The sequence below is a fragment of the Macrotis lagotis genome, chromosome 1 (assembly GCF_037893015.1).
Source record: "Macrotis lagotis isolate mMagLag1 chromosome 1, bilby.v1.9.chrom.fasta, whole genome shotgun sequence".
NCBI lineage: Eukaryota > Metazoa > Chordata > Mammalia > Peramelemorphia > Peramelidae > Macrotis > Macrotis lagotis.
In genome coordinates, this window is record NC_133658.1 from 89,552,421 (window position 1) to 89,624,509 (window position 72,089).

Sequence of the window (72,089 nt, forward strand, 5' to 3'; positions counted from 1 at the left end):
CCAGCTTTATTTTATTCTGGTCTATTGTGTTTTAATTTTTCTGTAGAACAGTATTTGTATTTGTTCATATACATGTGAAATCACAGCATTTATTTTAGAAAATCATAACTTGAAATAATTTGAAACCAGGGATATATATAAAATAAGATTTTTAAACAACTTTACATGCTCAAACATGGCTAGTAAAATACTTTATTACTGACAAAATTATGATGCTATTTTACCATGTTACAATTTATCTTGCAAACTTATTTTCAAACAATGCTTATGCAATAATGTTCAGAATAAATAAGTATTCATACGAAAACTTTGTAAGCATACATTTTATGGAGATTAGTTTTTTCTTACTTTTTTTCCTGATTCAAAGGATGACTCCTCAACTAATCATTTTTCTATCAACACAATGCATTCTAACTTTCATATTCTAAAATGTGTTGTCCCTGCTTTGGAGAGTATATAGCTAACCTAAAAAATTGATAGACTAACTTACGATGAAATTTAGCTTATTTGTATTTGTGTGTTTATGTGTTCTCACTGATCTTGTCAGACTATTGAGGATCAGAAGAACATCAAGATAGTAATTATCATAATTACTATTGCTTTTATCATCATTACCACTATTGTTCAAATGTATGTAGAGCTTTTAGGTTCACAAAATATTTTTGTTCATAAAAGTTCATAAATTATCTCCAATTTAGAGATGAGAATTTTTGGACTTGGAGGTTGAATGACTGCAATGACTGCCACCAGAGTCATGCAAGGAGGCAGAATCAGAGATGAAACTTGAATAAACAAGACTCATGTTCCTGAGTGGATGGAGGCCATCTATCAAGAGAATCCTAAGATTCTCTCTTTCTTCCCTCTACAGTTCTTATTACCCTCATTCTTCAGATACAAAAGAATGAACATCCTCACTCCTTTTATCTCTTTATTTTTAACTCTATTAGTTAGAGAGTGTCTAGCAATAACTTAAGTGTAGACATATTTATATTGTTGATTACTATTTTAATCATTAAAACCCTGGAATTGAATATCTTCTAATAAAATTTAATGTAGAACAACTGGGAGACAGCTTAGGTGGTGCAATGAATAGAATATGAACTTGGACTCAAGAAAACTCTTTCTGAGTTTCAATCTAGTTTCAGATACTTACTCACCCTAGGCAAGTCACTTAACCCTATTTGCCTCAGTTTCCTCATCTCTACAATGACTTGGTGAAGGATATGGCAAACCATTCTGAAATATCTGTCAAGAAAATCCCAAATGTGGTCAAGAAGAGTCAAACATGACTGAAATCGACAGTAAAAAGAAAGAATGGCTGAAGAAGACAGTCTAGAGGTTTTGTCTTGTGAAATCCCTGACAATAAAGCAGTTATGGTGACAATGTTTTTCTTAAAAAAAAAAAGGAGTATTTGGGCAGCTAGGTGGCACAGTGGATAGAGCACTGGCCTTGGAGTAAGGAGTACCTGAGGGCAAATCTGGCCTCAGACACTTAATAATTACCTAGCAAGCCACTTTACCCCATTGCCTTGCAAAAACTAAAAAAAAAGGAATATTTACTGAGGCTGAATGCTAAATAAATGTCTACATTACAAAATATTGATGCTTACTGTCATATTATTTAAATGGGTAATTAGATCAGAAAAATATTTAAAAAATTTAAATGATATCTTTTATAATAGAAGATAAGGTAATATTAAAGAGAACAGTAAAATAGGAATGTGAAGAACAATAAATACTATGATTATTACATATTACTCTCATAGGCAATTTTATTTTCCTCTTTGTATAAAATGAGGATAGTGGTAAGGCACAATGTCTAGACATAGCTGGCTAGAGGTGCATGAATTTTGTAACACCATCATTAATACTGGAAGACTTGGTGGAGCTGGGAAACTTAAGGAAATGGAAAGATTGTGGCAACTGATATGACATTTGGTCCAAATCTACTTATCTTCAGGTAATTATGCTGCTTAAACTAGAGGAAGAAGTCCTGATAGGCCTCTTTGATTGAGAAAGTTTTCCTGTTCTCTGATATGAACTTGACTCCCTGGGGGGTATGATGGGGAACACATTTTATCAGAATTCATATTCCTGTTCACTTGTCATCTTATCCATTTGGAAGTGATCAATTCTATTAGAGAAAATCCTTTGTAAAGACCATTTAAAGACAGCCCCACCATTATTTCTGATATAATAATTCTTTTTATACTTTGCCTCAATAGCAACTAAAAATTTGTGGACAGCACAAGTAACAATCATAATATGTCCTCATTTATAATGGAAGGAAAGGAAGGGAGAGGGTGAGGGTAAGAGAATAAACATAGACTCTAAATTTAAGTAAATAGTAGAGAGTGTATGTGGGAGGAACTGTTTGAAAATACTAGTGTAAAGAGACTTGGCACAAGGAAAACTTTTCATAGACCTATTGCTGATTCAAAATTTAAATGTTCATGAATTTAATGGAAGGGAGCATTAGTTTGACAATTATAGATTTGAAAATGAATATGTTAAATGCTCAACAAAGTAGTAAAAAAATCAGAAACTATCAATTTATTGCATATAAAAAACACAAAATACATGTATAAAATTAAATGAGTGAAAAACTCAAATTTATTATCTTTAATGAGATTGAAAAAATCAGCTTTTATACAATCTATGATTACAGATGGCAATAGTAAATGCATTAGAAAAAACATATAATGTTAAAAGGAGAAAGAAAACTATAGTGTTTAAAAAGAAAAATGGATTAGTAATATCTGTGTATACGCACACATTTAAACACACACACACACATGTGCACACACACACACACACACAGCTTGTAAGTGATCCTCAAATGACTGTGTGAGTTCTTTTCAATATTTAAGTAAAACTATTTCACAAAAGAATAAATGCACAAAACTAATTATTAAAATTTATAGTCAGAACATGAGAAGGTGGGTAAAATCAACAAATATATATTTCACTTTGCAAAATAATACTGGCTAGTTTAATTGCCTAAAGTTGCTACTCACCCACCAAGTCTCAGTTCATCTAGACAAATTAACTGACAAGGTAATATTGAAATTTGTGCATTGTGCAACTTTCTTTACCTTTTCCCTTCATAGCAGTAATTCTAGTTGTACTCATATCCTGAATGGCAGGTAGAGAACACTGTATCTTGTGATAAAAAGAAAAGAAAACTGTAGAATGTCAGGAGACTAGAAGGGTAAGCTCATCCAGAAGGGATGGAGCTCTGGTATCCAAGATAAAGGGAGAGGAACAGACTCAACTGTGTTCTACTTATTTCAGAGCCATCATACAGCAGACTCCAAGATGAATCCCCATCTCTCCCAATTCAAAGAAGCTGAAACTGCCCAGACCAATAGGTCTAAAAACAAGAAAACTTGCCATAGAAGCAGAAGGAGCAGGATAAATCAGGCCAGTAAACTGACATATCTTAGCAAGAGTAGAATAAAAGTATTATATGTATATATATATATATATATATATATATATATATGTATATATATGTGTGTGTGTGTGTGTATACACATATATACGTACATATATATATATATATATATATATATATTGAAATTGTCTGGGTCTAAACAAGAATTAGACTCATATAGGAAAAGAGAAAAATTAGTAAGAAATATAGAGGGGGTAGGTAGGTGGTGCAGTGGATTAAGTACTGGGTCTAGAGTCAGGAGAACCTGAGTTCAAATCTCTTCTCAGACACTTAATACTTACTTTAACAGTGTGACCTTGGGCAAATCACTTAATCCCCATCACCTTGCGAACATTAAAAAAAAGAATTAAAGAAAAAATTACAACCTTAACAGTATATGTAATTCTACAAAGGAAAATAAGCACAAAATAACCAATGGGGAAAAAATCATGATAGTAAGTTCTTCCAAGTTCCCAGAAATAATAAAGTAACAGCAAAACAAAACAAAATAAAAGCCTTCTAGAATGAATTAAAAGAGAAATGAGTATTCAGTTAAATTAGTATAGAACACAAAACAATCAATGGAGAAATTGATATAATAAACAAATACATAGATTATTTAGTATAAACATTGAAGGACTTTTCCAAAATTGACACAGATGCTGAAAAAAAGATAATGAAAGTTTTAGAATAAAACTACATAATAGTAAGAATAATTTGGAAGAACAGAAGAAAAGAAAATAATTTAGGAAAACTACATGAATTCAGTGAAAGTCAAGGCAATTTACTTTGGAAATAGAATAAAGCAAGATAATTTGAAGATCATATGTCTACTAGAAAAAGGTGATTTATAAAAGTCTGAAAATATATGAAATAATTCAAGAAAATTATCCATAAGTTTTTAAATCAACAATTTCTTGATTATTTAGATATTTAAAAAAAAGCAATATAAAACATTTGGAGTATTGTGTTTAAATTTAAGTATTTCATTGCTAAAAATAAAATAAATGAAAGAAAAGATTTTTTCCCTATCAATGAAATTCAGTATAAATAGACTAGGGCAAATCTCTTTCTATAAGAAATAAGAAAAGATGGATAGATGGAATTATAATGTTCCCAAAGTAAATGAGATAAAAATATACCTTCTTCCCTGAAACTGTGCAGCTTTCCAGTCACACAAAGTCCAGTCAAAAGGAGAAAAAGATGTACTTTTTAAACAAAAGCAATTGTTTGTCTAATTACATCAAAAAAATAGATGTAAATGGTTCAAGTGACTTCAAACTCCATTAAGCAAGCTAAATACAAGAAAACTAAGGAAGCAAAGAGATTGAATCAATTCCTTCATGTTCCTAGGACAAGGAAATGCTAGTTTTAAAGGAGCAAAACGATTGAAGGCTAACATGGAAGATTTAAGGGAAGCTAAGGAATCATGAAGAAGTAAAGGAAGAATAATTGAATTAATATTTCACTAATTAAAACCAAATTTCCTTCTTCAGTGAATTGATATTTTAGCATAGAATAATAGTGAAGATATCATTCAAGCGAGGAGAGGCGATTCAAACTATGGAAGAGAGTGGGGGAACGTGTTCTCAAATACGGTGTGAGACAACTAAATTTTTCAGTTCTTTGAAAGGTTCTGACCAAATAGGGTAGAGATATTGAAAGAGAGAATGGAATGTGAGGGGAAAATGTTGAAAGGAAGAGTAACAGGAAGATCTCCAAACATGTTCCTAGATTTGGTGAGCAGATGCAACAAGAAAGTCAGGACAAATTTTCTTTTTGCAAAATTGTCACTTGAAGAGATGCACTGAAATCAAATCATGCTCCTCTGAACTATAACCCACTTCAGAAGAAAAAGAATCAGTTTTCTGGGAGTAGCTAATAGTGGAGAATCAGGCAGAAGGATGCAAAAGTCAGGACCTTAGCAATTTTCCTATATCTAGTGGTTTGGTGAAGGTTGACTGATGATGGAAAAGACAAATTGTAGAACTCTTGACTTAGTAGAAAGAATTATTCTCTCTACACTATATGGCCTACTTGATGAAATGGTATTTTTAGGAATGAAGCCCTTTCAAAAAGAACTCGTTATCAAAGAAAATCAAGGAAATCAAGAAAAAAATATGTGTAATAGAGGCTTTCTCAGAATATGCAGATGTACAGATAGAGGACTTGGATAAAACAGAGCAAGGCTTTTGTCTTTAAGAGGCCCTTAGTTGAGGGAAAAACATGGAGAGAACAGATGCATATATAAGAATGGGACCTTGGAAGTTAGAAAATATTAAACTGGAAAAAACTATACAGCAAACTAACAATTCTTTGAAAGGATATGATAATTGAATGTTATTCACTTTAAAAGGTTTGATGAGATTTAGAAAAACAGGGAAAATCTTAAACTAAACTTTTATCAAGTTAGAAGTATGGAAGTTTAAAAATAGGGTTTACATCTATGTATATATGTATGTGTGTTATATATGTGTGTTATCTAGAGATCTGTTGTTTACATTTAATTATATACAAAATTTTAAATTACAAATTTTATTTGTATTTTTAATTTTTATTTATATTAAATTAAAATATATTTAAATACAAAAAATTAATGTGCCAACAAAATAATTCATCATTCATCTCCAGAAAATCTTTATACTTCAAACTACAAGTCATATAAAATTAAATTTAACAATTCCAATCAGAAACAATAAATTCTGCAAGTGAAAAAGTGAAATGTCTTTACATACAAATGAAAATAAAATTTAACCATACAGGAATATTTTGATCTCACCAGAAGCAAACAAACAAACAAAAAGATGTTTTGAAGAGCAAAGGCAAACAGGATGAAATTTGGAATTACCCTACAAAACTAATCCTAATCATCAATGAAATAAAGATGCCTGTTTCATATATAAATTATATTTGAAGCATTTCTACATCTATGGTGATAAAAGCATTTTTTGTTTATAGAGGGATCATTAAAAGATTTATTTCTATTTATTTTCAGGTTGTTTTTTATTTACAATTTCCCCCTATTCTTACTTCCCTTCCCCTACCCCCCACACAGAAGGTAATTTGCCAGTCTTTACATTTTTTTGATGGTATACATTGATCCAAATTGAATGTGATGGAAAAAAAGATTTATTTCTAAAAGTATATAAGGAGACAAAGGTAAAAGCAGAAATTAAATAGTAGAGATAAAGGAATGTCTAAAATATGTCAAAGCACCATGCTTACATGTGAACCAAAACCCGGAAAACTAAATGACAGAGTATCCGGGTTTGGGTTTTATGAAAGGTACACTAGACAGAAAAGGGACAGATTGAAAAATTGTGAGAAGAAAAAGGAAAATATTGATTTAGTACTGGCTGCAGATCCCACCTCAGAGCACTCCTTTGGGAGAAGAGACACATTCTCTAATGGAAGATGAGAACTTTACTAATTGGTACTTATAATGATTACTAACTGAAAGAATGTTGTATCTCCATGGAAATCATTCCACCTTTTAAGAAAGAGATTCAGAACTTCTAGGGATAATCAATTCCTGGAAGGTTCAGAGGGCAGGGCCTCTGAGCAGATTTCATGGCACATTAATTAAAAAAAACCAACTGGGACACAGGAAGTTTTTTTTTTCACCATGGACACTTCCATATCCCTCAGGAAATGGCACTTTGAAGAGTTGCTCACAATAAAAATAAATAAATGAATGAATGAATGAATGAATGAATGAATGAAATAAAAAAGAGGAAGGAGTAAAATCTACAAGGTAATAACAGATATTGGTGGGAACTTGAATTAGGTAAAGCTTTGCTTTTATGAGGAAGACAGAGATTAAAGTAGCAATAAACAAGTATAAGAGCCACAAGTCAAAGAATAGAAGTTTATCGTAGACAAATAAATTAATAAAGAAGACATGTGAAAGAAGGACTGATTTGGATAAAAAAAGAATAAAAGAAACCAAAGATTTTTAAAGTTAAGGTAAGGAGAATTTTGATTATATTTTTTATATGAGAAGACTTAGATAAGTAGAAAAGTGAAAAATTTTTTAAAAATAATGAGATAAGTACTAGGGAAAGAGAGACAAATAAGAAAGGGGATTACTTGAGAACACATAGCAACAAAATATAAAAGAAAATTAATGAACTGAATAGGTATATAAACTATGAAATACCAACAAAAAAACTGAAACAAGCAAAAACCAGAACTGGAGACAAGAAAGGTTAGAAATTAAAAAAAAAAAACAACAAAATAAAAACTGATCCTTTGAAAAGATTATCAAATTGATACAAATTTAATCACCCTGATTTTTTAAAAAAACCACAATGATTAAATTAATGAAACAGAAATCTAATATGGGAAAATTACAACAAAGTCAATTCAAATCTATAGAATGATTGGAAGACACTTTACAGACTATTGTGCTAACAGAAATGAGCTCATAATAGAAATAGGAATACCTTATCTGTTTTATATTATATATATATATATATATATATATCTGTATGTATAACCATATTTATATCTATATCAATATCTCTCTAAATATCTCTCTTATCCATCTATCTATATCTATCTATCTATATCTATCTATATCTATCTATCTATCTATCTATCTACCTATCTATTTCACCCAAAGTTACAGAAAATCAAATAACTCTCATAAGCAAATGTCAGAAAAGGAAACAAAGCCAAACACAAATATCCAAAGTTGGGATGGGGATGGCAAATCCCTGGGTCCTGTTCAATATGGAAGAGAATTCTATCAAACTTAAAAACAAATACCAGAAATTGCAGGACAGAATGGATTGTGTTCCAAAGAACAAAGAAGTAAAAGTTTAATCTCTAAATATACTCAAGGAGACAGGGATTAAAACGTAAATCAAATAGAACCAAAGATGGACAAATGGGTCTGAAATATCAGGGACCAAATCTCAAGACATTTAAAAAATGAGTGAATACATATAAGAATAAAGTTGGTATTCATAATAATTACAATAATAAAAGCTAGCATTTATGTGACATTTTAGGATTTGCAAATGTTGAAAGATATGGACATATACACAAACACAGATATTAATTCACCACTCAAAGCAGTCTTGTGTGGTACATTCTATTATTATCCTCACTTATAAATTAAAAAAACCTGAGACACAGGTTAAAGAACTTTTCCCAAGTCACATAACTAGTAAATAATTATAAAGCAAGGAGGGGAATGGGAGGAACAAAATAGAGTGCAAAATGTTATGTAGTCTATTTAAGTCAATGTCAAAATATGAAGTGAAAATGACACTTGTATTGCCTCAAGGGAGTCTACAGGATAATGGGTAAAGAGGAAAATGGAGGGACTAAAATAGGGTAAGAAAAAGGAAAACCTTGTTTCTTTGTTGGTGATATGGTGCCATTGATGAGTGTTTCTATGGGCAAAAAAGAGATGGAAACCATATAATGGGTATAATCTGTATAGATTTGATTCTTAGAATGACCCCTCATCTTTTCTGAGGAGTAGAGGAATCATTACTCCTAGGCATAATTGAAACCCTGAAAAGTGGTAAGACATGGACCTTGGAAGGACATTTCAAGACAGATGGGGAAAAATTAACTGTAAAATGAGGGAAAAAGAAAAATTCCTACATTAAGACAATATTTTATATTATAACACATAGGAATTTATATTTCTAAAATTGATGCATCCCCACCTCACAAACACACAAAAAAAGATGAGGAATAAAGAAAGCAATATTTCCAAGTAACCAGAAACTTTAGGAAAACTCAAAAGCAGTATCTCAAAAATTTTAATTTCTTGGGAAATATAGGGAATAAACAAAGATTAAATAAGTATGAAGATCATGAGTTAAAAAATTAAAACCTAGAAAGGGAAAAGTAAATATTGAAATGAATGAAAGAAATAAACTCTTCTATACAAAAAAAATTCAGAAATTGGGAAACAATTTTTACAGCTAGTGTTTCTGATAAAAGATTCATTTCATATATATATATATATATATAGATAGATAGATACATAGATAGATAGAGAGAAACTGAGTCAAATTTATAAGAATACAAGTAATTCCCCAATTGATAAATGGTCGAAAGTTATGATCAGACAGCTTTCAGAGAAAGAAATTATCTGTAGGTATATGAAAAAATGCTCCAAATAATTACTGATTAGAGAAATGTAAATTAAAACAACTCTGATGTACCAACTGCCTCATATCTATCAGAGTGACCAATATGACAAAAAGGGAAAGTGATTGAAGTTGCAGGGATGTGGGAAAACTGGGACATTTATTATTGGTGGAGGTGTGAACTGATCCAACCTTCTGAAGAGCAATTTGAAACTATGCCCTAAGGGCAATAAAACTGGATACTCCTTGATTCTGCAATACTACCACTAGATCCATGTTCCAAAGAGATCATAAAGAAAAGTAAAAAGCCAACATGTGTAAAAATATTTATGATAATTCTTTTTGTAATAGCAAAGAAGTCGAAATTGAGGGGTTGCCCATCAACTGGGGAACAGCTGAATAAGCTGTGTTATATGAAATGTGATTGAGTACTATTGTTCTGTAAGATATCATGACTTCAGAAAAACCTGGAAAGACTTGCATGAACTGGTGCTGAATGAAGTGAGAAGAACCAGAAGACCTTTCTATACATTTATAGAAACACTGTGAGATTATCAACTATGATGGATTTGCTCATCTCAGCAGTACAATAATCAAAGACAATTACAAAGGACTTGTGAGGGAAAATACAATCCATATCCAGAAATGGAACTATAGAGTCTGAATACAAACCAAAGTTAAAAATTTTCAATTTTTTAAAAATTGATTTATGTACTATGGTTTTCCCCCTCTCATGTTTTTTCCCTGTTTTGATTTGATTCTTCTTTCACAACATGGTTAATATCATAGTTATATAAGATATCTTTCTATCAGAGGTAGGGGGAAGAAAAGGAGGGAAGGAGAAAAATATGAAACTCAAAAGATTCTTGAAACCACCCCCCTCAAAAAAGCAAGCGAGATGATGGATTCAGTATAAATTGAGGCATAAATTTTGTATGTGGACAATATAAGAATTTATTTTGCTTGACTGTACATGTTTGTAGCAAGTTTTAGTTTTCTTCCTTTATCTTTTTAAAAATTTATTTATACATTTTCATTGATATGTACATGCATATTTCCAAGTTACAAAATTTCCTCCACTCTCCCTTCCCACCCCACCCCCCACCCTGTGCAGGGCCCAGTCAGGTTAGCATTTTATATACATATTTTGTTAAACATGTTTACAAATTAGTAATTTTTGGTTTGAGGAATTATTATTAAGTGAAAGAGATACAGAAGAGATAATTTTAATAAAGTGTTCATCAGATTTGGAGGGGTTGTTTTTTTCTGTGTGTTTTGTTTTGTTTTTTCTTCCTCTGTTTTTTCTTCTTTTCTCAAAGGGAAAAGCAAAGGGTAAGAGAGACAAAATGTAGACCTGAACACAAAATTAAATTAAAATAAAAAAATTAAATAAACAGTTTGTTATATCTTTTTTCTCATATTATCAGCATTTCCACATAGATCCCTTCCTTTTTCATTCATGATTCATTATCTTTAACAGAATTTTTTTTTAAAAGAAAAAGAGAAAATATAACATTTAAAGAATCTGGTTTTATGTGCAATGCTGTGTACCTGAAAATTCCTATATCAGCATAAAAGGTTATCTTCTGATATCCTTCTTTAGGACCAACCAAGCTGGAACTATATTATTTCAAAATATTTAGTTGCGATTGTTTTCTGGTAGTCCTTTCCATTTGTATTTTTTTAGTGATTGTATTTCATGTTTCTTATCTCTTCATATTTTCCTCTCAATATATTATTTCAAAATATTTAGTTGCAATTGTTTTCTGGTAGTCCTTTCCATTTGCATTTTTTTAGTGATTTTATTTCATGTTTCTTATCTCTTCATATTTTCCTTTCAATCAATTATACATTTACCTATGCTTCTTTATATTCAAAATCTTTAATGTTTCCATTTAAAAAAAGAAATGTTTCATTATATTAATGTCATTAATCAATTGATGAATAACTCTTTTTGTATCCATTCGTTTACTTCCCTCCAAAAAGGTGTTGCAATGATTTTTTTCACACATTTCCTCTTCTCATTGACATATAACTAGTAGAGGAAAGTTTTTTGGGTTTTTTTTAGATTTTTGTAAGGCAAACAGGGTTAAGTGGCTTGCCCAAGGCCACACAGCTAGGTAATTATTAAGTGTCTGAGGCCAGATTTGAACCCAGATACTCCTGACTCCAGGGCCGGTGCTTCATCCACAACTCCACCTAGCCGCCCCATAGAGGAAAGTTTTGATAAAAATGTGGGTACATTTTAGTCTCTCCCTTTGGATAGTTTCAAATTGTTTTCTAGAATAACTGTAAAACAAAACCAAACAAAGCAAAATGATAAAGATGGGTACCTATTTTTCCACAACTTCTCAAACACTCCTTCTGTTTTTTGTGATCTTTGTCAATTTGTTAGGTGTGAAATGGAACAGTAGTGGTATTTCCTTTTAAACAAAAGTTTATTGCCCTTTTTTTTTGTTTTAACTTATATTTCTTACAGTAGTCTCCCTCCCCCCCACCCCTGGCTCTTTCCAGAGAGACATTTTTAATACAGAAGAATATAATTTAAAAGAAAAAAAAAAAGAAAGCTGAGAAAAAAACAGCCAGCCGTCACTTCAAAAATGACTGAAATAAATCCAATGCTCCAAATAAATCAATGTGTTGTCTCTTGCTTTGCTGCCAAAGAGCATATACCATTCTTTTCTACAGAAAAAGGTACTGCTAAAAATTCCATGTTATAAACAGGGACTTTCCTATATATGTAACTTTTTTGAGGTATAATACCTTGTCACTTCATCTTGATGATTTTAAATTGCTTTTCAAAATAGTTTCACTGATTCACATCTCTATCAACAACACACTAATTATGTCTTTATTCTCACAACATAGGTGGCATTGATTATTTCCAAATTTATTTAACATTGTCAATTTTTTAGAGATGAGAGAAAACCTTTTTTTCCTCATTCTTTCATATGACAATTGCTGACAATTCTTTTGATAATTATTAAAAATTTTTGGTGGTTTATCTATTGGGGAACATACATCATGTCAAAATAACTTCACACACACGTATATATATAGATAGATAGATATAGATATAACATAAAGCATGAAGAGTATTTATAATTCACATCTATGTCTAGAAATATATATATAAATATGAGTATATACATATATGTATATATAACAAAATATGTGTGAAACAAATTAAATTTTTATATGCATATGTTTATGTGATAATTGTCTATAAATCCTGAATAACCAACCTTGATGTGAGAAATTTGAAATAAATGATTTTTTTTCCAAAATCCAATACTGTTATATTTTATTCAGGAAATTGTCTTATTCTCAATATCTTTATCTATAATGATCTTGGTCTATCAGTCTACCAAGGGTAGACTGGGTCAATATGAAAGGACATTTTAGTTGTCTTATTTGTAATTTCATATTTCATATTTCTTTCCAAAATTATTGTATGAATTGATAGCACTATCAACAATATAGCCTATATACTAAAATCTATCCATTATCAACCATTTCCACCATCCTTTAAGTAGTGGTTTTTTATTTCCACTTTATTAACTCTTCCTCTAATGTTTAATACCTCTTATTTATGTGTTTGGGTCCTTATTGATTCTCTAAATTTATAAATATATATTTAGTTCATGAATTCTTTCCTTTGTTAATGTATGTCTGTAAGACTATCTTATTGCCACTGTCAATACGACTTTAGCTCCATCCCAGAAATTTTGGTATGTTGTTTCATCATGATACATATCTTTTGCATAATTATTATTTTTTTGATTTGTTATTGGACCCACTCATTATTTGAGATTTCATTGTTAAGTCTCCATTGGGTCTGTATCTTTTGTTTGCACTACTCTTACTAATTACTATATTTATAATGTTATAGTCTGTGAATGATGTGTTTATTATTTCTGTTTTGTTTGAAATATCTCTGTGCCTAACACATGACCAGTATTTATAAAAACTTCATATAATAGTGAAAAATATGAATACCCTGTAGCAGTCTCATTTAAAAGAAGCCATAAATTTTTAGATCTAATTTCTCCAGCAATTGGATCACTTTTCTATTTTCTCTTTTATAATTTTTTTGATGAAATTCTAAAGAAACCAGAAAGGAAAGAAATTAAAATATCTTGTTGCTATTGTATTGCATTCTGTGTCCTCTTGTTGCTACATTATTTTTTTCTTTTGGATCAAATAAACAATATTGATAATGAATGGCATAATGCATTTTTTGTTTATGAATTTTATCTATTATGTATTTTTATGGCTGATAGGTAGTTCAATAATCCTTAAATCATCATTCTATCTGTTTTCTGAGTGAGTTGATTTTGCTAATTAGTACCTTATATTTTCTTATTTTTTAGCCTTTTCCCATTTGCTTTTTGAAAGTATTTAAAGTAGTATATTTTTCCAATTTTTAGCATACTTTACTAAAATTATTTCTCCCTCCCTCTAATTCTCTCCCAAAGATAGCAAGAAATTCAATGTTTACTTATGTACAATCATGTAAAATATATTTCTATATTAGTCATGTTGTAGAAGAAACATGAAAATAAAAAATAAAGTAAAAATTGTTTGATTCAATCTGTGTTCAGACTTCATCTGTTCATTGTATATGAATAACTTTTTCATCTTGAGTCATTTAAAATTGTCTTGGATCATTGCATTGCTGAGAAGAACTAAGTCATTCATAGTTGATCATTGTACACTGTTGCTGTCACTATCCAACATTATCCTGGTTCTGCTAACTTCACTTTACATCAGTTTATGTGTTTCTAATTTTTCTGAAATCTGTCTGCTTTCATTTCTTATAGCACAATAGCATTACCTTGCATTCACATCTATCTACAACTTGTTCAGTCATTTCAGAATTAATGAGAATTCTCTCAATTCCTCATTCTTTGCCACCTCAAAAATGATTCTATAAATATTTTTGCACCTTTCAATTTCATGTCTTTCCCTTTAAAGTTTCTTTGGGATACAAGTAAGTGGGACTGCTAGATCATAATAATATTCTGGCAAAGAGTATGTACATTTTGATTTCTCTCTTTGGACATAGTTCCAAACTGCTTCACAAAATATCGGATCAGTACACAATTCCATCATCAGAGCATTGGTGTCCTATTTTTTTCACATCCTCTCCAACATTTATCATTTTCTGGGTTTTTTTTTGTCATATTAGTCAATATGTTAAGCTGTTTTAATTTGCATGATTTCCATATGGCTAGAGAGAGCATTAGGTTTTTTCACCTTTAAATTATCTGTCCTTCAATGATCAATGTTGGAAGGGATGTAGGAAATCTGGGACAATAATACATTGTTGGTGGATTTGTGAACTCATCCTACCTTTCTGGAGAGTAATATGGCATTACACCCAAAGGGCAACAAAAATGTGCATACCCTTTGATCCAGCAATACTACTACTGGGTCTCTACCCTGAAGAGAATATGAAAAAAATGTAAAAACATCACTTATACAAAAATATTCATAGCAGCCCTGTTTGTGGTGGCAAAGAATTGGAAATTAACAAAATGTCCTTCAACTGGGGTATGGCTTAACAAAATGTGGTATATGTATGTCATGGAACACTATTGTTCTATTAGAAACAGGAAGGATGGGAATTCGGGGAAGCCTGGAGGGATTTGCACAAACTGATGCTGAGTGAGATGAGCAGAACCAGAAAAACATTGAACACCCTAGCAGCAACATGGGGGTGATGATCAACCATGATGGACTTGCTCATTCCATCAGTGCAACAACCAAGGACTATTTTGGACTATTTAGAGAATACCATCCATATCCAGAGAAAGAATTGTGGAGTCTGAACAAAGGCCAAAGGCTATTACCTTCAATTTAGAAAAAAAATTATCTTATTTTATAATTTTGCTATCTCTTATACTATATTTTTCTCCCTTAAGGATATGATTTCTCTCTCATCACATTCAACACAGATCAATGTATACCATGGGAACCATGTAAAGACTAACAGAATGCCTCCTGTGGGGGTGGGGGGAGGGAAGCAAGAATGGGGGAAAATTGTAAAACTCAAAATAAATAAAATCTTTCTAAAAGAAAATAATAAATTATCTGTTCTTTTGATGATTTATCAATTGGGAAATGTTCTGTATTCTCATAAATTTGACTCTATTCTTTATTTATTTGTGAAAAAGACTTTTTATCATAGAAACTTGCTGTAAAAATGTTTCCTAGCTTTCTGGTTTCCTTCTAATCTTTATTGCATTGATTTTGTTTGTGCAAAACCTTTTTAATATAATATAATCATAATTATCCATGTTACATCTCACAATACTCTCTATGTCTTTTTTGGTCCTAAATTCTTCCTTCTTCATAGATCTGAGAGGTGAACTATTTCCTGTTCTCCTATTTCACTTATGCTATTACCTTTCATGTCTAAATCATGTACTCATTTTGACCTTCTCTTAGTATATGATATAGAATGCTGGTCTATATCTAACACATAATTTCTGCCATACTGTTTTCCAATATTCCCAGCAGTTTTTTTTTTCACATAGTGAGCTTTTATCCCAGAAGTTGCAGTTTTTGCATTCATTTGTATTATTTTCCTAATCTAGACCTAATCTAGACTAGATCTAGTACTCTGATTCTCAGCCAGTACTAAATAATTTTGATGATTACTTCTTTATAATTTAGTTAGAGAACTGGTATGATAAGGCCTCTTCTTTTGCATTTTTAATAACTTTATTAATTATTATTTAATATTCTTGACCTTTTGTCCTAACACAAGAATTTTGTTCCTATTTTTTGTAGTTCTGTAGAAAGATTTTTGATAACTTAAATTTATTTTATATTATATTGACTTGTCCTATCCAAGAACAATTGAAATTTTTCCAGTTTCTCAGGATCTGAAATTATTTGTGTGAAAAGTTTTTTTTTAATTATGTTCCTATAGTTCCTGGGTTTGTCTAGGAAGGTAGACTTCTGAGTATTCTATACTATCTATAGCTATTTTATATGGAATTTCTTTTTCTATTTCTCACTGCTGGGTCTTATTTGTAATAAATAGAATTTCTGATGATTTTATATCCTGAAATTTTAATAAAGTTGTTAATTATTTCAAGTAGATTTTTAAGATGTCTCTTTAGGATTATTTTTATACCATCATATTATCAGCAAAAAAATGATAGTTTTGCTTCCTCGTTGTTCATTCCTCATTCTAATCCTTTAACTTTTATTTTTATAGGTATAATTTTTAGTACAATTTTAATAATTATGATGATAATGAGTCCTTTGCTTGAACCCTGATATTAGGATAACTTCTAGCTTCTTGTCTTATAGATAAATCTTATTGATAGTTTTAGATAAGTAGCTCTTATCATTTTAAGAAAAGCTCCATTCATACCTATTCTCATTATGTTTTTTAGGGTCTGTTTAGAGACTTTATTTAAAGATATTTTGGTAAAAGGTCCTGTACAATGTTCTTAACATTTCCTAATGTATCATGGAATCATTAGTTTCTCTTTCATTACTTCTAATTTTCTGGGTGTTGTATTCTTTAATTTAATTTAATTTAACCCCAGTTACATGCTAAATCAAGTTTCAACATTCACTTCCAAAACCTTGGCTTCCAAATTCTCTTCCTTCCTCCCACCTTACTTCTCCTCAAAGAGAAAGCAAGTCATATAGGTTAAAAATAATGACTGCAGGTGTAGTTATGAAAATCATTACCACAATAGACAAAAATAAACACACCCTCTTCAAAGAAAGATAAACCTCATGAAAAAATAATGTGAATAAAAGTATGCTTTTATCTTTATTCAGACAGCATTTATTCTGTCTTTGGAATGAATGGCATTCTTTAACATTAGTCTTTCAGAGATTTCTTGGGTCACAGCATTGCTGAGAAAAGTTAGGTCATTCACAATTGATCATCCTGCATTTATTGCTGTGATATTGTGTATAGGACATTTTCCATTGCATCTGTTCATCATGTATGATTTTTACTGAGTACATCCTATTCATCATTACCATAACAGAGCAGCATTTCATCTCAATCACATATGACCTTTCAGTCATTCCCTAACTGCTGGACACCCCCTCAGGCTCCAGCTCCTCTCCACCAGAAAAAGAGCTGCTATAAATATCATTATACATCTAGGTTCTTTTCTTTCTGTTCTTCATCCTGTCTGAAATATAGACTTAGTAGTAGCCAAGCCAGGCCAAAGGGTAGACATGGTTTTATAACCCTTTTGTCAAAGTTCCAAAATGCTCTACAGAAGTTTTGGATCATTTTACAATTCCTCCAATAGAGCATCAAACTCTCAAAAGTCTCAATTTTCCTATATTCCTTCCAACATTTGTCATTTATCCTTCTGAAGTATTAATCAATCCAATGAGTATAATAATTGTTCCAACCTGCTTTTCTCCTGTAAATAATGAATTAGGATATTTTAAAAATGATTTACATAGATTGCATTGATAATCTTATCTGAAAATTGTTAATATCTCTTGATCATTTATCAGTTGGGAAATGACTCTTATTTTTTATAAATTTAACTCAGTTCTATATATTTGAGAAATAAGGTCTTTATCTAAGAGTTGTTTCAATGTTTTTCCCAGTTTCTATTGCTAGCTGTATTCCCCTCCATCCTATTCCTCCCACCATTATTTATTCTATTCTCTCTCTTCTTTCACCATGTTTCTTCTCAAAAGTGTTTTTGCATATGACTACTCCCTTCCACAATCTTCCCTCCCTTCTATCACCTACATCCCATCCCTTTCCTCTTCTACTTTTCTCTAGGATAAGATAGATTTCTCTATCCAGTTTCTAAATCCAACAATCCACTATATTGTTTCTTCTCTGAGTCAATTCTTCACCTCTTCCACTCCACTGAAAAAACTTTTTCTTGACTCTGTTATGTAAAATTACTTACCCCATTCTACCATTTCCTTCCTCTTTTCCCAGTACATCCCTCTCTTATCCATTAATTCTATAATTTTAATATATTATACCTGTAAATTCAACTACCTCCTGTGCCTTGTCTATATACGCTCCTTCTAACTGCCCTAATAAATGAAAAGGTTCATATGGGTTATCAATATCAGCTTCCCATGCAGGAATATAAATAGTTCAACATCATTAAGTCCCTTATGATTTGTCTTTCCTGTTTAACTTTTTATGCTTCCCTGGGGTCTTATATTTAAAGATCATACTTTCTATTCAGCTCTGGTTGTTCCATCAGGAAAGTTTAAAACTCCCCTATTTCATTGACTATTCATCTATTCCATTCTATTCTACGTCCTCCATTTGATTTTCAAAATCTGTTTTGAACTCTTCCATGACATGAGACCAATATATATATATATATATATATATATATATATATATATATATATATATATATATATATATTTGAAGCTTGGATGCAGGAACTTCTTTTAAAGGTATATTTTATCTTCCATAGCACCAAAGTCTATGGTCAGATTTTTGGTATTTTTGTTGGCCCATTTTCCCAGCCTATGACTTGATTTAAACTCTTTGTTAAGGTGAAGCTCTGCTTCCAGGGTGGAGGATGCACTGCCCCAGCATTTGAACGCTTTTGCTGCTGTTTTCAAAGATAAATTTTAGGGACCTGCAAGTTTTCAATTCTTCCAAGGTCTTATGAGAGATTATGACTACTCTCCTGCCCTGTGCTCTGTTTTTTTAATTATATAAATGTTTTATTTCTTTTCCAATTATAGACAATAGTAGTTTCTACCTATCATTTTTGGTAAGGTTTTGAATTTTACACATTTTCCCCCTCCCTCCTTTCCCTCTACCTTCCCCCACACAGAAGGCAGTCTGATAATTTTTATCTTGTTTCCATGTTACACACTGATCAAAACTGAATGTGTTGAGAGAAAAATCTTATCCTTGAGGCAAAAATAAAATATTAGAGATAGTAAAATTATGTAGTACATGAGACAACTTTTTTTTTTTAAATTGAAGTTTATAAAAGTCTTTGTTTAAGCTCCACAGTTCTTTCTTGGATACAGATGGTATTCTCCCATCACAGATTCTCTAAAATTGTCCTTGATTATTGCATTGATGGAATGAATAGGTCCATTATGGTTGATCATCACTCCCATGTTGCTGTTATGGTGTACAATGTTCTTCTGATTGTGCTCATCACACTCTGCATCAGTTCATGCAAGTCTTTCCAGGCTTCTCTATTCCTATCCTTCCTTGTTTCAAATAGAACAATAGACTTCCATAATGTACATATATCACATATATCACAAATTGTTCCCATTCCCCAATTGATGGACATTCACTTGATTTCCAAATCTTTGCTACCACAAACAGGATATGAATATTTTTGTACAAGTGATCTGTGATCTGGTTTGTGAATGAAAACAAGACTCCCCTCTACCCTGGAACTGTAAGGAGATCCTGCTCTATTGTTTCAGCTTCTCTTCCTGGGACTAGGGCTGAGTATGAGCAAAGCAACTGAGTTTTGCCTCAGGGATAACAGGAGACCCCTGTACTCTTCTTCTTACCCCTTTATCATCTGTGGACTGAGAGCTCCAGAAGCAGCTGCTTCTACTGATTCAGTGACTCCTGAGGCTTGTTCCTGGTCTGCTGGGCTCGGGTCTGCACTGCAGAGGTCTGTGCTGGATGGTGCTCTACTCTTACCCTGGTGTGGCTGATCTTCCAAGATGTCCTTGATCTCTGGTCTGAGAGGTCTAGAATCTGTCTCTGCTGATAGGACCCAGCAGTGGTATGTTCCTGGATGACTGAAGCTAGTTTGCTTTGGTGTGACCCTGCTCTGTACTACATTCTCCTCTCACCTCAAAGCAACAGACACTTCCTACAGATCTTCTAAGTTGTCTTGATCTGGAAAATTATTTTTTCTCAGTTTTTTGTGGGTTCTACTACTGTAGAGCTCATTTAGAACCATTATTTAAAGGTATTTGGAGTGCTTTGAGGGAGAACTTGATGATTCCCTGTTTGTACTCCATCATCTTGGCTCCGTTTTCCTAATTTTCCTTTAATTATTGAGCATGGGACATGCTCAATAATTTTGGTCAGTCTCATCTTCACTTTCCACAGACTTTTTCTCTCTCTCTCTCTCTTTATTGATCTAGCCTGGAGAAGTGCAATGGTTTCCCCCTTTCCATTTCCAGAACAAGATTTCTTCTGATAAATTTGCTGGATCTTTTTAAAGGAGGTGTTATGGAAACACAAGGTTATTTCTTCCTGCTACTTCACTTCACTTCACAATAATGATTCTGCATAGGATATGTTGTAAAAGAAAAATTATCATTGTAAACATTTACATGTAATTGAAATATAATAATATTTCCTAGAGATAGTTATATATCAATATCAATCAAAATATAAGAATGAGGAGGAATATTTTATCCACAGTTAACTTGACCCACAAATAAGCAAAATTCTAATATTTGATAAGCTAATTTTATGTTTTATTGTACTATCAATAAAAACTCAATAGAGTATTTCATAAAATTGGAAAAAATCATCAAATGCATAGGAATACAGACAACAGTATCAATAAACATGCAAAAGGAAATTAGATTACAAGGTGCACTGCACAGCAGTGATTATTTTAAAAAATAAAACTTTTCTGTGGTAGACAAAAAGAAAACTGAGCTACAATAGACTGATGGAAATAGAACAGAAAAGCCAAAAATAGAAGTCAATGTAATATACAAGATTACAAGATTAGTGTTTTCTATGGCTATGTTTAAAAAAAATTAGAGAATGGGAATCTCTCTCTGTCTTTCTTTCTGTTTCATGCAGTTGCATTGTTTTGTGTGTGTGTGTGTGTGTGTGTGTGTGTGTGTGTGTGTGTGTATGTTGAAGAAATGAACTACTATTGGACAAAAAAGAAAGGGAGATTTAAATCCATTTTTCATTCCACAATATTTCTAATGAATAAATAATTTAAAGGATTATAAAATTGAAACTCATAGAAAGATAAATCTTTCTCAACTATGAATAGAAGGTATTTTTTCCTCAATTGAATAGAAAAAATATTAGTGACAAATACAACAAATATGGTTATTAAGGGATACAATTTATGAAACAAAAAAATAGTTGGAAATTTTTTTAAAGTAGATGTACTAAGAAAATATTGGACACATGGAATATATAAGGAGCTAATATATGCCTAAAATGTAGCAATATCAGTCTAGCAATGGGCAAAGTGCACTGAGACCACTTAAAGGAAGAAACACAAACATATATAATCATATAACAATACTCAAATTATAACTATATAACAATATTCAAATTATCCTGAGCATACAAATTATAGAATTATAAATCATAGAATTAAGATATCATCAAATGCCTACTAGAAAGGCAAAAATAGAGAGCATTAAAAAGAAAAAATGATAAAATCCTGTGTTTGAACTGTTTGAAAGTACGGATCCTAGCATTTCCTTGATCCAATTGTTTACTGAGTCAAAAGATTTTTTTCACTGTGAACAATATGACAATAAGCAAAAACTATTGAGCAAACTGAATATATTTTTACTTTGCTACCCTAAATCTGTTACATTTACCTATCAGTTCATTTAATGTCCATGAGAAAATGAACTCAAGTTTGGAGAGCACGTTAATCAAAAGGATCATTTACAGTTCCTAGTTTCTGGAAATATTTTTTCTCTCCCTTTTGGGATCCTCATAAAGTTTTATTTAGGTATGGTTTGAATTTTACTATGTTCTTTACTTAGATCTAAAGCTACCTTTTTGGGCATGCCTAGTTTAAGCTCAATAATTCCTGCTGGTTTCTTTAACCAAGTGTCTTTAAATCAATATTAGGAACACAGAACCATAACAAGAGATTAAAAGGTGCATTACAAGTAATTTTAAAGCAAAGCAAGTTGGATAATGGATTTTGATTCAATCCCAGTCACTGATATTTTGAAGAATAGATCACACTGAACTTTTTGGTAGTCTTGGGTTTTGTCTATATATTATTATGTATGGTAACTATGATGACTTTGGCTAATATAAAGGAGCAATTTCTGTTATAAGGGAGAGATTTCTGTCTTTATAGCTTAGGAGACGGGGCTGGTGATTCTAAAGAGACAAAACCTAGAAGGTGATGGCAGAAACTATAGCAATCATGGGATCTAGTGGAGACACCCAGTAATACAAATATCTATGCTCTGTGACTCACCTAGAGAAAAGGTCAAATTCCAGAACAAATAATACACTTAGAACAAGGACAATTTCATTAGAAGAGATAACAAGATGAAGGGAAGAAATACCAAATAAAGCAGAAAGAATTTAGACCAGTAGGATAATACCATGATATAAATAAATAATCAGGCTCAACCATATAATAACACATGGAACCTGGCTATTCATTTCTACTTTGCATATCTCTTTATAAATATGACTGGTTCCAGAGATTCCTAAAATTTTTGCCTTCTCCAAATATTTTCTGGGCAATTTCAGTCTTTTTAAATTTGTCTTTCTCCATCAATTGTGTAGTAATCAATTGGAAAGGGTATCCTAAGTCTTAAATCAAGGCAGATAGAATTTATCTCATATTATTTTCCATATTTTTAGTTTAAGGGTATTTGCTTGAATAAATATTGCCTGACTGAGAGTCAGTAAAGACTAAATACTTCAAGAGCAAAGTGGCAATAATAATGCTTCAGTGGGGACTCATGGTCAACATATTGAACAGGTGTTGAATCACAGAAACCACAAGAAATACAGTAGCTTTTCTTGTGTTTCATAAGTAAAAGAAGTTGGCTCATGAGATTTGTTTTGTAAGTATTGAACTCATGATGTAGCAAAGCTTGAGAATAAGAAAACATTCTGTTCCAAGAGAGCAATTGAGTTGAGAAATAGGATACATACAATAAAAAAATAGACCAAAACTATGTAGTAGTAGACTTCAGGAGAAGGAGAGATGATTAGATCCGAATTTCCTATTATTACAAATTTTTCTTTTTTCCTATATTCTTGGTATTTTGGCATCTATATGAAATCTTTTTTGTCCACTATCAAATAAACTGATATAAACTTAGAAAAAATTTCTTCTCCACTACTGACAACATTCTGTTTTGAATTTCCCTATTTTGTTTTTTTTTTTTGCTTTTTTCTGTTAGAGAAACGTTCCCAAAGCATTTAATATGTAAGGGATATCCCCTTTTGATGTGGCAAATAAACATATTTTTCTTGGCTTAAGGGTATTTTTAAAAAATTCTTTTCTGGGAAAATGAATTTTGGCTTTAGAAGTGGCTTTAGGAATGGGCATTTCCTAAATTACTCTTTTGAGCAAAAAGTTCAAGTTTTAAAATTTATATCCTAAAAATATTGTGAAGAAAAAATTCATATTAGTATTTTGTGTCTGATTTCCATTCTTGGTACAGTAGCTGGAAAACTTATTTTTCTAATTGTTTTTGAAAATTTCTATTTATAAAAGATATTTATCTACTTTCTTTCTCTAATACCTTTATTCTTATCATTATGATTTTCAATATTTTATCAGATACCTTCATGTGCAAGGTATTATTAGCAGAAAATTGTAACATTAAGGCCCAAAATATGACTCTTCTTTGAGCTAGTATTTTTTGAACAGAACTGAAGATAACACATTGAACTATGGCAAGACTCAATGAAGGTAACATTTTGTGCTGTGAAGAATCCTTTTTTTTTGGTTAAGAGGAGGTGCTAATTTTTTTTAAAGAAATATTTTATTTATTTTGAGTTTTATAATTTTACCCCTATTTTTGATTCTCTTCCCCCACCCCTCACAGAAGGTAGTCTATTAGTCTTTACATTTTTTCCATTGATATAAGTTGAATGTGATGAGAGAGAAATCATATCCTTAAGGAAGAAAAATAAAAAAATAAGAGATATCAAAATTACACAATAAGGTAACTTTTTGTCTCTAAATTAAAGGTAATGGTGCTTAGTAGGTTTGTTTTTGATATAATTAATTATGCTAACAGTTTTCCTAATATTGAACCAACCCTGCATTTCTGGGATAAATCTTACTTGGTCATAATGTTTTATCCTAGTGATAACTTATTGGAAGCGTTTTGCTAAGATTTTATTTAAGATTTTGCATCTATATTCATCAGGGAGATAGGTCTATAATTTTATTTCTCTGTTTTAAGTCTTCCTGGTTTAAGCATCAACACAATATTAGTGTCATAGAAAGAGTTAGGCAGAGTTCCGTCTTGACCTATTATTCCAAAAAGATAGAATTGGAACCAATTGTTCCTTAAATGTTTGGTAGAATTGATTTGTGAATTCATCAGGCCCTGTTGATTCTTTCTTAGGGAGATCAATGATGGCTTGCTGAATTTCTTTTTTCTGAGACCGGGATATTTAGGTTTTTAATTTCCTCTTCATTTAATCTGGGCTACTTATATTTTTGTAAAAATTCATCCATTTCACTTAGATTGTCAAATTTATTGACATAGAGTTAGGTAAAATAATTCTGAATTATTAGTTTAATTTCCTCCTCATTGGTGGTGAGTTCACCGTTTTCATTTGTGATACTAGCAATTTGGTTTTCTTTCTTTTTTTTTTCAAGGCAAATGGGGTTAAGTGGCTTGCCCAAGGCCACACAGCTAGGTAATTATTAAGTGTCTGAGACCAGATTTGAACCCAGGTACTCCTGACTCCAAGGCTGGTGCTTTATCCACTATGCCACCTAGCCATCCTCTTCTTTCTTTTTTAATCAAATTGGCCAGAGATCTATAAATTTTATTGGTTTTTTTTTTCATAAAACCAGATCTTAGTTTTATTCATTAGTTCAATAGGTTTTGTGTTTTTGACTTTATTAATTTCTCCTTTATGTTATAGAATTTCTAATTTGGTATTTGATTGGGATTTTTAATTTGTTCTTTCTCTAATTTTTTTTTATGATTTTTCAAGGCAAATGGGGTTAAGTGGCTTTCCCTAGGCTACACAGTTAGGTAATTATTAAGTGTCTGAGACTGGATCTGTACCCATGTACTCCTGACTCCAGAGCCAGTGCTTTATCCACTGCACCACCTAGCCATCCCTCTCTAATTTTTTTAGTTGCATACTTAGTTCATTGATTTTTCTTTCTCTAATTTATTCATGTAAGCATTTAAAGATATAATATATCCCCTAAAAGTCACCTTGAATGTATCCCATAGGTTTTAGTATGTTGTTTCATTATTATCATTATCTAGGATGAAATAATTAATTCTTTCTATAATTTGTTACTTGATCCATTAATTCTTTAAAATGAGGTTACTTAGTTTCCACTTAGTTCTTGGTCTGTATCTCCCTGACCCAATATTGCATATGATTTTTATTGCATTATGATCTGAGAAATATGTGTTTATTATTTCTGCCTTTCTGCAATTGATCATTAGGTTTTTATGCCCTAGTACATAGTCAATTTTTGTATAAGTGCCATGTACTGCAGGAAAAAAGTATATTCCTTTCTATCCCCATTCAATTTCCTCCATAAGTCTATCATATCTAGGTTTTTTAACAATCTATTTACCTGCTTAACTTCCTGCTTGTTTATTTTTTGATTGGATTTATGTAAATCTGAGAGTGGGAGATTGAGGTCTCCCACTAGTAGAGTTTTGTTTTCTGTCTTCCTGTAGCTCTCCTCTAAGAATTTGGATGCTATACCATTGGGTGTAGACATATTTACTTTTCAAATTACACTATTGTCTATGATACCTTTTAGGAGGATATAGTTTCCTTCCCTTTCTCATTTAACACTATCTATTTTGGCAGTTGCTTTGTCTGAGATAAGGATTGCTACCCCTGCTTTTTCCACTTCAGCTGAAGCAAAATATATTTTGCTCCAACCTTTTACCTTTACTCTATATGTATCTCTCTGCTTCAAATGAGTTTCTTATAAGCAGCATATTGTAGGATTCTGGTTTTTAATCCACTCTGCTATTTGCTTAGATTTTATGGGAGAGTTTATCCCATTCACATTCAAAGTTATAATTGCTAATATTTTACTGCTCTCCATTATATCTTTCCTGTTTGTATTCCCCTCCTTTTCCCCTTTATCCATATTCACTATTATTTTGTTTCTGTGTACTGCCACCTTCAGTGTGTTTGCCCTCCTATATCAAGCCCCCTCCCCTTTTTCTCCCCTTTCCCTTTTCCCCTTCTTCTTTCCCTTCCTTCTGTTAGTTTCCTTCTTTCTCCCCCCTCCCCATCCCTACCTTCCTTTCCCCCTTTTTAATACTTGAAAGGTAAGATAAGTTTCTTAACTTAACTGAGTGTGTGTAAGTTAACTTTAAGTCATGTCTGATAAGATGAAAATTCAAGTTGTTTTCACCTTCTCCCTTCTTCCCCTCTATTACAATAGGTCTTTTGTACCTCTTAATGTAAGGATATTTACCCCATTCAGTCTCCTCCATCCTCCCATCTCCTTACTGTCCCCCTTTTTAAGGAGGTATTGTTTTTTAAATCATACTGAGTCACAGAAAAGTCATGAGTGTCTATCCCTTCTGGCTAAGTATATTCTATCTAATAGATTTATAATTTATAATTCTCAAGAGTTAGGGGAATCTTTTTCTCAAGTGGGGATATTGCCAGTTTCATCTTATTGGATAGCAGATTTTTTTTTCCTTTACCCTTTTCTTTAACCTTTTCATTTGTCTCTTGAGCTTCCTGTTTGATTTCTAAATTTTCTATTTACTTCTGGTGTTTTCATCAGGAAATGTTGGAAGTCTCCAATTTTGTTAAATGTCCATCTTTCCCCCTGGAAGAGAAAGCTCGGCTTTACTGGATAGTGTATTCTTAGCTGCATTCCAAGCTCCTTTGCTCTTCTGAATATCTCATTCTAGGCCCTTTGATCCCTTAATGTTGATGAAGCCAGGTCCTGCATATCCTTACTGTGGCTCCTTGGTATATAAATTGTTTCTTTCTGGATGTTTGCAGGATTTTCTCTTTTGTCTTATAGTTCCGGAATTTGGCCACAACATTCCTTGGTGTTTTCATTTTAGGATCTCTTTCAGGAGGGGATCTATGTATTCTTTCAATAACTATTTTGCTCACTGATTCCATGATATCAAGGCAATTTTCCATCACTAAATGCTGGAATATTAAATCTAGGCATTTTTTTTCTCTTCAATATTTTCAGGAAGGCCTATAGTTCTCAAGTTGTCCCTTCTTGATCTGTTCTCTAGGTCAATGGTTTTGCTGATGAAGTTTTTATATTTTCTTCTATTTTTTCAATCTTTTTGTTTTGTTTAACAGAATCTTGTCTCATCAACTCAGTTTCCACTGATTCCATTCTTTCTTTTAGAGAAGCATTTTCTTCATTTACCTTTTGCAATTCTTTTTACAGTTGGTCAATTCTATTTTTGAAGTAGTTTTCCATTTGTCCAAGTATAGTTTTGAGACAATTATTTTCTGGACCAACTGAGGATCTGAATGGATTATTTTCATTTTTTTTTCCAATTGTATTTTACAAGGATTTGTTTTCTTGTTGTAAGATGTTAATTTTCTCTTGCAATGTGTTAATTTTCTCTTGAGCTTCTTTTCCCAATTTTTCCAATTGATTTTTAAACTCCTTCTTGATTTCTTCAAGGAAGTCTTTCTGGACTGTAGACCAATTCATATTGTCCTCAGCAGTGCTAGATCTCTCTGGGTTAGAATCTATTTCTTCTAAATATTTCTCCATGCCCCCCCCCTTTCATTTGACTTTTCTTCATCTTCCTAGGATCTTGTGTTGGGGGGAGAAGGTTGGGGCTGGCTCTCAAAGGTTTGCTTTTGAAAACCCTAGATGTTTTGTTCACTTGGCTTAGTAATTCCAAGGGCCTGCCAGTAGGGGGTGCTGGTTGATTTCTCTGGGGTCTTTGAGGCCCTCAGCAGCAGGGTCTGAGTTGACCTTGAACATTGAGTTGGGCCCTGGGGGAGGAGTTAATTTCCCTTTCATCTGAGTGAACTCTGTTGCCCACAAATGAGCCTGAGGGATTGGGAGTGGTGGTGTGGGTGGTGGTGGGATCTTACCATTCTTTCTAGGAAGAGTACTCTATTGAATGTATGGAAGTCAGGTCTCTTGCCCAGCTCCTTGTTTTCCAGGTGTGTTCTGTGTTGGAGTTCACCCTTCCCCAACGGGCTCACCAGAGCTCTTCTACCTTGGTCAAAGATTCTTTGGCTAAAGTTGGTTCTCAGACCTTCCACGCACCAAAGCTTCTGCAGCTGAGGCCAGTCCTCTTGCTTCCCCCAACTGCTGTCCCTGCACTGGTCCTCTGGTCTCCACTCCAGGTTCACCCACAGTCCCAAGACAGACCTTGTTGGTAGGTGTTCTTCTCCTAGATTTGCTTTTTTGGTTTTGTCGATCAAATTTCTGTTAAGAGGTTTCTTTCAAGTTATTTTTGAGGGGAACTAGGAGCTCTTAACACAATGCCTGTCTTCTTTCTGCCATCTTGGGTGGAAGCTAATTTTTTTTTAATCACAGTTTAGTCTAAAGACAATGTTTTTTGTATTCTCCATTCTCTGAGTCAAGATGGAAAAAAGATTTCATCCAGTATCTTTTATTTAAATCAAAAATAAAACAAAGTTTTCATGATTTTAAAATTTTATAGATACTGGTTTCTGGGCTGAACTCTAAAAGGCAGTGATTCTCTTTCGATGTTTGTGCGAAATAAAAAAAGTAACTATAGACACAATATAACATATTCTCTATATTAGAGAAAACGGCAAGAGACCTATTGAAGAAAATAATTGGAAAAAGTTTAAAAGACAAGATGAGTAGGATCCAGTAGACGAAAACATTATAAGCCAGCCCCAGAAAGATTGAAGATATCAGAGAATTAAATTTTGAACTACAGAATTAATTATAATGAAGAAAGTGGGTTTTTTGAAGAGACTAATTTGATATGCAGAAATCTTATCAACTGCCTTGAATTTTATTTTTTTATTTTTTTTATTTTTATTTTTTGAAAACATGCCCCAACTCCCATTTATTGTCTGAAAGGTGAAAGGACATTCTTCAAAGCAGGAAATAAAGTTCCTGGATTTGTTTTTAATGTTACTGAAAATAGGTTCTGGGGCCCAGCCCCACTTTGGGGTATTAGAAGCAGGGAATAAGGATGGGTTGCCTTTGTATCTTCTTCTTGTTCAGCCCAGGTGAGTGGGAGCCAAGTCCAGGTTGAGTAGGGCTACCAGGGAAAGGGCAAGAAAGAGTGTGAAGCACAGCCCCAGGCCCAGCCCGTCTGCCAGAGCTCCAGCCCCTGTGGTCAGCAGCAACTTCCCCAGCAGCTCCAGTGTGGCCAGAAAGCTGTAGTGAGTGGCCTGGATCGTGCCATGTGCTGGCTGGCTGCGGTGCATCATAAGAGCAAAAGTGAGGGTGGTCACAGTTCCACTCAGAAAGTGCTGGGGGTCAAGGCTCACCAAGGCGGCCCTTTTTACGAGTCCCTCCAGGCTGGAGCTAGGGAAACAGGAAAGCAGAGCCATCTGGAAGGCCAGGGCTCCGATATGCTGCTGCAGAGGGGGCTTCAAGAGAGGCAAGAGCTTCCTGTGCCTGCCAAGAAGGACTCCACCCAGGGAGGAGATGATGGAGAAGCCCACTGCTACCATCCCATTCCAGAGGCCCATTTCCGCAGCAGGCATCCCCTGGTCCAGCAGAAAGAGAGGGAACAGGCTGATGGCACCCTGTTCACCTAACTTGTATTGGACGACAAAGCCGGTGGTCCAGGGCGTCCCCGCCACGGCCAGGGCCAGGAGGGTCCCGAAGCCCCGGGGCGGGCAGCAGGGGCTCTGCGGGGCCTGCGGGGCCGGGAGCCGCAGGGCAGGGGCCCCCAGGCCAGGGCGGCGGCCAGCGCGTAGGCCGAGGCCAGCCCGAGGAAGGGGGCCCCCGGCCGAGGCCGGGGCTGAGGGCCAGCAGCCCCCCGCCCGCCAGGGCGGCCCCCAGCTTGTAGGCCACCACCACAGCGTGTTGCCCGGGCCCAGCTCGGCCGGCGCCAGCAGCCGCACCGCCAGCCCGGCCAGCGCCACGTCCTGCACCGCGGCCCCCGCGTGGAGCAGCAGCAGCAGCGCGGCGGCGCCGGCCGGCAGCCCCGGGCCGGGCCCGGCCTCGGGGGGCAGCGCCGCCAGCAGCGCGCACACCAGGCCCAGCCGCCGTGGTCAGGGCCAGCCAGGCCCGCGGGGAGCCACGCCGGTCCAGCAGCGGGGCCCGGGCCGGCTGCAGCAGCCAGGGCGCGTGCAGGGCGCGGGTGAGCCCCACGCGGGTCAGCGACAGGCCGTGGGAGCGCAGCCCCGCCTGCAGCCCGTGGGGCAGGCCCTGCACCAGGTACAGCGCGCCCAGCAGCGCCAGCTTGCCGCCCATGCGGGGGTCGCGGCCGTGGTCAGCGGCTCCCCGCGAGACGGGCTGCGGGGCGGCCCGGGCTTCCAGGAGGAAAGGCGGAGGCTGGCACAACTGCCATGCCGGTGCCCCCGCGGCGGCCTCGGCGGGGTGGGCTGGGGCGCCGCGCAGACGGGGCCGGCGGAGGGCCTGGGCCCAGCGAGGCCCTTCCGGGGCTGCAGGGAGCCCCGGCCTGTCTTGAATTTTTAAAAGCAATTTAGAAAAAAATGGAACCTAGGCTATGTAACAAATAGTGAAAAATAAGAATGGTACTAACTTGTAAAACTATTAGGAGAGAAAAAATGATTTTTTTCATAGTCCCCTTTGCTTGAGACTGGAAAGGATTATTATACTTTAAAAAATTATCAGTTTCTATTTTCTAATTTTCTCTGAAGAAGACAATAATTGTTAAACAGGAAATGAAGAAAAAGTGACTAAAAAGACATTACACCCAAGACAAATAGAGTGATAGCAAGACAGTACCCAATTTCTTTGATTAATTGAAGCTGCCTACTTTAGAAGGACTATATTCTTGGGTATTGGAAGAAGGTGCATATACAATTGCTGAGACAATCAGTTTTTTTTTGTTGTTGTTGTTGTTGCTGCTGCTATTGTTTTATGTTCATGGAAAACATGACAGCTACCCTAAGACTGGATAAGGGCAAATGCTATTCCAATTTTTTAAAAAATGGGGAAAAAGGGAAAAATTTTGATATACTTTGCTTCTATTTTGGGAATAATTCTAGGATAAAGAGATGGTTGGTGAACTTTTAGAGTAGATAACTGTGATCACAAAGAGGAGGTATATAATATATCATTCCACACTAATCCCATTTTTTTAAATGACATAGCAGATGAAGAGAATACTGAGAATGTAGTTTATCCAGACTTTTACAAAACTTTTTACAAAATATCCTATGTTATTCTTGTGAAGAAGAGGGAGATATGGACTGAATGATTTTATAGTTTTATATATTCAGAACTGATTGTATGATCTGACTGAAAGAGTAATTATTAAAGTGTCAATGTCAAGGTGGTAAGAGACCTCCATTAGCATATGCCAGATATCTGTTCTTGATCCTGTGCTTATTAAATCAGTGACTCAGATGAAGGTATCCGTGCCATGCCCACTCTATTTGCAGATAACCCAAAGATAGATAGAGGAATAACTTACTTGATATCCTAGAGTCTTGGACTAAGTTGGAGCTGAAATTCAGTAAGAAAAAGGTAAAGTATTATACTTGGATTTTAAAATCAATTTGTAAGATAAGTAGTCATGTTTGGGATTTATTTATAAAGATTTTAATGATTTTTATATGATTAAAATTATCTCTAGTGTTTTCTCCCATTTCCTTCCAGAAGACCATCTTGTTTTGCTTAAATATTTTAAATAAAAAAAAAATGAAAAGAAAGGAGCAAAATTGATTAATTCATTGAAAAAAATCTGAAAATACATGCAATATATTTTATTAGTCTTGGACCCATTCCCTATCTCTACAACGCAGAGGAGACGGAAGAGTCTCCTCTTGTATCTTTTCTTTGGAACCCTGCTTGTTCTTTTATTTTCATAAATTTTTTTCATGAATTTTATAATTCTGCCTTTTTTGATGTATTTTTATTTTAAACTTTAATGAAAAATAAGAAAAAAAATTGCCAGGTGAAAAGTAAAACAATAGAATATTCATAATATGAAGTAATAAATTTCTATTACAAGAAAGCTATGTAATAAATAGTGCAAATTGTGCTCAAAATTGTCCATCTTTTCTTTGCTTTCTTGTAGATTTTCTTCTGTTCTCTATTGTGCACTGTTTATTTTCTTCTCTTCCTCTTCCCCAGACAGCTATAACTAAGCATGGAGATATATAAGTATGTATGTATTATGCATGTATATGTATATGTATGTATGTATCTATCTATATCTATCATATCTATCTATCTAGAAATATACAGATTATATTCACACACATTTATATTATATACATAGATACACATATTCATAGATATTTGTATATTTGTTTTGCATTTATTTCTCATTTTAATAACATTTCCTGAAAGCAACAATCCCTCCACACTTCTCTACTTTATATCTATTTTCTACATTGCTTTCTTATTCCTTAATTTGACACCCTTTCAAGAATATCTCTCTTACACACCCTTTTTATTGTGATGCATCCTCCCTTGATCTAGAAAAATCATAAATCTTGCCCAATTGGAGCATCTTTTTGAAAATTGCTTTAGCTGAAAATGCAGGTTGATGGTGATCTCTGTAGAGGACTAGGCTTGAAATCAGGATGACTGCTCTTCCTGAGTTCAAATATAACCTCAGACACTAGGTGTGTGACCCTAAACAAGTCACTTAACACTATTTGCCTCAGTTTCCTCATTTGTAATATGACCTGAAGAAGGAAATGTCAGATCACTACACAAACTTTGCCAGGAAAACTCCAGAACAGGTCATGAAGAGTCAGACTAAACAACAAAAACTTGACTAAAACAGCATTATCTATCTTTTCATCATTATTTTGAGGAGGTTCTAGGTTGGATCTCATAAAGCAGTTGCAATCTGTTTCCATGACACACCTATGCAAGAAACTCTTCCCAACATGAGAAGACTTGACATAATTTATGATCTGCTAATACAGCCTTAGGGAATCCTGGGCTTGTTTCACAATTCAATGATGTAATAGGATTAGGGCCTTCATTAAAGGGCCTTGCCTTAAAAAAATGTTTTTTAAAGAAAGTAAATGTTTCCTACCTTTTGTTCATTAACATAGTTGACTTCATCACTGCTGTTTTACAGGATTCCACTTAAAAAAAAGGAGCAATTGAGTTTCTCTGAGTCTTCATTTCTCACTATTTTTCTTCATTCAACTTTATTCTAACCTGGAAAACACCAACTCATTCTTCTCTCCACACATAGAGTTCAATTATGTCTCTGGGCTTGTACTTATATTTCCATGATCATGGGAAGGATTCCTTCTCTTTGACCTTTTTTGCATACTGCTAAGAGTGCTAGTACTTAATTGCTGAAGTCTGGCTTATCTTATTTTCTCAGGTCCATGATTAGTTCATTAAGACAAGTGATCATTCTTAATACTTCCCCCTCCCCCCTTATCTCCCTCAAGAACTAGTTAGTTGCTGGGAATTTATTGTTGCTCAATAAATAATGATTTATGAATTGAATTACTTCTATTTTCTACATAGCAATAAAGTACTCAAATAGACATGTTGATTGATAAATCACCTATTAAACTAACTTTTATTATTTCCTTTCTCTTTTCTCCCAAATACTTATACAAAAGCTATAATTATTATAAATAGCCATATACATATATAAATGTATGTGTCTGTGTGTGTGTGTGTGTGTGTGTGTGTGTGTGTGTGTGCAGTATTCATTCCCACTGTAAGTCAGACTGGTCTTGGGTGGATGAAATGAATTTAATAAGGTCATGCAATATCATGAGTAGGATTTAAATTAGTTCTGACTCTAATATTTGCTAGATTTGTGACCATGGGGACAGTCACCTAAACTGTTTCATTCTCAATTTCATAATAATAATGCTTACACATAGATAATGAAATACAATATATTGTATACTATATGTGATATATGACATATAATATTTCCTATCATGTATGAACTATATAATAATCAACTTCTATATAATGCCAATATTTACATATTAATAATTGCATATATAGCTCTAAAAGCACATATCCCTGTTCTCATTTGAGCTTTATAATAATCCTGTGTGATGTATACTGCCAGTAATACTGATTCCATTTTCAGAAGAGGAAACTTAAAGCCAGAAAAGTTAAATGACCTACCCATACTCATATAGCTAGTAGGCAACTAAGGTAAGGTTGGAATCCAGACCATCTGTCACTGTTTCAAGGTTTAGTACCATTGCCACAATTCCACTTCTTTCCGATTAGCTAGTTCAATTACAAGATAAATATAATAAAACTTGACTCATAGATGCAAGGGAAATACTTGGCAAACTGTAGCACTTTGGTTAAATGTGAGATATTATTGACATTGATATATAACATTTCGGGCAAGTTTATAACTTCAAATTTCTGAGCCTAACTTAAGGTGATATAAATAACTTGCTATGGACAAAACAACTAAGGTAAGTTCTCAATGGATAAAAAAATCTTTGAGATTAAAAAATATATACCTTAGGTTGGCTTTCTTCCCACTATTATGATGATCATATTTAAAATAAACTGACATACAGAGGAGTGATGTGACAAAGGCTGACTTATAGCCCAATTATCATTCCCCAAACTATGTAGCCTTACTTAATAAATATAGCTTTGACTAAAGTGACCAAGTCATAAAATTTCTGGTGTATTTTGGAAATACTCAATAAATTGCAAGCTGCAAGAAATCAAAAATGGTAGGTGGGATGGAAGGAGAAGATGACTAAGCACATAAAAAGAAATTTTACTGTATTAGATACAGTTCCTTGTTATAACACAAATTAATGGCCAGTAAGACCATTAATCTGTTCTTAAAAAAGGAAGTCAAACAGTTTGAGTTTTTGGCAAAAAATTATCAAAATGATGTGGAAGATAAAGCAAATACTAATATGCTTCAGAATCCTGACTCTCTGCTTTGTATTTTTGAATACTTCAGGTGAAAAATCAGACAATATCTGATACTAACTCTTCTAAAATAGATCTATGTTCAGACTAAGACAGGCAAAATATTACTATTTCTAAACTATTCTGGAAGTTATGCTTCAATTCCTCAGATCACCTTTAGCTTCACATTCTCAAGAGGAAACACAAATAGCAAATTACTTAAAAATAAATATTTTCCATTATCAATTTAATGAATTTTTGCTTTAAAGATCTGCTACTATTAGGTCATAGTGTGTATAAATGTGGACGTTTGTGTGTGTGCATGTGTGTGTGTGTGTGTGTGTGTGTGTGTATGTGCATATGTGTGGTGGTGTTGATAATGATGGCAGGGTGGACTAAGAGAATTTGGAACTGGAATTTTCAGTATGAAATATTTCTATTGTCAAAAAATCATTCCAGAGCTTAGAACTTCTTCTGTAATTTATAGTTAATTTCCTGGAAGCACAGAAAGGTTAATTAACTTGCCACTGGTCCCACATTTAGTGTCAGAGACAAGCCTTGTATTCAGGTGTTCTTGATTCCAAGGAGAGTCTTCTATATATGCTACCTTTCTATTAAATGAGTAATAAGTTTATTGGATCCTACGTTTCACAATTCTCGTGGAATTTTCTAATCTTATATTTCATCCAACAGAGCAAAACATGAAATTCTTTCATGGATTAACACACTGACTTAAGGTCATCATCAAACCAACATAAAATTTGCTCTTAAGGTAGACAAAAGTTAACAAAAATATTCAATGTCCTTATCTTTTTTCCTTTGAGAAACAGCCAGCAATTTGGAGGTTTTTCTGTGCCAGAATATTTTTGCTAGATTTATATTTAAATATATCTATATATATTTGTTATTAAATAGGGTAGGAGCATTTTTACCTGGAATTATTTTAGTTATTTTCCCTCATTGAACCTCTTTCCTTGAGGGGAATGGGCTAATGTGTCTGGGGTCCTTTCTGACTCCAGTATTACATATTCCTGTGAAATTAAATCAGAGGGAAATGAGAGAGCCAAAGCATCATTAGGAACTAAAAATATTTTCTTCTATAATTTACAAGAGATTGAGGATGAGTCAGGTTATTACAGCTTACCAATGGGTTCTCTTCTCCACAGAAGAGGAATTGATGAATTATTAAAATTAAGTGGAAGCAATGAAAACAAAGAGGACCTAATTAAGCTAATGTTGAATTGTAGGCACTGTCAACTTCACTAAAATATTCTCTCAGCTGGATGTAAGTGGGGAAGTATAAGTAAGTCTATTTTTGCTAGTATTACATGAACAGACAAGAACATAGGTAAATGTTTTTTTGCTATTCTTCTCTAACACATCTATTAGAAATAGGACATTAAAGATAATTACTCAATTCTAATTCAGGTTGTTACTTACCAAATTAATATAAGCTGCATTCAAAAAATTTCTGGAAGAGAAAAATACCTTAAGATAAAAACAGATTAATTCCTGCTTCTTCCACTTCATACTGCAAGTTATTTTCTTACCCTAAATAAACCATCTAAAAAGACTCCACAAAGTGAATATTCCTTACATACGCTATTATACTTAGGTGACACAGTGTATCAAGCTCTGGTCCTAGAGTAAGGAAACCTGATTACAAATCAAAACTCAGATACTTAATACCTGTGTGTCCCAGGGCAAGTCACTTAGTCTGTCTGCCTCAGTTTCTTCAGTTTTAAAATGGATATTGTGGTGTTTAAAAAATTGAAAAAACATAATTTCTGGATAATTAATAATTTTATTAATAATGCTAGTATTTTAATAAAAGAGGTCAATGGCACTCTCAATTGCCAAAGACAAGTATAGAGGGGGATGTATAAAATATGTCCAGGAAAAGTGGGTGGTTCAATGGAACAATCAACATTTACATATATATATATATATATATATATATATAGAGAGAGAGAGAGAGAGAGAGAGAGAGATGAGTTATACATATATATATAGAGAGAGATAATATATAAGAGCTATATCTATATTTTTATCTATCATCTATCTATCTATCTATCTATCTATCTATCTATCTATCTATCTATCTATCTATATCAACTACGAGTTGGAGAAAATCATCTCCCTGAGATCAAATTTGACTACAGACAATAGCTAACTGGGCAAGTCATTTAACTTTGTTTGCTTCAGTTTCTTTTTTTTGCAAAATGAGCTAGAGAAGAAAATGGTAGATCAGTTCAGTAAAACCCAAAATGGAACATAAGGAGTTGAACATGTCTGAAAATGACTCAAAAACAACAACAAACATCCTGCATATAACTTGCATTCTCTATTTTTGTTTGCATACTCTCTGCAGATTTTTTTTTGGAAAGGCTAATGGGGTTAAGTGGCTTGCCCAAGGCCACACAGCTAGGTAATTATTAAGTGTCTGAGACCAGATTTGAACCCAGGTACTCCTGACTCCAGGGCCGGGGCTTTATCCACTACACCACCTAGCTGCCCCCTGTCTGTAGACTTTAAGTTGCTTAAAGACAAGGGCTATACTTTTGCCTCTTTGAATCTCCAACATGCAGCATAGTGCTGGGCATATAGAAGTTAAATAATAGAGGTTTTATTTTATTTTATTTATTTTCATCCATATACACATATATATTTTTAAGTTACAAAATTTCCTTCCACTCTCCCTTCTCACTCCCCTCCCCTCAGTGGCAAAAAGCAAGGTTAGCATTGTATATACATATTTTTGATAAACATGTTCACAGATTAGTTATTATCTGTACGAAGAATTAGGATTAAGGGAAAGATATGTGTATATATATGTATATATATATATATATATATATATGAGATAATTTTAATACAGTGCTCATCAGATTCTGAAGGGTTGTTTTGTTTGTCTGTGTATGTGTGTGTGTGTGTGTGTGTGTGTGTGTGTGTGTGTGTGTGTGTGTTTTGTTTTTCTTCCTCTTGATGGGAATAATATTGTCCATAATTGGTCTAATATGGTTGTTGTAGCTCTCTGAACTGCTGAGAGGAAATGCTTCCATTAAGGTTGTTCATCTCACAATATTGTTGTTCATGTGCACATTGTTCTCTTGGTTTTGCTCCCTTTGCTCAACATCAGTTACTGTAAGTCATACTATGTTTCTCTAGAATTCAATCATTTATGTTTACAATGGTATTCCATAATATTCATACCATAACTTGTTTAGCCATCCTCCAATTAATAGGCATTCCCTCAATTTCCAGTTCTTTGCCACTACAAAAAGAACTGCTATGAATATTTTGGAACATGTAGGACTTGTCCCATTTTTAATAATTTCTTCTAGAAATAGACCTAGAATTGGAATAGCTGGGTCGAAGGGTATGAACAGTTTTATTGCTCTTTGGGTATAGTTCCGTATTACTCACCAGAAAGGTTGGATCCCTTCACAACTCCACCAGCAAAGCATCAATGTCCCAATGCTCCCACATCCTCTTCAACATTGATCATTTTCCCCTTTTTAAAAATTTATATTTTTAAATTTTCATCAATTTGTACATGCATATTTCCAAGTTACAAAATTTCCCTCCACCCTTAGTTCCCACCTCCCACCCCCTCAGTAGGGAACAGTCAGGTTAGCATTTTACATACATCTTTTGTTAAACATATTTCCAAATTATTAATTTTTGGCATGAGGAATTAGGATTAAGGAGAAGAGATATATAAGTGACACTCTTTTTAAAGTGTTCATTCAATTCGGTAGGAGTGTTTTTTTTTCTGTTTTGTTTTGTTTTGTTTTTCTTCCTCTGGTTGGGGATAATATAGTCCGTAACCAGTCTAATACAGTTGTCCAGGGTCTCTGGACTGTCAAGAGGAGCTGTTCCCATCAAGGTTATTCATCTCATAATGATGTTGATGTGTACATTGTTCTCTTGACTCTACTTCCTTCATTAAGCATCAGATCCCATGTCATTCCAAGTGTCTTTAGAGTCCAACCATTTATGGTTTCTTATAGAACAATTATATTCCATAGTATTCATGCAACATCACTTGTTTAGCCATTCCCCAATTGATGAGCATCCCCTCAATTTCCAGGGTCAATTGTCTCTCCCTCCCCCCACCCCCACCCCAAGGTATTTAACCCTTGTTAAGTGAAGCACCAGATGCTGATCTAATTATAAGAATCTTGAAGATCTTTAAGTACCAGGAGGCTTTGGAGGTCTCACTGAGACCTTTACAAAGATTATAAGTAAGAAAAATACTATCTCAGGTCCTTTCAGTTTATGATGCCCTCATTAGACTAGGTGCTTAGCACTTGTGATTAAAGTGAGTCATAGTATAATTAGACACTTAAGTTGAGTTAACACTCCTGCTCTTTTTGTTCAGGGCTTTTTGTCTCAAACATAGTGATGTGATCTTGAACCTCTTCAATTAAGAGATAAGACCCAAAGTATATCCTTATCCTTTGGGTTCATTCTCTTCAATTATGCTCTACCTTCTAATTTTCCTCAGAGAAGTAAAATTCTAAAGAATTGAAATCTTATTTCTTCCCTTTTAGGGACCAACATTTGTTTAAAACAATTTCGTTTCTTCAGTCCCCTTTTTTCATTTACCTTTTTTTTAATGTAACTCTTCAGTCATGTATTTGGTGATTTAATTCTCTGTTTAGTTCTGGTCTTTGTGTCAGGAAGTTCTGAAAGTCCTGTATTTCAATGAACATCCATCTTTTTCCCTGAAAGTATATGCTGAATTTTGCAAGGTAGTACATTTTGGGTTGTAATCCTCAGTCCTTAGCTCTCTCAATTATGTTATTCCAGTTCTTCTGAGCCTTCAATGTTAAGGCTGATAGGTTCAGTGTTAACTTGATTGTGTTCCCTTTCTATTTGAACTGTTTTCTTCTTGCTGTTTGCAATATTTTCTCTTTTTTTTTTTGAGGGTCCTGAAATTTGGCTATTACAGCCCTTGGAGTTTTTATCCTGGGGTCTATTTCTGCAGAGGTTCTGTGGAGTTTTTCAACACCTATATTGTTATCTTATTCTAATAGATTTGGACAGTTTTCCCAAGTTTCTAACTGTTCAATTCTAATTTTTTAGGATTTTAGCTTCTTCTTCAATTATCTTCTATTTCCTTTAACAGTTGGTTATTTTTACTTTTAAAGGCGTTGATCTCTGTGGGCAGCAATCCATATTTTCCTGCATGGCTTTCATTTCTTTTTTCCATTTTTTCTCTTCCTCTCTTCTTTGGTTTTTAAATTATTTTTAAGCTCTTTGATGAACTTTTGTATTTGAGTCCAATTTATAGACTGTTTTGATACTTCTCCTGTGCGTAATTTTTCAGTGCTTTCTTCCTCAGAGATAGCATTGCTGTCGTCTTTATCTGTGAAGTATTTTTCTATAGTGAGCACATTTTTAGCTTTTTTGTTCATTTTTGGGGTATATGGAGTATAGATCTGAGCTTTTATTTGGAGGAGGGGTCTGATCCTTGGCTTGTTATTGGCCAACATGTGGGAGAAAAATCCACTTAAAAAAATACAGAGACTCCTCTGAGCAAAAAGGAAAGTTTATTTTGGTTTTTCTTGGGAAAAGGGCAACCCCAAGTCTCACAAAGGTAGTAAAAATCAAGGAGCTTCCCTGAGGTGACAGTCAAGCAATATTATATGGCCTAACATGATTTGCCCCTCCCTAGACCCCTCTCTTCCAACCTGATTTGTTAAGGTTTTCAGAGTTAGAATTTTTATTTGAAACATCTGCCCAGCAACAAAGAGAATAAAATGTTTTCATAAAATATTACCTCACCATCCAGATGGTGATCAGAAGAAGATTTCTAATGACCTTCTATTAAATGAATTAATGTCTGAGTATGCAGGTCTTAGTTTAGCACTTATCAAACAAGAAAAGGCAGGCTACTGTTCTCACAGTCCAATATCAAACAGCTGGCTAACTAAGATTGCAAGTTCTCTTCTCTGGAAGTATCCCACCATTTCTCTTGCTAGCAGAATTGGGAGGGTGTCTGACTGGGAATTCAAGGCTTCTCTCCCTCTTCTAAGATAGTCTAAGAGTAATAGTCTGTCTTTGTTTTAATGGTTTTTAACCCTGAGAGGACTTCACTAGGAATATTAACTCTTAAGATGGAATATTCCACTCAGCCAAGATGTTGCTTATGCAGACCAGGGCGTGCCTTTGCAGAGGTTTGTTTCCTCCTTAATGTCCAGGTTCTGTCTTAGCAGAGGGTTGTTCCCAACCTAGTCCTGTCTTTTACCCTGGTGTTCTCAGGGTTCAGAGTTTGTCTAGGGTTGGGATGCTCCATGCTGGCTTGCTATTTAGCTGCTAGGACCTCTTTTATTCTTAAACTGTCAGGTTTTGGATTGTACTGTGACTTAAAGCCTCCTGTTTCCTTTCCCCACTCTCCTGCCTCTGGGACTTTACTTCCCCCCCCCCCCCCAAAGTGACAGACCTTCACAGATGATCTGCCATGATGTTTACAGTTGAAAACATCTTTGAAACTTCTCTTTTTCTTGGTGAGATCTGTAGTGTGTCAGAGTAGAGGCTTCATTTATCTTTGGTTGGGCAAGACCCTTGGAACAGATATTGGCTCCACCCAAAAGACTCCCCCATTTTCCCTTTTTTCTCATCTTGGCCAATCTAATAGGTGGGAGATGATACCTCATTGATGTTTTAATTTGCATTTTTCTAATCAATAATGATTTGTAACATTTTTTCTTATGATTATATACAGCTTTAATTCATTTGAAAACTGTTCATATTCTTTGAAAATTCATCAATTGGGGAATGACTTGTGACCTTATAAATTTGAAGTAATTTTCTATATTTTTAGAAATAAGACTTTTATCAGAACTCCTAGTTGTTATGATTGCTTCCCAGATTTCTGCTTTCCTTCTAATTTTGGCAGCACCGATTTTATTAGTGCAAAACTTTTTTAAATTTAAGAGAGTCAAAATAATTCATTTTACCATTGATAATGTGTTCTAATTCTTGTTTTGTCATACATTTATCCCCTATTCATAGGTCTGTTAGAGCATTTCTTGGTCTATTAATTTATCTTTGGTTTTGCTCTTTATGTCTAAATCCTGTACCCGTTTTGATCTTATTTTTAGAATAGGGAATTTGATGTGGATCTCTACCTAGTTTTTGCTATATTATTTTCCGGTTTTCCCAAGAGGCTGATATCTTTGGGTTTGTCAAATAGTTGATTGCTATAGTAATTTACAACCATTTCTTTTGAACCTATCCTGATCCACTGATCCATTACTTATTTTTTTTTTACAAGTACCAGGCAGTTTTGATGACTGAAGCTTTATGGTCTATTTTTGGATCTTGTAGAGCTAGTCCACCTTCCTTTATATTTTTTTTTCTTCAGTTCTCTTTCAATGCATGCCCTTTTCTTGTTCCAGATGATTTTTTATTACCATTTTTTTCCTAGCTCAGTAAAGTAGTTATTTGGGAGTTACATTGATATGGAACTGAATCAACCTAACCATGAGCTTTGGATATTTTTTCCAATTATTAGATGACTTTATTTGTGTGAGAAGTACTTTATAATTGTGCTCATATAGTTCCTGGGTTTGTTTTGGCAGGTAGATTCCCAAGTTTTTTATGTTGTCTATAATTAATTTAAATGGAATTTCCCTTTCTATCTCTTGCTCTTGTGCTTTGTTGTTCATATATAGAAATGTTGGTGATTTATGTGGGTTTATTTTATATCCTGATACTTTGCTGAATTTGTTAATTGTTTCAAGGAATTTTTTAGATGATTTTCTCAGGTTCACTAAATATACCATCATATCATCTGCAAAGAGTGAAAATTTTGATTCTTCATTGCCAATTCTTATTTCTTTAATTTCTTTTTCTTCTCTTATTGCTACAGTTAGCATTCCTAATACTATATTGAATAGTAATGGTGATAATGGGCATCCTTGTTTCACCCCTGAATTTATTGAAAATGCTCTGAGTTTATTTCCTTTACAATTAATATTTGTTGATGGTTTTAAATAGATACTATTTTTATTATTATAAGGAAAACTCCATTTATTCCTAAACTTTCTAGTGTTTTAATAGGAATGGATGTAATTTTATCAAAGACTTTTTCAGCATCTATTATATCATTTGATTTCTGTGGGTTTTGCTTTTGATATGTTAAATTATGTTGAGTGTTTTCTTTATGTTGAACCATCCCAGCCTACCTGGTATAAATCTGTATTATCCTAGTAATAACTTGCTGTAGTCTCATTACTTAAATTTTATTTAAGCTTTTTGCATCAATATTCATTAGGGAGATTGAACTATAATTTTCTTTGTATGTTTTGGTTCTTCCTGGTTTAGATATAAGTACCATGTTGGTATCATAGAAGGAGTTTGGCAGAACTTCTTCCTTTCTTATTTTTAAAAATAGTTTATGAACAATAGGAATTAATTATTCCTTAAATGTTTGGTAGAATTCACTTATAAATCCATATGAACCTGAAGACATTTTCTTAGGAAGTTTATTGATGGTTTCTTTAATTTCTTTTTCTGAAATGGGGTTATTTAAGTTATTTACTTCTGTTAATCTGGATAGTTTATATTTTTGTAAATATTCATCCATTTCACTCAGGTTATACAATTTGTTGGCATATAGTTTGTCAAAGTAGCTCTGAATTCTCCCTTTAATTTCCTCCTCATTGGTGATTAATTCACTCTTTTCATTTTTTCACCCTGGTAATTTGGTTCTCTTGTTTCTTTTTTTTTTTAAATCAGATTAACCAAAGATTTGTCCGGTTTATTGACTTTTTCATAAAACTGGCTCTTAGTATTGTTTATGAGATCAATGGTTTTCTTGCTTTCAATTTTATTAATCTCTTTCTTGATTTTCAGAATTGCTAATTTGGAATTTAACTGGGGATCTTTAATCTGTTCTTTTCCTAGCTATTTAAGCAGCATACCCAATTTATTGATCTCCTCTTTCTCCATTTTATTCATATAGGCATTTACAGATATAAAGTCTCCTCAAAACTGCCTTAGCTATATCCCATAAATTTTAGGATTATCATTATTATTATTTTTTTTTCTTGAGTATGATTATTGATTTTTTCTATTATTTGTCATTTAATCCACCTATTATTTAAGATAAAGTTATTTAATTTCCAACTAGTTCTTGTTTTATCTTTCCATGTCCCTTTATTACATGTAATTTTTGTTGCATCATGGTCTGAGAAGTCTGTATTTATTATTTCTGCCTCTCTCTTTTTGATTCTAAGGTTTTTGTGCCCTAGTACATGGTCAGTTTGGATATAGGTGCCATTTACTGCCAAGACAATGGTTTATTCTTTTCTTTACCATTAAGTTTTCTCCAGTGGTCTGTCATATATAAGTTTTCTAAGATTTCATTCACCTTATTAAGTTCCTTCTTGTTTATTTTGTTATTAGATTTATTTATTTCTGAGTGAGAGAGATTTAGGTTTCCTATTATTAAAGTTTTGTTGTCTATGTCTCCTTGTAATTCACTCAAATTTTCCTCTAGGTATTTGGATTCTATACCACTAGGTACATACATCTTTATTAATGATATAATGCTCTCTCTGCTTCAAATGTGTTTCTTGTAAACCACATATTGTAGATTCTGGTTTTAAATCTATTCTGCTATCTACGTCTGTTTTATGGGACAGTTCATCCGATTTACATTTATAGTTAAGATTGCTAATTTAATATTTCCCTTTATGCTATCTTTCTCCATTTATATTTTTCTCTTTCCTTTTTTCTTATTCTTCCTCACCAAAATTTTACCACCTTCCCCCTTTGAATTTCTTTAAAAGTTTAACTTTCAGTTTATTTTCACTTATAACTTTACTTTCCCATTTATCAGACCCTTCTTCCCTTATCTTTCATTTTCCTAGTCCCCTCCTTCCCTGTAGATTAGGGTAGATTTTTATACCCAAGTGGGAATATATTTTATTCCCTCTGTGAGCTAAATCTATTGAATAGAATTTACTCAACATTAACACTCTCCATTTCTTACCTTCTAAAAGTATAAATCTTTGTGTCTCTTCCCCTGGTTTTATTTATTGCTTTAGTATTATTAATCAGGAATCATCAATCACAATTTTATTATTTGATTGCTTGATAAGCTTATATTGCTATCATGGTATCATTACAGATCGTTTGCTTGATTGCTTGATAAGCAATTGCCTGAAATTACATCAAATTATAATTATATTGTTTTTTTTTACCTTACTCCCCCTATTCAAATATCTTTCAAGTACACAAAATCTTCCTCATGAGCCAAAGTATCATCCAAAGCCTTGGACCTCTTCAATGAAGAGAGAAGACCCAACTATACCCACATCCTTTATATCCATTCTCTTCAATTATATTCAGCCCTTTAATTATCCTAAGAGAAGTGAAGTTCTAAAGAATTAGAAGTGTTATATCTTCCCTTTTAGGGTAGTATATAATTTGATGGTTTTGACTAATAATTGTTTTTTTCATTTTTTCCCCTTCCCTTTTTCATTTACCTTTTTTATGCAATTCTTGAATAATGAATTTTGTGATTGAATTCTCTGTTCAGTTTTGGTCTTTGTGTCAGGAAATTTTGGAAGTCCTCTATTTTGTTGATCATGCATCTTTTTCCATGACTGAATATGTTGAATTTTGCAGAGTAGTACATTCTGGGTTGTAACCCCAGGTCCTTTGTTCTCCAATATATGGTATTCCAGATCTTCCAATCCTTCATTGTTGATGCTTATAGGTCCTGTGTGAGTTTGATTGTGGTTCCTTTATATTTGAATTGTTTTCTTTTTGCTTCTTGCAATATATACTCTTCTTTATTTGAGCATTCCAGAATTTGACTATAACAGTCCTTGGAGTTTTTATCCTGGGTCCTATTTCTGGAGGGTTCTGTGGAGTTTTTCAATGCTTATATTGTTATCTTGTTACAGTAGATTTGGACAGTTTTCCCTTGTAATTACCTATAGGTTCTTTTTTTTTTTTTTTTTTGATCTAGGTTTTCTAGTAGTCTGATTATTTGATGTCTATCCTGGATCTGTTTTCCTGGTCTTTCCCCTTTGACTTTTTTTTTTAAGTTTAACTTTCAGTTTATTTTCACTTATAACTTCACTTTCCCATTGATCTATCCCTTCTTCCCTTATCTTTCCCTTTCCTAGTCCCCTCCTTCCCTGTAGATTAGGGTAGATTTTTAAACTCAAGTGGGAATGTGTTTTATTACCTCACTGAGAATTAAAATGGGTCAAAGGAGAATGAGACACTTAGTTTTAAAGTTAATACCCCCGCTTTTCTTCAGGGTACTTTACATTCTTCAATTTTTTTCAGTCTTTTTATTTTATTTGATGGAATCCTGTAGTCTTGTAAATTCATTGGTTTCTATTTCTTCAATTCTGGTTTTTAGGGTTTTTATTTTCTTCATTTAGCTTTTATTTTCTTTTCAAGTTAGTTATTTTTATTTTTAATTGATTTCTTTTCTCAATTTTTCACAATTTTCTTGCATGACTTTCATTTCTTTTTTCCATTTTTCATCTTCCTCAATTCTTTGGTTTTTCAGTTCTTTTTTTAGGCTCTTTAATGAGCTTTTGTATTTGAGTCCAATTTATAGACTATTTTGATACTTCCCTATGAGTGATTTTTTTACTGCTTTCTTCTTCAGACCTGGCATTGTTATCATCTTTGTCTGTTAGGTAGCTTTCTATAGTGAGCACTCTTTTAAATTTTTTTGCTCATCTTTGTTGTTTTAACTCTGTTCCTGGGGTATGGGGAGTACAGATTCAAGCTTTTTTTTTTTTTAATTTGCTGGGGCTGGTGTCTGATTCCTAGTTTATCCTTGGCCAAGATATTGACTAGGCAGTCCAAATCTTGCCTTTGCAGAAGTTTTTTCCCTCGTTTATGTCCAGGTTCTGACTTAGCTGTGGTTTGTTCCTGACCCCATGTTCCTAGGGTTCAAACTTTGTTTGAGTTTGGGATCCTCTTTGCTGGCTTGCTATCTAGCTGCCAGGACCTCTGTTGTTGTTAAACTGTCCGAACCTGGATTGCATGCTGGATAAAAGCCTCCAGCTGGTTTTCCTGCTCTCCAGCTTCCTGGGCTTTACTTCCACCTTTCCCTCAAAGAGACAGACCTTCACTGAAGATCCTCCATAATGTCTACCACTGTAAACTTATTTGCATCTTCTCTTTTTTTTTGGTGGAATTTGTAGTTTTTATGTGAGAGTAGAGGTTTCATTTATCTTTGGTATGGAAAAGCTCAGGGAGCATGTTAGCGTCACTTTGCTATTTTGGCTCTGCCCTGGAAGGTCTCTTAATAATTGGTTATTGATTGATTATGATCCCAAACTTTTTCAAAATAGCTCAAGCATTATTTTGTAAAACAGACATTCTAAATTTCTTTGTGTATTCTGAGAAAATCTATTTATCCCCTCTCATATTGGTGTTATTAATGCATAAAATAAAATGCAGTGCATTACAAAGAAAACCAACATATTGAATTTATTACATTTCTTTTTTTTTGTAGGCAATGGGGTTTAGTGGCTTGCCCAAGTCCACACAGATAGGTAATTATTAAATGTCTGAGGCTGGATTAGAACTGGTGCTCTATCCACTGTACCACCTAGCTGCCCCAAAATTATTATATTTGTAATTAATTTATTAGAACATTAAAAAATTAAACTTATAAGCTCCCTGAAATTGATCTCCAAAAACTTTGGTGAAATTGATATACAAAAACTTTTGGACCCCAACTTAAGGACTCCTTTAAAATGAAGCTTTTTCTAATCTCTTAGCTAATGGATTCCTACCTGAAGCTATTTCTCATTCATTTTTATATATTCTGTATAAGTTTACACATTTTCAGTTGGTCTCTTTTTATATTATGTAAGCTCATTGAGGACAAGAAATGTTTTACTCTTGTGTTTTTTTTTGATGTCACTGAATTATATATTCCTATTCTCCAAGATATATTGAATGAAAAGTTCCCAGATTGATCAAGCCATGTGAGAACAAGTTGAGGTGTGGATATGCATGTGTACACACTGTGTATTTCTGTATATAATCTTATGAAAGAATTTTGTCTGTTTATGTAATCTATAAAATATTAAAAAAGAAGTTATAAGGATAGATAATTATTTCAGGATAATTTATCCAAATCTTATTGAAAAGGTGGCATGTGGAAATGGAATTAAGATAGGGAAAGGGAATAAATATTTATTAACTGTCTAGTATTTGCAAAGTACTGTGCTATACTGACTACAAATGTGATTTCATTTGAGGGATTCAGAAATACTTGAGTTGAAATCCTACCTCAAACTTGTTAGTTTTGCGACATTAGCCAAGTCATTTAATAACTCAGTGATTCTCTTACATCTATATAATGAGAGGGTAGAGTTCAAAGAAACCCATAATACTTTCCATCTTTCAAAACTGTTATTTTATGATGAGTTGATAAGAATAGCACTGATCAACAATAAAATCTGAGCACACATGAAAAGATCTGAAAATATGAATGCTTTTATTGCATGCTTTTAATTCAAGAATGAACAAATGAGAAAACATTTATTAAAGTCCAACCATTAAGGTAAATGCTAGGAATGTAAAGATTAAAAGAGAGCGAGTTGGGGGGCAGCTAGGTGGCGCAGTGGATAGAGCACCAGATCGGGAGTCAGGAGCACCTGAGTTCAGATTTGACCTCAGACACTTAATTACCTAGTTGTGTGGCCTTGGGCAAGCCACTTAAACCCATTTTCCTAGCAAAAAAACCTTAAAAACGAGAGAGAGAGAGAGAGAGAGTTTTAGGGCAGTTAGGTAGCTCTGGAGTCTTGGCCTCAGATGCTAGCTGTGTGACCTTGGGCAATTCACTTGACCCCATTGCCTTGGAAAAAAAACAAATCCCAAAAGAGAGTCTTTATTTTATGTTTCCAATTACATGTTATGAAAATTTTTCAACATTCATGCATAGCATATGCATATTTTTAAGTTATATAATTTCCTTCCACCCTATGTTCCCACTTCCCTCCCCTCAGCAGCAAATAGGAAATATTGTAAATACACATTGTTGTTTAATGTTTACAGATTAGAAATTTTCTGTATGAGAAATTAAAAGTAAAGGAAAAGAAAGAAAACCATAACATAGGAAAGAAATACAAAAGAGAAATTTTGAAAAAAATGAATGTAATGTTCATTCAGATTCTGTAAGTTTTGGGTTGACCTAGATCTCGGGAACTGCTGAGAGGAGCTGTATCCATCAAGACTGACCAATTCGCAGTGTTGTTAATGTGTATAATATTCTCTTGGTTTTGCTTCCTTTGCTCAGTATCACTTCCTGTAATTCATTCAATGCTTCTCTACAGCCCAACCATTCATGGTTTCCTGTAAAACAATAATATTCTAGACCATTCATATACCATAAATTGTTCAGTCATTCCCCAATTGATGACTGTCCGCTCAATTTTCAGTTCTTCTCCACTATGAAAGAGCTTCTATGAATATTTTGGAACAGGTAGGAATTTTCCTAATCTTTCCTATTTTCTTAATAAAAAACTTTCCTCAGTTTTTATTTCTTCTGGATTATAGTCCTGGTATTGGAATTGCTGGGTCAAAGAATATGATCAGTTTTATTGTTCTTTGGTGATACTTCCATATTCCTCTCCAGAATGGTTGGATCAGTTCTCAACTCCAGCAACAATACTTTAATGTCCCAATCATCCCAAAATCTCTCCAGCATTGATATTTTGCCCTTTTTGTCACTTTAGCCAATCTGATAAGTGTGAAATGATACCTTGTAGTTGTTTTAATTTGCATTCCTCTGATCAGTAATGATTTGGCACATTTTTCATATGATTATATAAAACTTTAATTTCTTCATTTGAAAACTGCCTGTTCATATCCTTCGACCATTTGTCAAATGGGGAATGTCTTTTAACCTTATAAATTTGATACAGTTCTCTAAATATTTTAGAAAATGAGACTAATAAAATCCTCAGCTGTGAAAATTGTTTTCCAAGTTTCCGTTTTCTTTCTAATTTTGGAAGCACTGATTTTATCAGTGCAAAAATTTCCAATTTAATATAGTTAAAATCATGCATTTTAGGGGTGGCTAGGTGGCGCAGTGGATAAAGCACCGGCCTTGGAGTCAGGAGTACCTGGGTTCAAATCCGGTCTCAGACACTTAATAATTACCTAGCTGTGTGGCCTTGGGCAAGCCACTTAACCCCATTTGCCTTGCAAAAAAAAAATCATACATTTTGCAATTTATAATATAGTGTGTTTCTTGCTAGGTCATAAACCCCCCCCCCCTTTCCCATAGATCTGACAGATAAATTATTTTTCTGTCTGTTAATTGGTCTATAGTGTTCCACTTTATGTCTAAATCCTATACCCATTTTCATCTTATTTTGATCTAGGGTGTGAGATATGGGTGTATGCCTAGTTTTTGCCATAATATTTTCCAATTTTCCCAACAATTTTTGTCTAATAGTGAGTTCTTATCCCAGAAGCTAATGTTTTTGGATTTGTCAAACAGTAAATTACTGTAGTCATTCACAATTGTTTCTTTTGAACCTATCCTAATCCACAAATCCATTATTCTATTTCTTAACCAGTACCAGGCAGTTTTGATGACTGATGCTTTATAGAATAGTTTTTTTTAAGTTTTTTTTAAAGTTTTTGCAAGGCAAATGGGGTTAAGTGGCTTGCCCAAGGCCACACAGCTAGGTAATTATTAAGTGTCTGAGACCGGATTTGAACCCAGGTACTCCTGACTGCAAGGCCGGTGCTTTATCCACTACGCCACCTAGCTGCCCCTATAGAATAGTTTTAGATCTGGTAGCTAGGCCACCTTCTATTATTTTTTGTCCATCAGTTCCCTTGATGTACTTGACATTTTGTTGCTCCAGATCAATTTTGTTACTATTTTTTCCTAGCTCAGTAAAATAGTAAATTGGTAGTTTGAATGTTATGGCACTGAATAAGTAATTTAATTTGGGCAGAATTGTCCTTCAGCTCAACATAACCATGAGCAATTGGTATTATTTCAATTTTTTAGATCTGACTTTATTTGGGTGAGAAGTGCTTTCTAATTGTGTTCAAACAGTTTTGGGGTTTGTTTTGGGAGGTAGATTCACAGTTATTTTAAATGGAATTTCTCTTTCTGTCTCTTGTTCTTGGGCTTTGTTGTTCATATATATATAGAATTGCTGATGATTTATGTGAGTTTGTTTTAGATCCTACAAATATGCTGACTTTAATAATTTAGTAATTGTTTCAAGTTGCTTTTTTAAAATGATTTTCTCATGTTCTCTAGTATACCATCATATTATGGGCAAAGAATGAAAGTTTTGTTTAGTCATTGCCAATTCTGAGTCTTTCAGTTTCTTTTTCTTCTGTTATTGCTAAAACTAACATTTCTAATACTATTTTGAATAGTAATGGTGATAATGGGCATCCTTGCTTCACCCCTTTCTTATTGGAAATTCTTCTAACTTTGTCCCCATTACATATATTTATTGATGCTTTTAGATAGATACTGCTTATTACATTAAGGAAATCTCCATTTATTCCTCTTCTTTCTAGTGTTTTTAATAGGAATGGATGTTGTATTTTATCAGTCTTTTTCAGCATCTATTGAGATCATCATATGATTTCTGTTGGTTTTGTTATTGTTATTATGTTCAATCATTTTGAATGTTTTCCTAACATTGAAACATTCCTGCTTACCTGATATAAATCTTACCTGATCATGGTTTTTTTAAACCTAGTAATAACTTGTAGTAATCTCTTTACTAAAATCATATTTAGAATTTTTACATCAATGTTCATTAGGAAGATTGATCTATAATTTTCTTTGTCTGTTTTGTTTCTTCCTGGTTTAGGTATCAGTATCAAATTGATGTCAAAATAGAAATATGACAGACCTATTTTTTAAAAATAGTTTATATACATATGTGTGTATATATATGCAAATATATATGCATAAATATATATATATTAGGAATTAATTGTTCCTTAAATGTTTGGTAAAGTTCACTTGTAAATCCATCTGGACCTGGATACTTTTACTTAGGGAGTTTATTGATGGCTTCTTCAACTTCTTTTTCTGAAATGGGATTATTTAAATATTTTATTTCTTCTGTTAATCAGGGAAATTTGGATTTTTATAAATATTCATCCATTTCACTCAGCTCCTGAATTATCTTTTTAATTTCTTCCTCATTGGTGGTAAGTTCCCCTTTTCATTTTTGATAATGGCAATTTGATTATCTTCTTTCTTTTTGTTAATCAGGTCAATCAAAGCTTTATCTATTTTATTGTTTTTTCATAAAACCAACACTTAGTTTTATTTATCAGATAAATAACTCTCTTCCTTTCTATTTTATTAACCTCTCCCTTGAGTTTCAGAATTGTTAATTTGGTATTTAATTAGGGATCTTTAATTTGTTCATTTTCTAACTTTTTTAGTTGCATACCCACTTCATTGAACTCTTTCAAAAAGAGATTGTTTCTACCTTGAATAATTTTGAAAAGGTTATGAGTATACTTAACAAAGAATTTCTTAAATTGTTCTTCCTGCATTTAATTTTGTATAGTCACTGAATAGGCCAATTAAAGCAAAAGAGAAATAAAAAAACAAACAAAAATTACAACAAACTGCTTTCTGCTATAGTATTCATGAAAAAAATGAATTCTCCCACAATATTTCAGAGAAAGCTCAAAAATATTTCAGGACACGCATGTAATAATATAAACTGTGTCCTCTGCTCTGTCACTGTTAAGTACTATTGGAAGAAAGGTAGAAGTGATGAAATACTATTCAACATAGGAATCAGGTACCCAGTGGTGAAAGCAGCTTAAGAAAACTCCTTCCTCTTTAGTATATATAAGATATTTAATGTTTCTCTGCCTTTTCATTGGCTCTTCCCTGTGATTAGAAATTCACCTACTCAACTTCAAATTTTAGAATATATGCATTGTCTTTAAGGCAATTCAAGCTCCGAATTTATAGGAGACTTTCTGGGTCCATGAGCTACAAGTGACTTACCTTTTATATATATGGTAAGGACTCTATACACATCACAATAAGTATTGCCTTCTCTAATAGATATTGTTTTCACTATTACAATGTAAGCTTTTTGAGGACAGGGAATATTGTCTTTTTCTTTTTCTTTTTAGCATTTCCAGTTCCTGGAACAGAGAGATATTTTATAATTTCTTTTTGATTGATTTGTGAACCTATAGAAAGCCATCCAAAGTCTACACTGATATCTAGCTATTAAGTAGAACAGAGAACTTGACCACTTTTTCACTCAATTAAAACCAGCGGATAAACTAGGGAGAAAATAGAAACAAACAAACAAAAAGATTAATGCTTAAAATTCTAAGTAACATTAATCAATAACGAAATGTGCAAATCACAAGTTTAAGGCACTACATAGAAGCAAAAACAAAAATAAATGAAATATCCATCTAAACTGAAGCATGCTTTTTTTCCTTCCTTCCTTCCTTCCTTCCTTCCTTCCTTCCTTCCTTCCTTCCTTCCTTCCTTCCTTCCTTCCTTCCTTCCTCCCTCCCTCCCTCCTTTTTCATTTTAACTTAGTAAATGTAAAATTACTAAAGAAGACTAAAGCCTTTGAGTTTGAACTTGGAGATCTCATTGAAACAATGGATGACTATTATATTTCCAACTTCTTAGATGTTTTCCAGACAAGACACATAGGCATAAAGATATGGAGGGGTGGCTAGATGGCACAGTGGATAGACAACTGGCCCTGGAGTCAGGAAGATGAGTTCAAATCTGCCTTAGACACTCAGACACCTAGCTGTGTGGCCTTGGGCAAGCCACTTAACCCCATTGCCTTGCAAAAACCTAAAAATAAGATATCAGGGGAAAATGGGGTATGTGAATGTGAAGAAAAAATGACTAGCACTCCTAAAGTCAAAGCTTAATCAAAAGAACATATTTAGATCACTATTTAATATTGATCTTTGTTGTTGTTGTTGTTTTGTAAGATAATGGGGTTAAGTGACTTCCCCAAAGTCAAAAAGCTAGTAAATGATTAATTGACTGAAGCCACATTTGAACTCAGGTTCTCCTGACTCCAGAGCTGGTGCTCTATCTACTGTACCACCTAACTGTCCCTTAATATTAATCTTAATGCAAATTTTGGCAAAATAGATGGTATTTTGAAAGGTGCTCAAACAACAACAGAATTATAATAGGCAATATGTTTAACCACTGCATTTACTAAATTATTAAAAGGAGGTTTATCTTTTCATCCTAATAGTATTTTAGTTTTTAATCCGAATAGTATATAACTAATATTATTTTATTTTTTCCAACTATATATAAAGATAGTTTTCAACATTAATTTTTTAAGTTCCAAATTTTCCTCCTTCTCTCCCTTTTCTCTTCCCTCCTCAGTTTGATATGTTTATATGTGCACAATTGTGTTAAATAAATTTCCATATTTGTCATGTTGTGAAGAAATAGCAGAACAAAAAGGAAAAAAAACACAAGAAAGGGAAAAAATTCAAAAAGTGAAAAAATATGCTTTGATGCATATGGACTTCACAATTCTTCCTCTGGGATATGAAAGACATTTGCCAAAACAAAGTCTTTTAGATCATCTTTGATCACTGTCATACTGAAAAGAGTGAAATGCTTCATAGATGATCATCACATAATGTTGCTGTTACTGTGTACAATGTTCTCCTGGTTCTGCTCACTTCACTCAGCATCAATTCACGTATGTCCTCCCAGGTTTTTCTGATTCTTACCTGCTCATGATTTCTTATAGAATAATACTATTCTATTACATTCATTTATCACGATGTGTCCAATCATTACTCAATTTCTGGGCATCCCCTCAACTTCCAAGGCTTTGATATCACAAAAAAGAACTGATATAAATAAGTTTTGTACATGTGGTCCTTTCTTCCTTTTTATATTCAAAAGAAGTTTATCTTGAGATACAACCTGTGAATTTTCTCAGTTGTAATACTAGAATCAAAAGTCCCTCCATTGTTGATATCCATAATGGAACACCTAATCACTTGTCAATTGAGAAGCTTTTATCAAAATGCTATCATTTGGAGTTGTAAAGTATAAATGGAAAGGTTTATGTTTACAAAGTAGTTATTAACAATAGATATTACAGAAGGATTATTGTTAAAAAGTATGAACTCATTGATAAGTGTGGATTATTCAATGAAATTGAAGCAACTGTGCTATATATCACATACCAGGCTGAACAAATTTAACACCTACTAAATATCTATTATGATAAACTGGTTCCTAGAATTACACAGCAGAAGTCATGAATTGTCAGACAATACAATCCAATGCTATAATTATAGAATGGAAATGTCTAATATTTAATCAATAAATATACTTGACTAAACTGTTGAAAAATTCATGGATTAATAAAAATTTCAGAAGAGTATCTTTAATTGATTTCTCTATAATAAATGCTCATAATCAATGGACTACATGAATGACAAACACTGACATTATAAAGATTCTGTGAAATAAATTAAAATAATCTGTGAGCAGAACAAAGTATTTATCTTTCCCATCATCTTATCTACTCTGAGAGATGTCCCAGGGAAGTCTTTTGAGAGCCTACAGAAGATGAACTTACATTCTAATAGTTTTTTGAACAATAGAAAATGGGCATTTTATTCGCTTGTAAAATAGTCCACAGAACTTCTCTCAGGACTGATTCTCTAAGAATAGAATCAAATAAGATGAAAAAAAAATTTCCAAAATTTGTAGTATCAATAATAATTCACTTTGACTATTTTACAACTTCTTATTCCCAAAATTTTTCTTTACACTTTTCAAATATAGCATTATTATAATCATTTGCTGCTGTAAATTGTGTGTACACTCTGTTCCACTGAGATCTTTCTATTTCTTAGCTGTATCAGATAATTTTGTTAATTATCTTTTTTTGTTAAAACAAAACATCTTTTGTTAAAAGATCTATTACTGCTAAATCTTCTTCTACATTTTTTATTGTCATTAGATATTTTTCACCTTTTTCGCTTCCAAATGAACTTTGTTTCTATTTTTCTCATTCAGTAATTGTTTGGTAATTTAATTGAAATGGCATATAATGTGTAAATTAATTTAGGAACATTTGTCATTTTTATTATATTGGTTCTACTTTCTACTAATGAACAAAGAATATTTTCTGATTACTCATACCTAATTTTATTTGTACAAAAATATTTTTTTATAATTTTGTTCATATAGTTCCTGAGTCTATTTTGACATATTTTATATAATATTTTTCTTTGCATTAAATCTATGAGGTAGCTACTACAATTACTACAATTTTACATGTGGAGAAACTGAGTCTCAGGGAGAAGTAACTGACTTTCCTTTAATTACTCACTTAGTAAATATCAAGATAAGATTCCAGTTCAGGTAGTTCTTTTTTTTTTTAAATCAAAATTGCTTTTGTATCAGGAAAAATTGCAATCATTTTTCAGTATGGCTTTAGAAGCTAATTTCTGTCATTCAATGACATACAAATATGTTGGAAATTAGGTGATTCTTTTGATACTGGAATGACTTGTCTGAGAAGCTATTGAGATTATTTGTTGTTAAATTATTTTCAATTGTGTCCAACTATTCATGATTCCATTTAGGATTTTCTTAGTAGAGATACTGGAGCAGTTTGCCAGTATCTTTTATAGTTTACGATATTAGTGACAAATGAAATATTGTCAGGTGAATGTTGCAAGGTTTTAGAGAGCTTTGGTTGACCTATGAGACAACATAAATAAAAAGTGGTGGCTTTATTTATGGATAGGCTTTCTGAAATTTTACCTTCAGTTCTCATCAGAACTTGATCGTTGGATATCTGAAAAGTAATTGAAATGAGTCCAGAGAGTAAACAGTGATCACTAGAATCTGAGTTGGGGTGCTAGATACTGTCATTTGGTGAGAGACGGATAAGGCTTGATGTTATTTTCTGGGTCAATATTTATATTTTACTTCCAATGGGGTGAATCAGGCATTAAATGAATAAAGCATTTTTTTTTGGAACTCTAATTCTAAAAATAACATCATTATTTTAAAAATACTGGGAGATTGCTATTAGTTAAGAATCTAATAGAAATATGATTCAGGAAAATTGAAGTCTGAAAAGTGAAATTTTACCATATGAAAGACAGGTTTATGATTTATGGAAATAAATTGACCAAATCTATTCACAAAGTAACCAAACAATGGCTTCAATCCTTAATTCTATGTAATCTACCTGTTTAACTAACAAGTCAAACTTTCACTTCTTTGGTTCCCTTCAACTATTCTTTCTCTAGATAGGGATAGAAATAATGGAATAAGCTCTTCCACATAAAAATTTTAGTTGAAAATGTATATTCATCTGAGTATTTTCTATTTCATTTTACAAAGGGAAAGCACATGGGGGCAGCTCGGTGGCCCAATGGATAGAGCACTGTGTCAGGAGGACCTGAGTTCAAATGTGACCTCTGATACTTAATAATTGCCTAGCTGTGTGATCTTAAGCAAGTCACTTAACCCCATTGCCTTAAATAAATAAAAAAAATTAAAAATGGGAGAGCCCAAGAAGAAAGTCATAATCAGCACAATAATAAAACTATAGTGGTGATAGATATGACTATTGTGATGATGGAGAGGTGAGGTGATTAATTAATTTACTTATTTTTGGAAAGTATCTTTCCAAGTCATTTGGGCAAGAATAGGCTTGCCTAGGCAAATTGTTTAAATGAAGATAAGAACTTGGATAATCAACTTAGTTGATTGAATTACTGTCAAACAGTTGTTTTTTAAGCATTATTTTAATACTTATCATGATAAATGTGTTGGCCATTTAAAATATGAAAATGATGAATTTCTGATCTCAAAATCTGGGCAGCAGAGATGAATATAATATTAATTATTTAATCCTGGCAACAACTATGCAAGAAGTTCTTGGGAGAATTAATCTTAAGATAGGATTAGTAGATGTAAGATTATGCTAATAATTTAAAAGGCATTTGTATCCTCATTTTTCCTTCACTTACCTTTCCTCAGACTCCTTAATAAACAAACTCTAAAATAAACAAAATGCTGAAATTTAAACGTCTTCTGACCTTACCTGTTTACCTGGTTATATGACTTTCAGATCCAGGTTAGACTTAGAAGTCATTCAGGTAAAAATTTAAAAAAAAGTTTTCAGTCCCTAATCCTTGGTCTCTCAGAGGCCAAAGATAATTCAATTCAATAAAAATGTATATTCAATTCAATAAAAATGTATTAAGCAATTACTATGTAAAAGACCCAGTGGAACATTTTCAGGGATCAGGGATAGTTCCTGAACTCAAAAAACCCTTATTTTATTAGGATGATATGGGATGAAAAAATATGTACACAGATAAGGAAATAAAAAAATGCATCTTGCCATGAAGTTTGGCATATTTAAAAAAAATTATTCCTTTCTTTTCATCTATATACACATGTACATTTTTAAGTTACAAAATTTCCTTCTACCCTTCCTTCCTACCCCTTTCCCCTCAGTGGCGAACAGTCAGGTTAGCATTATACATATATATTTTGTTAAACATGTTTATAAATTAATAATTTTTGGTATGAGGAATTAGGATAAAGGGAAAGAGATATATAAAAGATAATTTTTATAAAGATAATTTTCAGATTCGTAAGAGCTGGATTTTTGGGGTGTGTGTGTGTGTGTGTGTGTTTCATTTTGTTTTGTTTTTTCTTCTTCTGGAAGTTTGGCATATTCTTTCATTTTTGGCTACATAATAGAATGACTAGAAAGTGGTTTGAAAGCCTTTTTTTTTTTCCTTCCAATGGCCTCTTTGATTCATCCCCCAAAACTCTTGACCTTACATTGAAGACTACAACGAACCTGGTCCAGAGCAGTGAGGATAGACAATAGGAAAAGAGATTTCAGCACAAAGGAGTAGAATAAACTGTACAGGAGAGTGGAAGAATTGTGGTGAGAATGGGAAAAAAGGTTGGAGAAGTAAGAAATGGGAAGTATTAGGAGGACAGAGATTCATTATGCTTAAATAAAGAAATTTCAGATTTATGGATTGTGGAATTGGAACACTTTGGAGCAATGGTGAGATAAAGAGTAAGGCTGTCCTTTTTTATAGCTGAAGTGGTATGGATATACATAGTGGTTGTTCATTGAGTTGATGAATTAGAAAGCAAGAGGATTTTAGAGAGCATTGATGGATAAATGGGAATTCCAGAGTATATATGCAGGACTTGAGGTGGAAAGGAAGATATGAATTAGTTTCAAATTGCTGAAAAGGAGGGATATTACCCCATTAGAAGCACCTGGTGGATAAACCACAGGGCTTGAAGTTAAAAAGACATGAGTTCAAATTCAAACTCAGACAGTTATTACCTGCATGACACTGGGTAAATCATTTTACCTCTTTGCTTGTTCCTAATTGGGATAATTCTAGTTAGCACCTGCTTGTGAGACCCATTTCAGATTATTTGTGAAAATGCTAAGTATATTGTTTGACTCAAAATAGTTAGAATAAATCTATTGTGACACATGCAACAACATCCAAGTCTTCTGAATCTCTCAATCACAGTAACTCCAGGTACATGAGATTTTATGAATACACATCAATAAAAAACTCACAGGATTCCATTAATATGAATATTATAATTATGATTATTGCTAGAGGACAAAACTAAAATACATTTAATGCAGTACAGTAGTAGAAGGATCAAGAAAATGTTTTGTTCATAAACCTAGGGTAAATGCTCCCATATTTAACTACACTTTCAGTAAGAAAAGTGATTGTGTGAAAATATATATATATATATGTGTATATATATATATATATATATATACATACACATATCAGGGCATATAAGAGAGGGGAGCAGAGATGGGGAACCTATCTATGTGACTGCATGCATGTGTAGAAATGGCATATATTTAGAGGCCACATATGACCATGGAAACACAAGACTAGCCATAAATGACACATATGGGATATATAGGAGTAGAGTTCCCATGTGGGGAACTGCAGCTCACATCCAGATACCACAGGGCCCCTGAAGTTCTCTAATGATGCTGCAATTGCCCTGCTTCAATTGGGGCTTCTCCTTGCTGGTCTAAATATTCAAGTTATGTCTATAATTATTGTTCCCTGTTTGTTGCTTATGTATTATTTCTCTATCATTGCCAGATATAACTCCATCTGGGTATGAATTTTTGGAGCTCCTTTCTTCCACCTGAAGCAGGGAAACTATTTTCTGCCAAAGGCCATTTGGATATTTGTGACAAAAATTGTGGGCTATTTTTGGTCAAACGTTTTATTAATTCATCCTATAAAAACTACTAGATTTATTGAATTTTGAGCCCCACCTATGGTTGCCTTGGGAACATGAAACCAATACAGCCCACACACTAGGGGTTCACAGCCCCTGATCTAGAGTCCTAAACTAGGGTACACCCTCTCTCTTAAAGAACGATGACAACAGTCATTAATCTTTTAGACAAAAGCTCAGAGGCTTTTTGCTATGCATTTTTGAGGGGAAAAAGCAGTACATAATTATTGGAAAAGGGGAAAGAAATAGTGGCTTGATCCCATAAAAAAAGAGTTAATATGTTTGTTTAACAGTGAATAAAACAGATGTTTCCATCTTTGAAGATATTATCTTCAGGTTTAAAAGAGTTAAATATTTCAGAACAATCACAGTTAACCAGTATTATGATACTGTATTTGCTGTTCAGTCATGTCTGACTCTTTGGGGTTTTTCTGGCAAAGAGACTGTAGTGACCTGCAATTTCTTCTCCAGTTCATTGTACAGATGAAGAAAAGGATGATCACATAGCTAGTTCATATCTTAGTCCATATTTGAACTCAGTAAGGGTCTTTCTAACTTCAGGACCAGCACTCTACCACTGTGCCACCTAGTTGCCCCAAACCAGTACTTACAAGTTCAAATCTATTATTTCATTTAGAGCAACATCTCTGTTATGGGTTTCACTCAACTTAAAGTTAAAAAAATTGATGTAACTTTCTCTTTCTCAGTAGAATATTATGCCCCAAGCCCATGACAGGGAGAGTTTGCCAAAGGAAATAACCAGAAAAATGTTGACTTGATCCACTACAGACTCTTCAATGAGGACAAAATGATTCAGTCTGCCCTGCAAATGAACCCGAGCTAGCACAAAAGAAAAGGTTATTTCTTTCCTCATCTAGCAACATCTCTGCCTTTTTAATATGTTGTTGCTAACAAACCTTATAGTCATTATGCAATTCAATGACTATAATTTTAAGATAGCAGCCCTTTTTTGCTAACAAGTAATTTGACTACAAATACTTAGAAGAAATTCAGTCATTCATCCATCTATCCATCCAATCATGCAGTGAAAGCCTAGTGAAAACCTAATAAATTCAAGATATTATGCTTGTTTTTGAGTAATGTTATTGGAATCACGATAACAGCATAGGATGTTGCAGGAAAACTCTAAACATAGAGATAATTTTGCAATGACTGAGAAATGAAGTCTTTTCTGCATCATTATTTTCATCTTTCTAAAGGTCTAGGTATACATGGATATATCATGACAATGTGTTTTCTGAGAAAAATTTTAAAAAATCCTACTTCACCAAGCACATTCTCCTTGGAATGAGTTATCCTAGAATTGTGTAGTTTCTGTCCTGGAATTTACTTTTTTCTCATGGGTCTGTCTCCTGCCGAGGGTTATGATGCTACACTACTCAGCAAGTTGGCAGGTTCCCCAAGTTTTAAAGGTGGTGCCTGGCATCCAAAAATAGAAAAAGATTTTCTTTTTAAATACAGGAATAATAGGTTAGGGAAATCATCAGGCACTTCATAGACCCTTTTAGTTTCACATTCCATTATTTCATTTGCTAAGAATATTATGGAACTCTCCCACATGCCCCTTACTAAGTATCTAATTAACTATGAATGAGCACAGTCGATACAGATATTGTGTTGGAAAACAGAACAAATCTTGCTAGGTCTGATGCCAACTGAGGCTCTTTATTATGCAACATATGTCTCAATTAAATTTTCATAGGATGTGGAGCATGCATATTTTTCTGGGACACAGCAATATTTTAGAAACTAAAGACTTTTATACTCTGCAGAGTTAACCTATGAGATAACAAGTCAATAGAATGTTCAAGACAAGTTAGAGAGTTTCAGACAAGGATGATGCATTTGCCTCTATCCTGCTGATTTGTATCAGCAAATTTAGCTTAAATCAATTTGTGTATAATTCCCTTCTAATTATAGCTCAGTTTGTAGGAATCATAAATATTTTTTAAAAAGCTTGCCCATTGACAATGTCATGATCCAAATATTTTTCTCAGTGGTATTTTTAACATGTCCTTAGTGAAATCAGATACTAACCAAATGAATTACATTTGTTTAAAGAACCTCAAATAGAATACCAAAATTTCTTATTATGAAATTTGGAAACTCTCCATAGCCATTATTTTAGACTTAGCAGACCTCCACTTTTGTAGATAAATGGAATCTAGTGGCTTCATTAAGGATTAGATTACTTTGTTGAATAATGCTAGGCTCCACTAAGGTACTCATGATCTTGAAAGTACTTTTCAAGGAACTAATGTCACATCCATCATAATGACTTTAACCTCTTTCCTAGAGATAAAAGCATTTCCATATTGTACCTGTTTTTACCAGTTTTTATTTTATTTTTTTATTTTTCCTTTTTTATTTTTTTATTTTTCCTTTTTTTCTTTTTTATTATTTTCTTTTTTATTTTCTTTTTCCTTTTTTTAAATTTTTCCTTTATAATAAAAATGTTCGAGGAGGAAATGAATACTATTTTTGTCTTCTATATTAGAATATATTAGATCCTTATTTGAGGCAGCTTGGTACTGTGATAAGTTGGACAGCCAAACCTAGATTCCTAAGTTTAAATCTGATCACAGACAGTTACTAGTTGTGTGATTCTGGGCAAGTTACTTAACCTTATTTACCTCAGTTTCCTCAACTGTAAATTGAAATCAGAAAGGAAATGATAAGGCACTCCAGTATTTGTGCCAAGAAAACTCCAAATGAGGTCATGAAGAATTGAACACAATGGAAAAATGATTGAACAAAAAAAATTACTGATTTTCAAATGGGAAGACATCTTTGTAGCTCAATTCTGCCATATATTGACCAAACATATACTGAATATTGCTCAAATATTTTTGCCCAGGTTTCTTCACTTATAAAAAAGGAATAGTAATATCTACACTTTGGGGTCTCTTAAGTTTCTAGGAGGAACAGGGGAGATAATAGATTTGAAATATTTTTAAAATTTTATTTATTGGGGCAGCTAGGTGGTGCAGTGGTAGAGCATCGGCCCTGGAGTCAGGAGAACCTGAGTTCAAATCTGGCCACCTAGCTTCCCCTAGATTTGAAATATTTAAGAAATCATAAAACATTTTAGATACACTATTATTATTGATATTTTTTCAATTTTTCAATTATTATTTATTATCATTTTGTACAAATAATGGTTTTTTTACATTAATAATATATTCTTGTTTAAGAGTAAATGTAATACCCCCCATAAATATAGCCTTTCTTGAGCGATAAAGTAAAGGGGAGAGAAAAAAAATAAAATAAATAATAATAGTAATAATTGTACGTATGGCCAGGTGGTGCAATAGACGGAGCACCAGCCCTGGAGCCATGAGCACCTGAGCCCACATCCAGCCCCGTACACCCACCATTCACCCAGCTGTGTGACATGCAAGCCACCTGAATCCCACCGCCACCCAGCCACCCCTACTATTATTACTATTTTATTTTATTATTGATATTTAAAACATTACAGGACTTAATCAGAGTCATAAAGTTTAGAATGGGGAGCCTCCTAAATATTGAATGACCTAAACTATTTTCTAGGTGAAAAAACTGAAGCTCTGAAAAAGGAAATAGCATTTCTAGTTGGAAGGTAACTCAATGGCTTTAAGTTTAGAGGCTTCTAGTGCTAGAATTTTGAGTCAGGTATTCCTAAGTTTGAACCATGCATTTACTACTAATTTACTATTGGGTACCTCTGAGCAAGTTAATTAATCTCTCTGTCTCAATTTATATATTTGTAAAATAGAGATTCTATCTCTTCCTGGTCATAAACTACTTCCCTTTCCATAGTTCTGACAAGAAAACTGTTTCTGGATCCTCTAGCTTGCTTATAATGTTTTTTATGTCTAGATCCTGTATGTATTTTTATCCTATCTTGGAATAGGGTGTGAGGTGTTGGTCTAATCTAAGTTTCTACTTTACTAACTTCCAATTTTCCTAAACATTTTTATCAAAGAGACAGGTTTTTATCCCAATAGCTATATTCTTTGGGTTTATCAAGCAGCAGATTACTATAATCAATTCTTGCTATTGTACCTAGTCTATTCCATTCTCTATTTCTTAGCCAGTATCAGACTGTTTTGATGGCTGATGCTTTATAATTTTATAATTTTATAATTTTAGATCTGATAGGGCTAAGAAACCTTCTTTTGCACTTTTTTTCCATTAAATTCCTGGAGATTCTCGACTTTTTATTTCTTCATATGAATTTACTTACAATTTTTTCTAGCTCATTAAAGTAATTTTTTGGAATTTTGGTTGGTAGGGCACTAAAGAAATGGTTAATTTTCATAGAATTGCCATTTTTATTATATTTGCTTGGTCTATCCATGAGCAGTTAATATTTGCCCAGTTATTTAAATCTGATTTTATTTGTGTGAGAAGTGTTTTGTAATTGTTTTCAAAAATTTTCTGAGTCTGCCTTGACAGGTAGACTCCCAGGTATTTTATATTATCTGAAGTTAAATTGAATGGAATGTCTCTTTCTGGCTCTTTCTGCTGCATCTTGCTAGTCATATGTAGAAATGTTGAGGGTTTATGAGGGTTTACTTTATATCCTGCAAGTTTGCTAAAGTTTGCTAATAGTTTCCAGTAGTTTTTTGGTTAATGTTTTGGGATTCTCTAGGTATACCATGATGTCATTTGCAAAGAGTGAGAGTTTTGTCTCTTCCTTCCTTTTCTAATTCCTTTGATTTCTAGACAATTTTGATTACATTAAATTATAAAGCTTTTGAACAGACAAAACCACCGTAACCAAGATCAAAAGAAACATAGTAAATTGGAAAACAATTTTTACAACTAGTATTTCTGACAGAGGACTCATTTATAAAATATACAGAGAATTGAGTCAATTTTTTTTTAAAAAAAAGACAAGCCATTCCCCAATTGACAAATGGTCAAAGGATATGTAAAGGCAGTTTACAGATCAGGAAATCAAAGCGACCATAATCATATGAAAAATTGCTCTAAATCATTACTTAGTAGAGAAATGCAAATTAAAGCATCTCTGAGATACCACTCTCAGACTGGCCAATATGACCAGAATGGAGAAGGATAAATGTTGGAAGGGATGTGGGACACTAATACATTGTTGGTGGAGCTGTGAACTCATCCAGCCTTTCTGGAGTGCAATTTGGGCAACAAAAATGTGCATACCCTTTGATCCAGCAATACTGCTACTGGGGATATACCCTGAAGAGATCATGAAAAAGGGTAAAAACATCACCTATGCAAAAATATTCATAGCAGCTCTGTTTGTGGTGACAAAGAACTGGAAACTGAGTGAATGTCCATCAACTGGGGAATGACTTAATAAAATGTGGTATATGTATGTGATGTATTCTTTTATTAGAAACCAGGAGGGATGGGAATTCAGGGAACCCTGGAAGTATTTGCTTGAACTAATGTTGAGTGAGATAAACAGAACCAGAAAAAAAAAAAACAACATTGTACACCCTAACAACAACATGGGGGTGATGATCAACTTTAACGGACTTTCTCATACCAACAGGTCAATCAGGCACAATTTTGGTATAACTGCAATGGAGAATACCATCTGTATCCTGAGAAAGAATTGTGGAGTTTGAACAAACTCCAGACTATTACCTTTAACTTTTTAAAAAAACTATTATCTTCTTATGTAATTCTGCTACATCTCATGCTTTATGTTTCTTTCTTAAGGATACAATCTCATCTCATTCAGCTTAGATCAATGCATGCCATGGAAACAATGTAAAGACTAACAGACTGCCTTCTGTGTGGGGTGAGGGGGATGGAAGCAAAATTAGGGGAAAATTGTAAAATTCAAAATAAATAAAATCTTTCAAAAAATTTAAAAATAGAGATGCCAACAACACCTACTACTCAAAGTTGTTGTCATGAGATATTATAGTTAATGAATGTTGCACTTTATAAATTTTAACTATTATTATTATTTATATAGTTATGAATGCTAATTATTATCTAGTCTAGCACAACTCCTAAATAATATCCAATACAACAAAGCAAAAAAGAAATAGTATTGACTTTTTACTAGAAGACTATTCGTTTAGGGGAAAACCACATCTTCCTGAAGAAATCCATTCAACTTTTGTATAGTTTTATAGATTTTTTAAAAGAGTTGTTTCCCTATCTCTATTGGGTCGGCTATATTGGAGCTACCCATGAGTTCCACTCTGAGCAGCACAGGACTTTTGACTTGAAATATTTGCATCATGGACTGGTTAATCCTTCCTTAAGAACATGTTGGCCCCTCTTTCCTGGGGTTAAGCATATTAATATCTAACCATATCTTAACCATTATAATTCAGAAATCAGATTTTGTGAGATCTACTAACTTCAGCATCATCTGAAGTTAGAATTATAAATGGGTTTGCTATATCTGTATCATGCATAGCTCAAATTATTAAAAAATATTCTAACATTAAAACTAAATTTGATCTAATGAAAATTTCACTAATTCCTTTTAGATTCACTCTCTGAAACTAAGAAAGCACTATCAACCCTCCCTTATATAAAAGTATTCCCACTATTTGAAGATATCCATCATAACCTCTAAATCTTCTCTCCTCTATATTAATCTGCTCCAGTTCCTTCATTTTCCCTGATGCCAAATGAACTTGAGATCTTTTCCCATTCAGGTTGCTTACTGCTGAAAGTTCTTTGGTTTTTAATGCCTTTTTGAAATGTTTTGACCAGACAGGAACTTGCTGTTGCTGACCTGAACCCCCATCTCCTTCCAGCATCCACACCAGTGCCCATGCCTGAAATACATTCTATCTTCATCTTCATTTCATAGAATGAAGTTCAATCAATGTCTTCCTCAAGTACTAATTCTTTAATTGTGGAGCTTTCTTCCTCCTCAATTTATCATCTATATATTTCTCTGTTGATATTTTGGATACTACCCTCACACTACAGTCTACTATCCCCTTTGCAAAAACTGTCATCAAGAGTATCCTTATGCTATCCATATATCTTATCTATGCCTAGATAAGGATACTATTTAAACCACTATGAAAGTCCAGGAATTAACTCAGAGAAAGCAGCAACCTTCAATATACCCAGCTATCACTATAGCAGCTACTCTGCCAATTCATGACAAGCAAAGGATCCTGAAAAGTACCCTTATAAAAGTTTCATTTTAATGAACAATACCTTGGCCCAAAGTCAGTATGGTTTACGTATTTATTAGTAACCCAAGCCCTAGTATCCCTCCTTCCACAAACTGTGTAACTCTTTTGCTTTTTCCTTTTGAAGATTGCCTTTATTCTGAGTTTTACAATTTTTCCCCTAATCTGGGTTCCCCCCCCACCCCTCACAGAAGGCAGTTTGCCAGTCTTTGCATAGTTTTCATGGTATACATTGATCCAATTTAAATGTGATTAGAGAAAAATCATATCCTTAAGGAAGAAAAATAAAGTATGAGATGTAGCAGAATTACATAAGAAGATATCAATTTATTTTTTCTAAAATTAAGGCAATAGTCCTTGGTCTTTGTTCAAACTCTACAAATTTTTCTTTGGATACAGATAGTATTCTCCATCACAGATAGCCGCAAATTGTCCCTGATTGTTGCACTGATGGAATGAGCAAGTCCATCAATGTTGATCATCAGCCCTATGTTGCTGTTAGGGTGTACAGTGTGTTTCTGGTTCTACTCAACTCACTCAGCATCAGTTCATGCAAATCCTTCCAGGCTTCCCTGAATTCCCATCCCTCCTGGTTTCTAATAGAACAATAGTTTTCCATGACATAGATATACCACAGTTTGTTAAGCCAATCCCCATTTGATGGACATTCACTCAATTTCCAATTCTTTGCCACCATAAACAGAGCTGCTATGAATATTTTTGTACAGGTGATGTTTTTTACCCTTTTTAATATATCTCTTCAGGATATGAACCCAGTAGTGGTATTGGTGGATCAAAGGGCATGCACATTTTTGTTGCCCTTTGGGCGTAATTCTAAATTGCTCTTCAGAAAGGTGGGATGGGTTCACAGCTCCACCAACAATGTATTAGTGTCCCATATTTCTCACATCCCTTCCAACATTGATCCTTGTCCTTTCTGGTCACATTGACCAGTCTGAGAGGTGTATGCGGTATCTCAGAGTTGCTTTAATTGGCATTTATCTACTAAGTAATGATTTAGAGCAATTTTTCATATGACTATGGATACCTTTGATTTCCTCATCTGTAAATTACCTTTACATATCCTTTGACCATTTGTCAATTGGGGAATGGCTTGTTTGTTTTTTTAAATTTGACTTTGTCAATTTTATTGGTTTTTTCACATAACCATCTCTTGGTTTTATTTATTAATTTAATGGTTATTTGATTTCAATTTTATTAATTTCTCCATTAATTTTTAGAATTTCTAGTTTGATATTTAATTGGAGGTTTTAAATTTGTTCTTTCTCTAATTTTTAGTTGCATATTTAGTTCATTGATTTCTTCTTTCTCTAATATATTCATATAAACATTTAAAGATATAATATATACCCTGACAGCTGCTTTGAGTGAATCCCATAAATTTTGGTATGTTGTTTCATTATTGTCATTATCTAGGATGAAATAATTATTTTTTTCTATAATTTGTTGTTTGATCCACTCATTTTTTAAAATGAGATTATTTAGTTTCCAATTAGTTTTGGGTCTATATCTCCCTGTCCCAATATTGCATATGATTTTTATTTCATTATGATCTGAGAAAGATGTATTCACTATTTTTGCCTTTCTTCAATTGATTGTTAGGTTTTTATGCCCTCCAGTACATGGTCAATTTTTGTGTAATTGCCATGTGTCACAGAAAAAAAAGTATATTCCTTTATGTCCCCATTCAATTTCCTCCATAAGTCTATCATATCTAGGTTTTCTAATATTCTATTTACGTCCTTAACTTCTTTCTTTTTTATTTTAAGACTAGATTCATCTAAGTCTGGGATTGGGACTTTGAGATCTCTTACTAGTAGAGTTTTGCTGTCTAAATCTTCCTGTAGTTCTTTCAGCTTCTCCTCTAAGTATTTGGATGCTATCCGATTGGGTGCTTACATATTCAGTTTTGAAATTATTTTATTGTTTATGATACCTTTCAGGGGAATGTAGTTTCCTTCCTTATCTTTTTTAATGCTAACTATTTTTTCAGTTGCTTTGAAATAAGGATTGCTACCCCTGCTTTTTTTTCATTTTGGCTGAAACAAAATATATTTTGCTCCAACCCTTTACCTTTACTCTATATGTATCTCTCTTCTTCAAATAAGTTTCTTATTAGCAGCATATTGTAGGATTCGGGTTTTTAATCTAATCTGGTATTTGCTTATGTTTTAAGGTATAGTTCATCCCATTCACATTCAAAGTTATAATTACTAACTCTTTATTGCTCTCCATGCTATCTTCCCTCTGATTATATTTCCCCCTTTTTTACATTATTCATATTCCCCTGTATTTTGTTTCTGAATATTGTCAACTTTAGTGGGTTTGCCTTCCTATATCTACCCTACTCTCCTTTCTTTCCCCTTTCCCTTTTTCCCTTTTTTCTTCCCTTTCTTCTTAGTTTCCCCTTTTCTCCCCCTCTCCTTTTTCCCTTTTAATACTTGAAAGTAAAATGTTTCTTAAGTTAACTGAGTGGGCATGTAAGTTAACTCTAAGACAAGACTGATGAGAGGAAGATTCAGGAGTTTCTCATCTCCTCCCTTCTTCCCCTCTGTTGAAATAGGTCTTCTGTAAATCTTTATGTAATAAGATTTACCCTAATTCAATCCCCTCCTTCCTCCCATCTCCTTCCTGTCCCACTTTTTAAAGGAGGTAATGCTTTTAAATCATTCTATCTGAGTCACAGCAAATTATTAGTATCTATCACTTCTGACTAAGTATATTCTCTCTAATAGAGTTACAATTCTTGAAAGTCTTTTTTTGTTTTTTTAGTTTTGCAAGGCAATGGGGTTAAGTGGCTTGCCCAAGGCCACACAGCTAGGTACTTATTAAGTGTCTGAGGCTGGATTTGAACTCAGGTACTCCTGACTCCAGGGCCAGTGCTCTATCCACTGTGCCACCTAGCTGCCCCTACAATTCTTGAAAGTCTTTCTCCCAAATAGTGATATAGCCAGTTTCTTCCCATTGGATAGCAGTCTCATGCATAAGTCATGAGTGTCCATCATTTCTGGCTGAGTATATTCTCTCTGATAGAATTAAAGTTCTCAAGAGTCATGAGAATCTTTTCCCCATGTTGGCATATAGCCAGTTCCATTTTATTGGATAACAGTTTTTTTCTCTTTACCCCCTCATCTTTGTTTTAACTTTTTTGTGTGTGTCTTGAACTTCCTTTTTGATGTCCAAATTTTCTATTTGGCTCTGGTCTTTTCATCAGGAATTATTGGAAGTCTCCCATTTCATTAACTGATCATCTTTTCCCCTGCAAGAGAAAGCTCATTTTTTTCTGATTAGTGGATTCTTGGTTGCGTTCCAAGTTCTCTTGCTCTTCAGAATATCTCATTCCAGGCTCTTTGATCTCTTAATGATGATGCATCCAGTTCCTGCATAATCCTTACTGTGGCTCCTTGGTATGTAAATTGTTTCTTTATGGCTACTTGCAGGATTTTCTTTTATCTGATAGTTCTGGAATTTGGCCACAACATTCCTTGGTGTTTTCATTTTAGGATCTCTTTCAGGAGGGGATCGATGTATTTGTTCAATAACTATTTTGCCCTCTGGTTCCATGATATCAGGTCAATTTTCCATTGCTAAATCATGTAATATTAAGTCCAGGCTTTTTTTCTCTTCAATGTTTTCAGGAAGGTCTGTAATTTTCAGGTTGATCTGTTCTTGAGGTCCATGGTTTTGCTGATGAGGTATTTTACATTTTCTTCTATTTTTTAAATTTTTTTGGTTTTATTTAAAAGATTTTTGCTGTCTCATGAAGTCATTAGTTTCTACAGACTCCATTCTTTTTTTTTTAGAGAAGAATTTTCTTTATTTACCTTTTGCAATTCCTTTTCCATTCGGTCAATTCTATTTTTATGTTTTCCATTTGACCAATTGAGGTTTTGAGAGAATTGTTTTCTTGTTGCAAGGTGTTAATTTTCTCTCCCATTATTTCCAATCAATTTTTAAACTCCTTCCTTATTTCTTCAAGGAAGTTTTCCTGTGCTGGAGAGCAGGTCATATTCTCCTCAGAGGTTCTAGGTCTATCTGAGTTAGTGTCTTTTCCTTCCAAGAATTTTTCTATGGACCCTCCTTTGAGCTGGCCTTTCTTTATTATCCTAA

General features: G+C 33.4%; 1 pseudogene; it reads right to left on the minus strand.

The window, feature by feature from the left end:
• Positions 1 to 29,503: 29,503 nt before the first annotated feature.
• LOC141513839 (major facilitator superfamily domain-containing protein 3 pseudogene) lies at positions 29,504 to 30,854 on the minus strand (annotated as a pseudogene).
• Between the last annotated feature and the right edge of the window lie 41,235 nt (positions 30,855 to 72,089).